General features: G+C 41.2%; 1 protein-coding gene across 2 annotated transcripts; it reads left to right on the forward strand.

Annotated features, from left to right (window-relative positions):
• Positions 1-1544: 1544 nt before the first annotated feature.
• CDC42 (cell division cycle 42) lies at positions 1545-50685 on the forward strand. Of its 2 annotated transcripts, none has more exons than XM_043909153.1 (6): positions 1545-1669; positions 31078-31232; positions 33732-33804; positions 44030-44139; positions 44267-44464; positions 47664-48531. In XM_043909153.1, exons 2-6 carry the CDS (start codon positions 31128-31130, stop codon positions 47751-47753), a joined length of 576 nt encoding a protein of 191 aa, XP_043765088.1. In that variant the 5' UTR covers positions 1545-1669; positions 31078-31127; the 3' UTR covers positions 47754-48531. The 2 variants fall into 2 exon arrangements, with proteins under 2 accessions (XP_043765088.1, XP_043765087.1); XM_043909152.1 differs by lacking the exon at positions 47664-48531 and adding an exon at positions 49158-50685 and having other exon boundaries at positions 1547-1669.
• The last annotated feature ends 18869 nt before the right edge of the window (positions 50686-69554 follow it).

A 69554-nucleotide genomic window follows, 5' to 3' on the forward strand; every position in this document is an offset into this window, starting at 1 on the left:
GTAGTTACCTATATACTACCTACTACCAACCTACTACCAACATACTACCTACAACTACAACTACCTAGGTAGTATGTAGGTCAACTGGCCTCTTGGGTTTGAGTCCTAGCTCTGCCATTGCCTGGCTTGGTGAGCTTGGGTAAGTCCCTTAACACATCTGAGCCTCCGTTCATGCATCAATAAGTGTGGGTAAACTTTGTGCGGTGGCAGTATCCTAGCCTATGAAGTTTATCCCAGACCTGATTATGGCTAATTGAAAAAAAAAAAAAGTGGGGGTAGTGGTTCTTAACTTCTAGGGTGGTTGTAAATTTTACATTAGCTACTATTACATGCAAACCTGTTAGCACCAACCTATAGTAAACACTCAAAAATGTATTTTTCTTGTGTAATTAAAAAGTCCAAAAGAAACTCTTAACTATTAAATATATTGGAAACAAATGTTTTTCTTGGCCAAGTTTAACTGTGGTGGTCATTAACAAAGGAGCTAATACTAAGATAAGCTATTTTCCTGTAACACTGGGAAACATCTGAATAAGACAGAAAAGGTTCCTACTCTCATGAAGTTTATACCCTAGCCGGGAAGACAGATGATCAACAGATGCTGTGAGGATAGCAAGATCAGGAAGTCCGTGACATTGAAAGGCTGAGAACCAGTGGAAGGGCTCAAGAGGAGGCAGTGACCGCGGGTGTCTTGTGGTGGGGAGGCAGTCTCTAAACCAAGAGATGTGGTTGGAGCGAGGGACAGAAGGGTCTAAACAGAGATAAGAAGTGACCTCAGCTCTTAAGCCAGTTCAGTTCAGTCGCTCAGTCGTGTCCGACTTTTTGCGACCGCATGGACTGCAGCACGCCAGGCCTCCCTGTCCCTCACCAACTCCCAGAGTTTACTCAAACTCATGTCCATTGAGTTGGTGATGCCATCCAACCATCTCATCCTCTGTTGTCCCCTTCTCCCGCCTTGAATCTTTCCCAGCACTATGGTCTTTTCCAGTGAGTCAGTTTTTCGCATCAGGTGGCCAAAGTATTGGAGTTTCAGCTTCAGCATCAGTCCTTCCAAAGAAAATTCAGGACTGATTTCCTTTAGGATGGACTGGTTGGATCTCCTTGCAGTCCGAGGGACTCTCAAGAGTCTGCTCCAACACCACAGTTCAAAAGCATCAATTCTTCGGCGCTCAGCTTAAGCCAAGGCGAACTGAATACAGGCCAGGGCGAGTCAGGAGGCCGTCCCACTTGTAGCCTGGTCTCGGACAAGTCACTGCCCATTTGAGTAGCCACTGTCTTCTCTCTGCAAAATCGGGATGCTAACACTTTGTAAAGATGCAAGGATCAAATGACATGTGAGGGGCAGCGCTTTGCAAGCGATCGTTTGTAGCATAAATTAGAAATCCAGGAGAAGAACTGAAGAAAGAAGTCCAGAGAGCAGCCACGACCTAGCGACCGCGGTGGCTGGCGCGTGCGCGTTAGGCGGCCCGAGCCAGGGGCCTGGGGGGAGAGGGGAAGGAGTTCAGGCCCCGCCCGGAACCGCTCGGCCTCTTTTCTCCTCCCGGCCCCTCCCATTTCCGCGGATAACCCAACCGTGCGTCGCCTGCGTGCTGACGTCAGGCGCGTGCCCCTGTCCGGCAGCCGAGGAGACCCCGCGCAGTGCTGCCAACGCCCCGGCGGAGGAGCTGAGGTGAGTGTGGGGCCCGAGGTTGCCCCGCGGGAGCGGCTGCCCCCTCACACCGTCCCCGTCCCCGTCCCCTCGCCGCGCCGCCCCTGGCGTCTCCCCGTCCGCGGGGACCTTCCGCTCTGGGACCCCCGGGGGGCGGGCGCGGGGCGCCGCGGGGGGAGGGGTGCCGGGTTCGCGCGGCGCGGGTCCGGGTTCTGTCAGGGGGACTGAGGGGAGGGGGTCGCGGAGGCCCTGGCGGCGGCGGCGGGGGGCGCGGGTCCGCCCCGGAGCGCGCGGCCAGGGCGTGAGGTGCCGGGTCGAGGGCGCGGCCGGGCTGTCACCGGGCAGCGGCGGAAGGAAAGGGTCACACCCATCCCGGCCGCCCGGCTGCCCTCCCTCGCGGCCCCGCGGACGCCCACTCCCCCATTCTCCGGGGCGGACGGCCGGGCCGGGGCGGCGAGGGCCGCAGACCCTTTCTCAGGAGCCTGCGGGCTGGCGGGGCCGGGACTGCCCGGCCGACCGGCCGGCCCCCAGCGCGCGCCCCGGCTTCGACTTCCTGCTTCGCCGCGGACATTTTGCGGCCGGCGTTGGGGGGAGGGGAGCGGATCGCGAGCGCGGTCGGGGAAGCGGGCGGCCCGGGGTGGCTCGGCCCTGCCGCGCGCCTCCTCCTCTCTGCGGCGCTGCCGCCCGACGCCTCGTCCCGCGCCAGGAGGGTGGAGGGGGTGGGGGCGGCTCGGTTGCCGCTTCTCCCGTCTCCTTGATTCCTGCTTTAGGTCGAGTTCCTCCCCATACCATTTCCGTTTGGCTTCTCCCAACTCTTCTCCCTCCCCGCCTCTTCAGCTGAAGCTTCCCTTGCTGGGAGTTAACCTAACCACCTCCCGAAACTGTCGTTCTGCCTTTTGCCTGATTCCTCTCTTTAGGGAGAAAATTTTCTTTGTTCGTTTGCTTCCCACCCCCCACCCCCCTTTTCCCTTTAAGTCCTAGAGAAATGCAGTGGGGAAGATTACGTCATTGCAATATAAGGGGTGAGAGTTTTTAACTCCTGCAAGTCAGGGGCTCGCTAAATTAAGACAGCATTTGGTAGCCTCTATTGGGTCCACCCAGTGGCATATCCTGCCTGTTTCCCAACTCCTGGTATTCAGAGATGATCTTTTGAAATCCTGGCCGTCTCATATGCGTCTGAAAGCCAGGGAGGTTTAAGATCTCAAGATGATCTTAATGCCAGGGGAATAAAACGTAAGACAACACTTTTCTTTAGCCACTTGGCGTGGGCAGTAACTTTAAAGATCCCTGTGACTGTACTGGAATGAAGTTAATTTATTTGTGGAAGCCTTTCTTTGTTAAAAATAACATTCCCAGATTATTTAACTTTAGTAAGTGTGTGTTATTGATTTAGAGTACGTACCTAAGTCGACTCGCGTGCACTTCTGTGGCAAAGGTGTGGTGAAAAGAGAATCAGTTCATTTTACACCTGTTCTTTGCTTGCTGGTCTCTTTAGTTTTGTAATTAAAATGAGTTTTGGAATTTTAACAACAACAACCAAAACAAACCTTTAAGTGAATAACATTTTCAGACTTTGGAGACCACAATATTCATTCTGCAGAATGTTAGGCACATCTTGAATTGTGTATCCTTCGCTGACTACAGGGTACTGTAGCCCAGAAAAATATTAGCATTGTGAAGCAAATGAGATCCAATTGTGTAATGCATTGTTATAAGGATAGTTCATGTTGAAACAAGTACTTTCTTATTGTTTCTCGTTTCTGTAGAGAGAACAGATTGCTTGTTAAACACTTAATAGAAGTGGTCGATTTAAAGCAGCTTTTGGTAGTTTGTAGGTGTTGGTAGATGATTATATAGGTGTGGAGCTTGGATCTTCTGAAATATATTTGTTTGCCATAATGTATCTCTTTTTAAGAATAGAAAATTGAAGTACTTATCTGCTATATTTCTCGACTCTTCTGTACTTAAGAGCTTTAAATACGCATATATCAATTGTCTTCTTCCCTTTTAAACGTATGGCAGAATAGTTTGGATTTACAGCTTTTATACTGAGGCAAGGAGATTGGTAATTGAGTATTAAAAATGGGCTCTTTCCCAGTAATTTTTTCAAGACCCCAAAGGTATCACAACCTCTTAAAATGTTTGTATATAATAGTCAACACCTGTACTCAGTTGAAACTTAACTTTTTGGGCACCCAAGGCAGGTATTACAGCCTAGGGTGGTGGTGATTCAGTTTCTAAGTCGTGTCGGACTCTTTGTAACCCCATGACCAGGCTCCCCTGTCCTCCCCTGTCTCCTAAGGTAGGCAGGGGCTGAAATCAAACATCAGTGAGATTCTTTTAGAGCCCACCAAACCCACATCTTGACTTTCTTGTAACTTCAAGATTTTTTTTATTCGGATACATTTTCCACTTTTAATTTTATGGTTTATTAGAGAAGCATTTCTAGTTACTTTAAAAATGGCTCACTAATAAAATGTTTTGATTCAAGATGTGTTGCACTTGGAAAACTTCAAAGTACAGTTTACTGTGCCTGTCTGGGATTAGTATTTATAGCCATTCTTGGAAGTAAAAGTCAAATTGTACTTTTTATTTTAAATGCATTTATCGTTTTAGGGTCTATTTTTGAGAGGACAAGGAATGCTTAATGAGGAACACTTAAGGCCACAGAGCTTCCTCTGCTGGGGGAGGGGGTTAATATTTTGTTAACTTCTGTCCCATAAATAGACCTATATATTTCCTATTAAAGGTTGCATTCTAGGTTTTCAGTATTCGGTAGTCTCTTCCAAGTCTATTAATCTCACCCACTAGAATGTAAGTCTATGAAGGCAGGACTTTTGACCTGGTATGGTCAGCCTGATCCCTGACACTTAGAGTAGTACCAAACCATGATGTATCTCAAGAAATGTTTGTCAAATGAATGAGTGTGATGTCTGAGGGTTAACATTTTGTCTTTCTACATATTCTACAGGCCTGTGTACTTTGTTTCCTGAGACGACTTCTGTGCTTGGTCAGCCATATCCATATTTGGGCTCATTGAAGTGATGATTAGTAATCTTTTGCTTGACCATATCCATATGTTTATTCCTATATTTTCTGCATGTGTGCTATCTGAACAATTAGCAGTTGCTTAGAAAATCTTTTCTGATGACCGGTTTTTATTCTCCTAAACATTATTTAGACTTTAATGTGTTTCCTTCCCCAATTTCTTTTTTGAAATAGCTTAATTATGCGACCTCTTTTCCTCAATTTAATGGTATAAAATTCTTGGTCATGTTATGTTTTGTCCCTTACGTTTCTACTTTTAGTTACTCATCCCTTCAGTCCAAAATATTTTTGCTACAGCAAATCAATTTTCATCACTTGTTTCGGCCTTTGCTCCTGTTATAAGTCCTGGATGTCAAAACTCTTCTTTACTAGTTGCCCGTGGGACATTGGTCTCAAGTTGCTCATTCCATGAAGTGAAACCCCAGTATTGCTACCAAAATGGTGTCCTGTTAAAGAAAGTTAGAAACATTTTTTTCTTAAATATTTAGCTATTATGCTGAAATCCAGAACAGTTTCTAACTGAGCAGAAATCTACATATTAAGTTACGGTGTTTACCAAGTGTCAGTGGTCAGTCAGCTGAAGAGAACCTCTGTTGTTCACTCTGTTCTTTCACACTTTACACTTGCATCATTTTCTGTAAGAGTAAGCCATCTTGATTTGCTATTGCTGTGCTTTGAGAGAGACACTGCGAGTATAGTGATTACTAGTGTAGACTCTGGAATCAGACTGCTTGGATTCAAATCCTGGCTTTGGCATTTATTAGCTCCATGCAGCCTGAGTAACGTCTTTGTGACTGTATTAACCTTCCATAGGAAAGGACTAGCAATAGTCTGTACCTCATGGTGGTGGTGGTTGGTCGCTAAGGCACGTCCGACTCTTGCGACCCTGTGGTAGGCTCCTCTGTCCATGGGATTTCCTAGGCAGAAATACTGGAGTGGGTTGCTATTTCCTTCTCCAGGGAATCTTCCCAATTCAGGACCCGGGAATTGAACCCGTGTCCTGGGCATTGCTGGTGGATTCTTCACTGCGGAGCCATTGGGAAGCCCCACAATGTTGTTAGGAGTATTCTAAATGAAGTACTTAAAGCAATTAACTGGGGCACAGCAAGTGCTTTGTAGGTGTTTGCTCTTGCTATCATTACAGCCTTGCTTAATGCCCCCATTTTTGAGAAGTTATATGCATTTCTCTCAAACATCAACAGTTTAGTAACCATCCCTCCCCCAGTTTAATCTCATGAAACCGTAAAAATTAAATGAAGTGGGAATTGGTGTCTGCTTTAAGCTTGTATTCATTATCTTAAGTAGTGTCATAGAGCTAAGGGTGTCAGTTTTTCAAGTGTGCAGTATGTGGTCCTGTGGACTAACAGCATAAGCCTCACCTTGGAGCTTCTTAGATATCTCAGGCTCCATTCCAGTCCTACTAAATCAGAATCTGCATTTTAATGCAATCTCCAAGTGATATTCATGCACTTTGAAGTTTGAAGCACCCTCTGAGTTATAGTTTCCTGCCTATTGTGTAGAATCGCCTCATGTCTGTGTTCATCATCAGGAACTAATGTGTTTAGTTTCCAAAGAGTCATTACCCACTTAGTAATAACTAATCTTAAATTCTAGTTTTAGAACTGCTTGAACTTGAGTTCAGTTACGCGTTTGAACTCAGTGACTTTTTATGGAAAACTAATTACTGTTATGAAGAGCATATGATTAGGATCATTCACATAATTGTTGGTTATGAAAACAGGTTAAATACAAAGTTGGCATTTAGCTGATCAAATGTAAAAAATGTTTTCTGCTTTTTTGGTACTAAAATAAACCATGTCTCCAGTCTCAAGGGAAAATGTTAATAACTAAAACCTAGTCTTACTTAGCTACCATCCTGAAAAAATTATTGCTATTTTTAAAGGACTTGATTAAATTTTCTCTAATTTTTCTTAATACTGATTGATGTAGAAGAGATTCACCAGTAATATCCCTGTGCAATGTGTGCTCCAGAGCAGTGTTGCATGACATTTTTCAAATCAAGGGAGACATTAAAAAAATATGGTATGCCACCTTGGAGTAAAAGGATAAGACTACTCTTGGCTGGCTGGAGGTCCCAGGATAGCTGGGAATCAATGTCTCAGGCACACCTGTGTCCGTTCTGTGTGTCCCAAGGGGCACTTTGAAGCCATCTGCTGTTGGATATTAAGCCATGGCCATCAATTTCACCTAAAAAGATTATTGCTTTTTGTTACTCCTTGTGTAAACAGGAGAGATTGAGAATAACAGGTCAATTGAGGAGCAGATGAAATCAAGGGGAGAAATGGAGGTGGAATTAAAGAAACCTGTAATTGGTGTTAAAGAGTGTGAGATGACACATTTTGTAGAAGAAAGCATAAGCAAGATTTCAGCTACAATCCGTTTACTTTGTTGGTAGGCAATTTAAGGATATTTGTAATTTTTTGTTTTCTTTGGGTTTACTTTAAATCTGTCTAAAAGCAGATGAAGAGGAGTAGTATGTGAAAGAGGTGTTTCTTAAGAAAGGTACTTTTGTTACATGTGGTTCCAAGGATTTCCATCCTAATACAGCTTTGCTGTAGCTTCTAGTGTTTGTAAAACAGCTGAAGGCTATTTGAGAGGAGCTCAATTTTAGAATCTTTTGAAGTGGAATTAAACCATCTATATTATTTATTACTTTGCCAGAAAACCATATTTTTATTGTGAGATTTAAGAATAACAGTACAACTTAAAAGTAAACTTAGATTTTAAAATTAAAATTTCATTTTTCAGATAACTAGGGATGAATAGATAGTTCTGTGAATATTGAATACTGGGGCTTTAAATGTGAGTGCTAGGGTTTTAAGTCAGTATCTAATACTCTAATTTGTTTCAGAAAGTGTATAATAGTGTATAAATAGTATACATAGCATAACATATAAGCTATGAAAATGTTTGAATTATTTTAGGTTGTATAATTTATTTGTTTAAAGGGCCAGAGGAAATGTTTTTCATCCTAAGCATTTATAAATCAGTGGAGATGGGGATAAGGGATACTTTAGAATTTTAAGAGTGGGGATTTTTCTGGTGGTCCAGTGGTTAGAACTCTGCCTTTCCAATGCTGTGGGCATGGGTTCAATCCTTGGTTCGGGAGCTAAGATCCCACATGTCATGCTGGGTAGCCAATAAATAAAGTAAAAAAAATTTAAGAGTAATACCTGTGTTAATTCTCTAGTGTGTTTGTTTCAGAATACCTGGAAGAGGTTTCTGTGGGGATGGGTTGGAACCCCTACTGCATATATCCCCATTTTGGCAATTTATGACTGTAAGTTTGTTAAGGGTTCATAGAAGTTTTTTACGTTTGATCACAGATTGTCAGAATCTGTTTAACTCATTGTTTTTTAAACTTGTTTGGTGATGGCCCCACCTCCCCAACCCATGGAACACCCAGTTCCACTTTTGAGAAAGTGGACTGAGAGATAGTGGTGTTTGGTGGCTTGTTAATCTCCATTAGGTTCAGGGGCTGTTGGTGTGTCTTTGCTATGGGTAGAAAAGTGGAAAAAATTTCCTTAAGTTCCTGAGGCAAGTGAAAGGTAGAGACTTCAGCAGAGGCCATAGATTATCTATTCATGCTGTAGCCTAAACCCCACTCAAAATCTTTGTACAGAAATTGCTAATATGCACTTCCTTAGGATGGAACTTAGCATTTTATGTATAAAACACATCTTTGGGGTATTGATGGGGGAATTAAGTATTTATTGGAAGGACTGATGCTGAAGCTCCAATATTTTGGCCATCTGATGTGACGAGTCGACTCATTGGAAAAGACCTTAATGCTGGGAAAGGTTGAAGGCAAAAGGAGAAGGGGGCAGCAGAGGATGAGATAGTTAGATAGCATCACTCACTCAATGGATGTGAGTTTGAGCAAACTCCGGGAGATATTGGTGGACAGAGGAACCTGGTGTGTTGCAGTCTGGGGTTGCAAAGAGTTGGACACAACTTAGTAGCTTAACAGTAACAACGTGGGGGTGTAGCTCCATCTCAATTTAAAAATCAGGCAAGGTATTGGAAGGGTTGCAGACCATTATTAGGGACTGAGAAAGTGATTGTGTAGTGACTGCAAAGGAAATCTCTGAAATGGGGTCTCTGTCTTCAGTTTTCTTTGTTCTTGGATCAGTGATCCTAGTTTGAGTATTTATTATTTTCCAATATTCTGAAAAGCTTGCAGTAATTTCAAAGCCATTTTTTAAAAGCTCTGAAAGTCATGTAATTTTTTTTTTTAGTCATGTAATTCTTAAAATTACTTTATTTGAGATCCAAAGAAGTTTTATGTTTAAAAAATGATTGTTAACTTACACAAGTGTTTTAGGACTTTGTGGCAGTAATCTGTAAATTCTTTGTATTTTATAGTTTGACATCTTTCTTTTGCTTTTTCTTGTCATACATACTGCCCAATCCAATTCTCCCTCCTCACAAAAACAAAAACCTGGCCCAGATACCATCTTTTATGTTGATCTTTTTCCCCTTAGTTTTATATATTACATGGAAATGAAGATGTGTTCTCCTAAAAAATTGTCCTTGGTTCTAGTTCAGAGCCAGGAATAGAAAAAATCATTTTACTTACTGTTGGATGGTTGACCAAGAGAGGTGGGAGAATGGGGAAAGATGATTTTGTGGGGTCAGGATTAGGGTTAAGGACTTAGGTTGGGCTGTTTTAGTTCTTCTTTTTTAAAAATTACTATTTTTTGGTAGTGGGGTAATTTTTCTTTAGGATCACAATTCATGTCTTGGATGTGATATATGTTGAAGATAACAAAAGTGTGTTTTCTGTTGACATCAGATTCTTTACCTCTGCTACTTTAAGTTAGAGACATTGGTATCATTTCTGCTGTTATAAAACATAGATCTCCCATGCTCTGTCTTTTTTCCCAATAGGAAGATGAGGTGATTCTTTGCAAATATTAACACACACACTCAAAGAAATGTAAGACTTAGAAACAGCTTTTAAAATAGAGCTAATCAATAGCAAAGATTTTTGTGAAAACCTAGTTTCTGGAAATAATTTTTTTGGCAGTTCTGTGTTTTGTTAAGTATACTATTTTAATTGATGTTAAATCTGAGTGAATTGTTCCAAAATTAGAAGCACATTTTAATTATAAAGCTACTGAGTGTAAGATTGGCTACATTAACTATTTCACTGTGATACAGTTGGAAACATCATGTGGTACACATTCTTTATAGGGATCTTGCTTTTTATAGAAAAGTATCTTTTTTTGCTAGTTTAAAACTCAGTAGTTTCCCTGGTGGTCCAGTGGTTAAGACTGGGCTTCTAATATAAGGTGGGGGGGATCCCTGGCCAGGGAATTAAGATCCCCCGTGCCACATGCCACAAAAAAGAAAAAAAGTAGAATTGTGCATTCCCAGACTACAGTTGCTCATGATGATTCAGGGTATTTATTCCCCAAAATGATATTGGGTGGCTTTTAAACACTTTGATGTTAATTACTTTAGCTAGTTTGGGCTGTGGCCTTGACTTAAACTTTAGGAATAGGATTCTTGTCTTTCAGAGGGAGTTAAAAAAAATTTTTTTTTCTTCCTCCCTCCCTCCCTTTCTCCAGATAGTAATAGATGAGGGTTTAGGAGCTTAGAGGATTGACTAATGGGTATATTCTGAGTTCAAAGAACAAGTTTTTGTTTTGTTTATTTTTTTACTTGCTTCATCTCTAACCCATACTGTTTTTTTTAGTGGTTTCAGCAACCCTTTGTGTGCTCTCTGGAAATGACAATTCTAGGTGTTGGCGATAGCAGTGAATGCAATAGACCAAAGCAGATCTCTGGCCCCATGAAATTGACACACTAGTGTGTGGGTTGGAGATAAGTGGCTAAAAATGAAGAAGGGGAGGCAGGGTACAGTGGAGTGTTTCAGGGTTTGTAGAACTTGGGGTACAGTTTAAGATAAGGTAATCAGAGGAGTTCTCACTCCAGAATGACATTTGAGCAAAGACCTGTAGGAGATAGGACTGAAGGAGTCATCCAGGCCAGAGCCATCTAAGTAGAGGGAACTACTGTAGTAAGTCTTGAATCAGTGACTAGTGCTGTTCCGCCTAATTTTTTTTTTTTTCATTTATTTTTATTAGTTGGAGGCTAATTGCTTTACAATATTGTAGTGGTTTTTGCCATACATTGACATGAATCAGCCATGGATTTACATGTATTCCCCGTCCTGATCCCCCCTCCCACCTCCCTCTCCACCTGATCCCTCTGGGTCTTCTCAGTGAACCAGCCCAGAGCACTTGTCTCATGCATCCAACCTGGGCTGGTGATCTGTTTCATCCTAGATAATAGACATGTTTCGATGCTGTTCTCTCTGAACATCCCACCTTCGCCTTCTCCCACAGAGTCCAAAAGTCTGTCCTGTACATGTGTGTCTTTTTCTGTTTTGCATATAGGGTTATCGTTACCATCTTTCTAAATTTCATATATATGTGTTAGTATACTGTATTGGTCTTTATCTTTCTGGCTTACTTCACTCCATATAATGGGCTCCAGTTTCATCCGTCTCATTAGAACTGACTCAAATGAATTCTTTTTAATGGCTGAGTAATATTCCATGGTGCATATGTACCACAGCTTCCTTATCCATTCGTCTGCTGGTGGGCATCTGTTCTGCCTAATTTTATATGAAGTCTTTAAAAATAGATAAATTAATTTTTTTCTTTATTTAAAAATTTATTTTTTAAAAGAAGGATAATTGCTTTAAAAGAAGTGTATTATTTATTTATTTCCATTTATTTTTATTAGTTGGATAGAACTGATTCAAATGAATTCTTTTTAGTGGCTGAGTAATATTCCACAGTATATATGTACCACAGCTTCCTTGTCCATTTGTCTGCTGATGGGCATCTAGGTTGCTTCCATGTCCTGGCTATTATAAACAAGTGTATTATTTAAAAGAAATGTATTATTAATGCATCTTGAATACCATTATAGGAGCTTAGCTTCTCAAAATATGGTATGTGTATATAATTTCCATAGAAGGAATTCATAGTCAAAGTAGAAGTTTCTGCTTTGATGATGTTATCTTTGGTTGCAAAGTGTGCTCTAAACGGCATATTTGTTGCCAGCACATACTGGTTGTTTTCCAGTCTTTGCAGCTCTTCTCTGTTGTTTTGTTTTTCTTGATCTCTTTTAGTGGATAGAACTATCCTGTTACCCTGTGCGCCAGGCTGAAACATCTGCAGTCATGCCAGCTGTACTGCCTTGACATAGAATTTAGTGCAAGTGTTAGAACGTCTTTATTCTTTGTTCAATTATTTCTTCAAGTGCATAGCTGAGTGCTTCTGTAGAAGTTCACCCTGTTAATTTTACATCAAAATTGGTAGACTGCTTTGATTCAGAATGTTGGTAATCTTATTTTAAAAAAAAAATCTTGTAGTTTATGAAATATATTGTTGAGTATCTGAATGTAGCTGCCTCTGCCTCCATTAGATATAACAAAATTTAAATGACCATGGTTAGTTTTGTAACCGTGGTGGCCTCTCATCTGATAACCTGTTTAGAGAAAGGTTCTCAGTTTGTCACTCATTTTATGGTGTGTGTGTTGTCTAGGTTACAGAGTAACTTTTTTTTTTTTTTTTGCTTCACACTTTTTTGCTGCAAATGTATGCTTGTATGTGGGACTTCTGATACAGACTGGCACATGATTTCATCCTTGATGGACTTAGGACCAAATTATTGTGTTCTGATTCTGAAAAGGCTATTCTTCTGTGTGTTTTTTTACAAAAGAACATAATAGCTTGACCTTAAGATTTCTTTTCCAACTTCTCTATTTGTCTGTGTTACACATCTCTCCTGTAATTTCCCGAACTAAAAAAGCTTCCTCATAATTGACCACCTCCTTAAATAAACCCATCCTGCACCCAGACTGGTCAGCTGTTCCTTTACTGGCATACAGCCACTTCCCTAGCTCAGGCCCTTGGATTATTAAAGTAGTTTCTTAGCTGAGTTCCTGTATTTTATCTGGTTACCTTTGACAGTTCACCTTGGAGTACAGATACAAGATTGATACGCCTAAAAAGAAAAACTGGTTCATGGATCAGAAAGAAATGGTAGCCTCTTATTCCCCATCCACGTTAAATGAAAGTTCCTGTCCTTCGCTTTCAGAGTCTGTATGACATGAACTCATCCTGTGTGTGTGTTTCTTTCACTTGATAGGCTAGCACTGCTTGTGCCCTTTCTCCTGAAATCTATTCTCATTCTTGGCCACTCCCATGTTTTATTACTTTTGAAAATCTTTGAAAGTTGTAGCAGACTATTGCAATTGTGTTATTCTCTTCTGCTTGTAACTAGTAAAGTATACAAGGTGATGTATGTCAAGCTATCTAGCATAGTGTTTTACACAGAGTAGGCATTGAGGAAATTACTAAATTTGTTTTGAAGCTAGGGTTTCTGCCTTACCCAATGTAGTGCTATAATAGACACTTAAATATCTTGCTGACGTGTACAGTATGTAGAGTCGTTTCTTGGAAGAACAGAAGTGTAACATGTTCTAGATTCTAACTTGTGTCCCGATGCAGTGAAGATTAAAAAAGATCTGTTAGGCACTTGGTTCTTGTTCATTAATTGATATACACACACACTCACTCACTCTAGCATAGCTGTTATTTTCTTCATTGTTTGCTCTGTTGGTATTCTTCATAACTATTTTTAATATGTATTGCATGTCATTCTCTGGTGTTTTGTTACTTAATCGTTTTTTTCTGTTGTAACATTATGGTATTTCATTGTTTCTTAATAAAGTATTTTCTTTTTTGGATAAAATATCTGAAGTGGAATTATTTTTTAAAAAACAAGAATAAAAGTTTTAATTGTTGAAATACATTGGTACATTTTAGTACTAAGTGGATGAAGGGGATTATTGAGGCAAATGAGTGAATATTTTATGACTCTTGGAATACAATACAATATGTTAAAAAAAAAGCCTATGCTCATGAAGTAGATCACAGATTTTTATGGGTTTGGTTTATTGGTACTTGATACCTTGTAGACCAGGTTTGCTCATAATGTTTTCCTTACTTGTTGAATGTCTTTTGGAGTCTTTTCATTTTAATAGATAGCTTTGTTTTTAAAATTAAAATACTACATGCACATGGTGAGAGCTTCAGTACAAAAGAGAATATGATGAAAAATATGTCTACTCATCGCAGACACACCCATATCCTCTACCCAGAAGCAGTCAGTTGTCCAGCAGATGTATTTTTGTAGAGAGTCTCTGGACCTGTCAGTATATATGTATCTCCTCTCCATTAAAAAATTCACATGCATCAATTGCTATATTATGCACACTCTTTGCACTTTTCTTTTCAACAACAATACATTTTGGAGATCTTCCACACTTGCACTGTATTGGTACTGTTTTGTTAGGGTTATCGTAACAAAGTACCATAGTCTGGGAGATTTAAGCAGCAGTTTATTTCCTTACAGTCCTGAATACTGGGAGTTTAAAATCAGGGTTTGGGCAGGGTTAGTTTCTTCTGAGGGCCTCTCTTCTTAGTTTATAGATGGCCGACTTCTAGTGTCTTCACTTGGTCTTCCCTCTGAGTGTCCCAGTCTTGTTATAAGGACACCAAGTTAGATTAGGGCCTACCAATATGATCTCATTTTACTTTCATTATTTCTATATATTATTTCCATAAAAGCTATATCTCTAAATATAGTTGTATTATTTAAAAATTTTTTGAATTTAAATTTTTAATTGGGGTATAATTGCTTTACAATGTTGTGTCAGTTTCTGCTGTACAACAGTGTAAATCAGCTACATGTGTTGTATGCATATAGCCCGTCCCTCTTGAGCCTCCCTCCCAGCCCCCTCCACCCCACCTCTCCAGGTCGTCACAGAGCACCGAGCAGAGCTCCCTGTGCTATACCGCAGCTTCCCACCAGCTGTCCTGTTTTACAAGTGGTGTATATGTGTCAGTGCTGCTCTCTCAGTTCACTCCCGCTTCCCCTCGTGTCCAGAATTCCGTGCTCTACATCTGTCTCTATTCTTGCCCTACGCATAGGTTCATCAGTACCAGTTTTCTAGATCCCATATATATGCATTAATATGCAATATTTCTTTTTCTTTTTCTGACTTACTTCACTCTGTATGACAGACTCTAGGTCCATCCACATCAACAAATGACCCGATTGGGTTCCTTTTTATGGCTGAGTCATACTCCACTTATGTTCAGTTCCGTTCAGTTCAGTCGCTTAGTTGTGTCCAACTCTGCGACCCTATGAACCGCAGCACTCCGGGCCTCCCTGTTCATTACCAACTCCCGGAGTTTACCCAAACTCATGTCCATTGAGTTGGTGATGCCATCCTACCATTTCATCCTTTGTCATCCCCTTCTCCTCCTGCCCTCAGTCTTTCCCAGCATCAGGGTCTTTTCCAGTGAGTGAGCTCTTCATATCAGGTGGCCAAAGTATTGGAGTTTCAGCTTCAACATCAGTCCTTCCAATGAACACCCAGGACTGATCTCCTTTATGATGGACTGGTTGGATCTTCTTGCAGTCCAAGGGACTCTCAAGAGTCTTCTTCAACACCATAGTTCAAAAGCATCAATTTTTCAGTGCTCAGCTTTCTTTACAGTCCAACTCTCACATCCATACATGACTACTGGAAAAACCATAGCCTTGACTAGTAGCCTTGACCTTTGGTGACAAAGTAATGTTTCTGCTTTTTAATATGCTGTCTAGGTTGGTCATAACTTTCCTTCCAAGGAGTAAGTGTCTTTTAATTTCATGGCCGCAGTCACCATCTGCGGTGATATTGGAGTTCAAAAAAATAAAGTCAGCCACTGTATCCCCATCTATTTGCCGTGAAGTGATCGGAGCAGATGCCATGATCTTAGTTTTCTGAATGTTGAGCTTTAAGCCAACTTTTTCACTCTCCTCTTTCACTTTCATCAAGAGGCTCTTTAATTCTTCACTTTCTGCCGTAAGGGTGGTGTCATCTGCATATCTGAGGTTATTGATATTTCTCCCGGCAATCTTGATTCCAGCTTGTGCTTCCTCCAGCCCAGCATTTCTCATGATGTACTGTGCATATAAGTTAAATAAGCAGGGTGACAATATACAGCCTTGACGTACTCCTTTTCCTATTTGGAACCAGTCTGTTTTTCCATGTCCGGTTCTAACTGTTGCTTCCTGACCTACATACAGGTTTCTCAAGAGGCAGATCAGGTGGTCTGGTATTCCCATCTCTTTCAGAATTTTCCACAGTTTATTGTGATCCACACAGTCAAAGGCTTTGGCATAGTCAATAAAGCAGAAATAGATGTTTTTCTGAAACTCTCTTGCTTTTTCGATGATCCAAAATATGTATCACATCTTTTATTCATTCATCTGTCAATGGATGTTTAGGTTGCTTCCATATCCTTGCTGTTGTAAATAGTGCTACAGTGAACATTGGAGTACATGTGTCTTTGCATTATGATTTTCTCAGGGTGTATGCCCAGTAGTGGGATTGCTGGATCATATTTTTATTTATTTTCAGTTTTAGTTTTTTTAAGGAACCCCCATACTGTTCTCCAGAGTGATTGTGTCAATTTACATTCCCACCAACAGTGCAAGAGAGAGTTCCCTTGTCTCCATGTCCGGTGCAGCATTTATTGTTTGTACATTTTTTGATGATGGCCTTTCTGACCAGTGTGAGGTGATGCCTCACTGTAGTTTTGATTTGTATTTTTCTAATAATGAGTGATGTTGAGCATCTTTTCATGTGCCTCTTGGCTATCTGTATGTATTCTTTGGAAAAATGTCTGTTTAGGTCTTCCACAAATTTTTTGATTGGATTATTTGTTTTTTGATGTTGAGTTGTGTGAGCTGCTTGTATATTTTGGAGATTAATCCTTTGTCAGTTGCTTCAATTGCAGATATTTTCTCCCATTCTGAGGGTTGTCTTTCATGTTGTTGACAGTTATATTCTGAGTTACTGATGTTTATGACTTCAGCATATCAGTTTGTGGGGTGGGCACAAAAAATAGTTGCATGATATTCCTTCATAATATAACCTATTTTACTGTACCCCTGTTGGTGTGCATTTTGCTCCTGCAAACAGGGCTGTGGTAAATATGTTTGTGCCTCCCTCTTTGCATACTTGGAGAACGTCTTAGAAATGGAACTGCCAGATCAAAGAATGTATATATTAAATTTTGTTAGGTACTGGCCTACACGTGGGAGCTTGTTCCTTATTGTTTCTGATACTTTTTGGAAGCAAAAATTTGCTTTGTGTATCCTGTCCTAATGTAAAATCCACATTTTATTTTCAAGGGTATATCATGGACTTTCACTTTGCATTTTGATGGGGTATAAACACAACCCCCTGTAGAAGACTGCTTAATTAGATTCTGAATTAACTGCTTATCTGGGTCATTTTGGGGCTTCCCAGGTGGTGCTAATAGTAAAGAACTTGCCTGCCAATGTAGGAGATGCAAGAGATGCGGTCGATCCTTGGGTTGGGAAGATCCCCTGGAGGAGGGCATGGCAACCCGCTCCAGTATTCTTGCCTGGAGAATCCCATGGACAGAGGAGCCTGGTGGGCTACAGCCCATGGGGTCACAAAGAGTTAGACACCACTGAAGCGACTTTTGCACACAGCACACTAGGCCACTTCACAGTGATAAAAAGCATTCATATTTGAGTGTTAAGTGCTGTACAGAGGAGTAACTCAGTTAATTATTACAACCTGTGATGTTAGTACTATTTCTGTTTTTAATGGAGAAACAAGGTCTTGAAAAGAGGTTAAGCTTGCCCAAAGTCACACAGGAATGGAAATGTAAAATTCGGGCTGAAAGTGAGTGTTAGTCACTCAGTCGTGTCCACTCTTTGCGACTCCATGACTGTATTGTAGTCTACCAGACTCCTCTGTCCATGGAGTTCCCAAGGTAAGGATACTGAAGTGGGTTGCCATTCCCTTCTCTCGGGGAATCTTCCTGACCCAGATATGGCACCCAGGTCTCCTGCATTGCAGGCAGTTTCTTCCCTGCATTGCAGGGAAGCCCCCCAAATCCCTAATGGGCTACTTGACTTGAAAGATTTTGTGGCTGACTCCTCTGTATTGTTTTCTTGGGTGTATTAGAGACTTGCTAAATAATTGTTGCATGATTAATTGTTACTTTGTCTCTTCTTTAAGTAAAGGTGGATTGCAACCCTTTCTGTAACATTCAAAAGCTCTTGCTACAAATGTGACATTGGAATTTAAACTACAAATGTGGCATTTAGTTTAAGCTGTTCTTTGAGATCAGAGTGAGGGGATTTCAGAAAGGAAACCAACCCTAACCTAGTCAAGTAGAAGCAAGGATTTTTCTTATATATAATATTTAGATACTTTCATTTCACAACAGTGGTTACGATCTTTTTCATAGGGCCATTTTGGTTTTTGCAGATTATAATTGGGGATAAAAGTAAGGTGCCAGATTAGTTGTTTACTCTCTACCAGGTGATAATCAATAGTTTTATACACATTGCTTTGTTTCTCGTTGTGGCAGTTTTGTGAGTTAGATGTTATTGTAGGGAAGTGAAGTAACTTGCTGGGATTACATACATTAAAATTTTCAATTCTTGTACTGTATTAGGTGCCTTGGGAAGGAGATAAAAAAATATAAGCCTAGTTTCCCCTCTCGGAGAGCTTAAACTCTTTTAGAATAAACACAAACTTATGTGACTAAAAACAACATAATTAAGTGCTCAGTTGTGTTTTACATTTGTTCAGTGAGTACCTACTGTGTCCAGTATTGATCTATATTCTGGGAATACAGCAGAGTCCCTGCCTTCGCAGAGATTTCCTTATTTTTTCCCTGTCTTCCTTTACTGCACTATAACATAAACAAGATAATTATAGATTATGACTGTACTATAATGGAAATAAGCAGGATAATACGATGGAAGTAAGGAGGGAGGGAGCTGGATAGTACACTCTACATAGTGTGTTTAGGGGAGAATTTTCTGAAGAGATGATTTAAGCTGAGATCTGAAGGATGAGAAGTCAAAGGGTGTTGTGAACAGGGGTTCACAACTATTTGGCAAGTGTAACGACTTGTAAGCAGGACAGGACTTGGCATGTTTGAGGAATATAGTGAAACATGTATAGCTAGAGCATGAAGAGTGAAAGGGATAGAGTATGAAATAGGAAATTTAAGAGCTAAGAAGGGCCTTGCCATGAAAGGTCAGAGAATTTGGGTGGTTTCTGATAGCTGCAGTAGTTAGGGAATGTGTTTCAGATAAGGTGGGATTTTGGGGTGGGAAGTTAGGATAGAAATAGGATGAGTTGTAAGGCTAGACATCCAAGATTTGGAGAGATTTTATGGATAAAAGCACAGACATTCAAATAAGCACCAAACTGTATTAGATAATTTAAATAATATCAGGCAATTGGCAATTGATTAGATGGACCGAGTAAGATGCACACTTAGTTGAGCAGTTTCAGTCCTGTTTTTGCCTAGGTTGTCAGACCTCAGAGCTGTAGCAAATTTAGACTTGAGATTTGGGATCTGTGAAATGCTCTGTCTTTTGTTATCTGATCTTTTGCAGGAAACTGAGGGGAGATTTGAGTGTGTTTTAATATCTCCTTGCCCTTTCTTAATTAAGAGAACAGAATTATGTTGCCTTTAAGAGACCAGAACAGGAAAACTGCATTTAAGGGTGTCCGTATTAATATTATGAAGGAAGATTGTGCAGGGGTGATACTTATTTTCTTATTGTCTGTATATACCACTTAGGATTATTGCCCCAAGGGGACATGAACTTTGTTCCAGGCATAGGGGGTAATGGCTCTGTATAGGACAATGCTTGGCACATATTAAGTGTTTGTTGAATGAATAAATCTATAAGTCTTGAATATTTTGAAGGAAAATCTTATTGTAATTTCCCTTCTTTTCTAATCAGATTCTTAGTGCTCTTATACATTTTTGCATCTTCATTTTTCCAAATTGTTTTGAAATATATTACACTCAGAAATTATATAGCTTAGTAGATACTTACTAATTGAACTAATTTTTTTTTTTTTGAGCCACAAAGACAATAAAAAATGATTACTTCGGCTAGCATCCCTTAATTTTTGCTAGTTTGAGGAAGGAAAACTCAGCAAGGTTCTAAAAATAAGGACTCCCGTTCTTACTGGATCAGACATGTCTGAATGAAGTCATTTTCAAAAATGAAGCTGACACAGCAAACTTTGAGCTCTGCTGAAAACATCTTTTTACCACATAGGATCATAATCTTTCATTTTATGAGTGCTACTGTCAGCACTTTTTCTCTGACAGTTGCTTCATTTTTTTGTTGTCTCAAGGACCCAGAGAACCTTAATTTGGCACCCGCTTCTCTACTGTCTCATGTAGGTTGTGGTTTCACAATATATATCAATTTCTTTCACAGGTGGCAGAGAATGGAAGAATTGAGTAATTGCTTTAATGAGTGCCTAATGTTTGCCTTTCAACACTTTGCATATGTTAATGCATCTAATTGTCAGCTGGAGATATTAGAAATTTTGCAGACATTTTGTGGGGGAGAGATACATGAAGAATTTGAGATGTTTTTGCCCAAAGATACTTTTCTTTTGTGTAACATCTGGAAAGTACATTTAGGAGAGGGGAGAAAAACCCATTATCTTTTCCAGCAATCAAAGGCTTTTGTAGTGTTACCACATTCTGCCCAAGTCTGTTTCCCTGATTTCTTTGACTAATTTTGGTGCGAATTTTACATATATTTGCCAATCTCATGTTAAAAAAATCAAGAGGAAAAAAGCAACAACAGGGCTCTCAGACATGTACCAGGAGACTTCCTCCTTTATATAATGACTTAATTTTAGAAGTGAATAAGTAGAATTTTGGGGGAAAAGAAGCATACTCACAGCTATTTAGGGGCTTCCTTGGTGGTTCAGACTGTAAAGAATCTGCCTTCAATGCAGGATACCTGGGTTCGGTCCGTGGGTCGGCAGATCTTCTGGAGAAGGGAATGGCAACCCACTCCAGTATTCTTGCCTGGAGAATTCCATAGACAGAGGAGCCTGGCGGACTACAGTCCGTGGGGTTGCACAGAGTCCGGCATGACTGAGTGACTAATACTTTGACTTTCACAGCTATTTAAGGATAGGAGAACAAAATAAGGTTTGGTTTTTGCTAAAATAGCAGATTTATTACCTTTATTTAAAGCAAAACAAATGCGTTCTTATTTTTATTTTACCACCTTTCTTTTTTTTTTTTTTTTTTTACCACCTTTCTTGATAGAGGATTGTGGCCTTCACTCATTTCTTCCTATTAGAACAGACACCTGGAAGATGGAACATAAACAATTGAAGCAACCAGTCAGCTCTTAGGGAACATGTACTGGCTTGAGTAAGGAGATCAAGGTGTAAAAAATGTTTACTATTTCAGGAGGGTTTTCTGTAAAGAAAACTTTTGGATACTGCATAAGATATGAGACCTCGTAACATAGCCTCTACTCTGTTAATTATTCTAGGAAATCATCTAATTGCTCTGACATTTACTTGCACAACTTAAGTGCACAACAAAATCATTCTCCTAGAGCTCAGTCAATTAAGTAAACAGGGTTGGGGATTTTATTTTACTCCCCTTAAAAGCTAATATGTTAGCCTTGTATTGTTTTATGGATGTTGGCAGGAAACATGGGTCAGAGACAATGAATTTAATTAAACCATAGCCAGCAGCAGGAGATGAGAGTGTTGTGTGCTATGTCGCTTACACTAAGACTTCTAGATGGGAGATGCAGTGGGTTTGGGTTATAGCTGAGGAACACCAATAGTAGGGAACCTACTATTTAGTAGCATGCGGAAGGCAGCTTTGCTGTTTGTCCCAGAGGGAGACTTTACTGTACCCTTCAAGGTGGTTTGCTGCAAACATAGCCTTGTGACATGATCTGGATGGAGTGATCAGGGCCTTGCATACGTAGCATACCTAGAAGATGCTTAGGACCACAAGAGACCCCTGAGGACTGTCTCCCCCAACACAGGGTTGTCTGCTTTTTACTAGCAGAAAGTTACTTTGTAGAATTCTGGTTTTAATTTATTGTTCAAATTGAAATGCACACATTTATTATTGAAAACTGAGGCAAACCATGTGATCATATTAAGCTTCTTTGGATTTTGTTAGAGCAGATAAGTTTGAGCAGTAGTTGAATCGTTTTGACCTTTTGAATGAGCACCAAAGTTTTCTAAAATGATTTCCTGTTTACTTAGGACTCTGAAAACAGATTATCAAGTTCAAAAAGAACTGTATTTACGTGACTTGTTATGTATTTGCCTGAATTCTGAAGAGTTGGGAAAGACTATCAGGATACATGGGTGTTAACTGTCTGGCAGTGGGGCAAGTCCTTTGCGTTTAGGCCAGAATATCTGCAAAATGATGGGAGATTCAGTTCATTAAGGAATATTCCAATTTTGAAGAAAAATCATATTATTTGGGTTCTTTTAAGTGATACTGGATGAAGTCTTAAATTTAGTTTGAAACTAAATGTTCCTTTCTAGGTTTTTACTGTATATTGCTTGTTTTGGGGGAGAAAGGCATCTAAGGTGGAGGTGTAATAGAATTTTTGGGTAGAACTGCAAAAGGTTATATATACCATGTTCTCTAAAAGTGACTGGATTTGATAGGAGAGACAAGTGGTACCAATTTTATTTATTCTGTCTAATCCTGTAACCAGAGCAGCTGTTTCATCAGATACGTAAGGAAGGATTGTTATTCAGGGTTCTTATTCTCTTGATTCTTGATGTCTCTTTCCTGTATCTTAAGTATGAAAATGGGTTGCTTCAGGGGGAACTGTATTTCAGATGAAAAGAGTATTACTTTGGGTGTATTTTGTGTTAGTGTGAATGTAGTATCTTTTACTGATATCACTTCTGTCAATTCCATTCTGACACTAACTCTCAGAATTAGCGTAGACCCCACAGCTTAAGGGCTCAGCCCCACAAGACTGCCTCAGCTTCAGGCAAGCAGCTTCAGTGGGGTACCGAGACTATCCACCCTGCTGCCTGGCTGATGGCAGATTTGGGGTATGGAATACAGGTCCTCTCCAGGTAGGCACTCTCCAGCACAATGTGGTGACTAATTTGGAAGCTCTCTTAAATCTTCTTGTTCAACAGTTTTCACAGAGCTCAGTTTCCAGTGCCCTCCTCCCCATCCCCTATTGCTGAGGTTGACAGGTGGGGCTGAAAATTCTAACCTTCTCATCGCTTGGCCTTTCTGATGAGCAGTCCCATCCCAAGGGTATCCAGGGGCCCCTTCCTAGTCACTATTAGGAAGGGGCTCATTATGAATGACAAAAGATACTGCTATCATTTAGGGGAACTTCAAGGGTTTAGGAGTTCTGTGACAGGAATCCTGCACAAAGACCTAGTTATTTTTACCACAGTGAATAGCAAAAATTAGACGTGGGTTTTATTCACACTGTTTACTGTTAATATTTCACATGGTTTTATAAGGGATATAATAATCTGATTGAGAATACATATTTTTTTTTTTTTTGCAAAACATGCTTATTAGCAAATGCTTAAGCCCCAAGTCTTTTCATATGCTCTTTGTGCCTCATGCCTAGAATGGACGATGGTCCATGGGCAGACAAGGCAGCGGTGGCTGGGAGCTTTGTTTCCTTCCCCCATGTGCCTTCTTTTCCTCAGGGATTGCATTGTCTGGTGGAGTTTAGTTGGCATCTAGCTAATAATGATGCTAAAGAGAGAGTTCCAAAGTCTCTTTATTTTTATTTAAATATTTATTTATTTGGCTGGGCTGGGTCTTAGTTGCAGTATGTGGGATGTAGTTCCCTGACCAGGGATCAAACCCAGGATCCTGTGCTGGGAGCGCAGAGTCTTAGCCACTGGACCACCAGGGAAGTCCCCCATAGTCTCTTTAAATCTAGATAGAGCTCAGGGATCCCAGAAAACTAAAGGGACTTTAGTTTAGAGATTCTTGAAGGGTAGTTTGAACCTCCAAAGCATTTAAGAACCTAAGAGAAGGGTTTTGGTGTGGCTGTCAGGAAGAATGATAGATACTGGGAAGGAATGTAGAAGATCACCTTATTTCACAATTTTTCTTCCTTATTATTGGCAGTCATTTCTTGTGCCTAAAGTTGCTCAACACCAACCAATTCCAAGTTATGGTACAAATGAACTTCATTATTAAAAAGAAATAGTATTTAGCTGTTGGTGCAGAATGACTTTTCTAGCCACTCTGGATAGCAGAATGGTAAATTGGTACCACGTAGGCTCTTTGCTGTAACAGTGATTTGACATGGTTTAAATTTGACAGAGTTAACATAAAATTTCAAACATGTCTGGCCTAGTTTGCTCCATATTGTTGAAGCTGCCATTATGTATGTTGCAAAAATAGTCTCTTCCCTTGTCCCTGCTTCCTTCCCATCTGTGGGTCATCTGGTGACATTTTAATACATGAAATTATTAATATTACATGTCAAATGCTTTGCAGAATAGTCCTAATTAAATTGGAACTTGACTCTGAAATGACCACCTTTGTAATGATAACTCTAAATTTGACTACATTTGTAGTAAAGACTTTACTCATTTAAGAGTAGGTGTAAACATTTACTAAGCATTTATTGGAGGCCAGGCACTTTTACTTCTTTACATATATTATCTTCTTCAGTCAACTTTATGAGAATGGTATTATTATTTTCATTTTTGAGACAAGTGAAAACAGCAGTTAAGTAGCTTGCCTAAGGTCACATAAGCTAGAGTGGTAGAGCCAGTCTGACTTCTGAACCAGTGCTCTTAGCTCAGGTTCCACAACTGATTTCTGATGGATTGCTGAACTGTCAGGTTAGAAAGCCTAAGAAATGGAAGATTTGTGAGTATAGAGATAGAAAGGGGAAGAGTGAACTCTCTCTCTCAACAAATTCTCGCTTCCCTTCTCCCCAATAAAGACTGAGTGGTTGTCTGCAGGGTGAAGAAATAGGAAATGAACTTAACCCTCTTCCTCGCTCCTCCTCTGGCTTCCTCTGTCTAATGCTGGCAGCTGTCATCTATGTGCCACTTCATTTGTAGTGAAAAAGTACATGTTTGTTTTTATTAATGTCACTTCTCAGGAGAAAGTGGTATAGTGTATAGAGTTTTAGAGCAGAACCTTGACAGACTGCTTGGGCTTAAATTCCAGTTCTGCCATTTACTGGCTCAGTCATCTTGGTTTAGTTACTTAACTTCACTGAACCCTCCTTTTCTTACCTGTGAAACAGGGATGTATAGTACATACCTCAGAGTTGTTGAGAGGATGGCATGTACAAATATGTGTAATATGTTTAGAACAGTATGTGACACAGAGTAAGTGTTATATACTTACTGGCACTGGCACTGTTATTTGAGAACACTTAGGTTGAACCAGTATTAAAGCACCTCTGAAGAATCTTGGTTCGTGATCTTTTAGTACCCAACATGAGTTTTGTGTTAGTAAATACCTGGTTGATAGAGATAATTTACAATGATAATTTGGATTCTACTTTTAAGAAACTCACTTCTTGGGAGATTTAAATGCCTGTAGTGTTTATTTTAGTTTGCATTCTTTTGTAACTGGTATTTTTTGTCTAGTTATCATATGTGGTTGTGGTTCTCAGACTTCTCTGTACATGAGAATTACATAGGGAGTATTGAGATCTGGTTTATTAGATTTGGGGTGAGGGTCCAGGAATCTGAATTGATAACAAACTCATTTCGGGTAATCCTGACAGTGATTGCTTGAGGTAATAGTTTTGGAATTGCTGATTTAGAGGCTGAATTCAAGTATAACAGGAAAAAGAGATTATAAAAGGTATTAACAGTGTGAACATTGTTAAACAGAAACCTCATTTAAGCTGGAGTCAGGCTTCACAGGTGGCGCTGAGTTGAAGTGAAAGTCACCTCTTTGTGACCCCATGGACTATACAGTCCGTGGAATTCTCCAGGCCAGAATACTGGAGTGGGTAGCCTTTCCCTTCTCCAGGGGATCTTTCCGACCCAGGAATCAAACCCAGGTCTCCTGCATTGCAGGGGGGATTCTTTACCAGCTGAGCTATCAGGGAATAGGGCACTAGTGATAAAGAATCCACCTGCCAGTGCAGGAGATGCAAGAGACACAAGTTCGAGCCCTGGGTCAGGAAGATTCCCTGGAGTAGGAAGTGGCAGTCTACTCCGGTATGCTTGCCTGGACAATTCCATGGGCAGAGGAGCCTGGCGGGATACAGTCTGTGGGGTCTCAGGCTACAGTCCATGGGGTCGCAAAGAGTTGAACATGACAGCACGTACTGCGAGGAGATCCAACCAGTCCATCCTAAAGGAAATCAGTCCTGAATATTTATTGGAAGGACTGATGCTGAAGCTGAAACTGCAGTAGTTTGGCCACCTGATGGGAAGAGCTGACTCATTTGAAAAGACCTTGATGCTGGGAAAGAGTGTAGGCAGGAGGAGGAGGGGATGACAGAGGATGAGATGGTTGAATGGCATCACTGACTCAATCAACATGAGTTTGAGTAAACTCTGGGAGTTGGTGATGGACAAGGAGGCCTGGCTTGCTGCAGTCCGTGAGGTCACAGAATCTGAGCGACTGAACTGAACTGAGCACAACAACTGAACTGAGCACAACTGAACTGAGCACAACAACAGGTGACCAGAAGGGGGAGCTCTCACACCTTACCACTAGATTTTAATTGTCCACCTGGAAATTACTTTTGTATCTCCAGCAGGGAGAAGATAAAATAACTGGCTGTTTTATTGTTTTAGATTAACAGTTGTCAGATTTTCATCAGTTTGCATGTGGGCAGTGATGATTTGTAATCCCAGGGGATCTTCCCAACCCAGGAGTGGAACCCAGGTCTGCTGCATTGCAGGCAGATTCTTCACCATCTGAGCCAGCAGGGAAACCTGACTAGGTCTGATCCCATACCAAAATTATATTGTTTTGTTTTAAAGCTGCATTTAAAAAAATTAGATTTATTTATTTGACTGTACCAGGCCTTGCCTGTGGCATGTGGGATTGTTTGCTCTTTTGTTGTGGCATGTAGGATCTAGTTCCTTGACCAGGGATCAAACCCAGGCCCCCTGCACTTGAAGTATGGAATGTTAGCCACTGGATCACCAAGGAAGTCCCCTAAAATATATTGTTAACACCTGTTAAGTAACTTGGTTTTAAGGACTGCTCTGTAAATAGAGAAAAGTGCAGGAAATACAGAAAGAAATAATATGGGAGTCTTCAGGAGAAGAAGAAATATTTGGGTAGATTTCTTGTTTTTTTGTGTGTCATTCGCTATTAATAAATAATAGCAAATATAATCAGTTTATTTTAGCCTGTTTTTGATATGCCTGTTTTGGGTAAAGTGTGAAAAGTTTTGATTAGGTAACAGTCTACTAAAGAGAGAAGAAAGGGCAGTGCTAGTTTTGCGCCTTTGGATGAAAACAGGTGTGATGGGATTGATTTAACTGGCATACTTGGTAGAGGAATTCACATATATTGAGTATGTGCTAGGAGCCAGGTTATTTAATATTACTTAATCTTTATAACTTTGCAAGGTGTTGGTTTAAATTAGTTCTGTTTTTAAATGAGAAAATTGAGACAAAAAAAGATTTAAGAAACTTGCCCAGGTCACTAGTAAGTGCTGAGCAGAGATTAAAACCAAAGGTTTTCCTGATTTCAGAGTTAGGAAAATTATTATCATGTTATGTATTAAGTTTATGTAGCTTGGAAATTCTTTCCATCTTACTAAGCAAGACACAAAAGAAGGGCCTGATTGGTTTGGGGGCTGTTTTTCCTGCTCAAAAAAGATCCAGACTTCTACAAGTTCTCAAAGTAGTAATGTTTAGTGATCTGGCCAAACTGTTTGTGATCCCATTTCTCTCACATGAGTTCCAGTCTCCATTATCTTTCAACGGAAAAGCTTAAAGATCTTCCTCAGATAGTGATTTTGTTCTTAACAATGCAGAGGTATTTTTAAAAATTATATTCAGAGGAGAAGCCTACTTAGCCAATTTGAAATATTGTTACCTTGTTTCTAAACTTACATTGTAGACTTACTCTAATACAACTTGTGTTGTATGTTTTGCTCAACAGTTATGTTTCCTGGTGGGCATTTTTAGCATTTTCTTACACTTAATGGTATCAGAGACAGAGGTACCACAATATAGGTTTTCACCATACAAAGAGGGCTTCCCAGATGGTGCTAGTGGTAAAGAAGCTGCCTGCCAGTGCAGGAGACATAAGAGACATTGGTTCGATCCCTGGGTTGGGAAGATCCCCTGGAGTAGGAAGTGGCAACCCTCACCAGTATCCTTGCCTGAAGAATCCCATGGACAGAGGAGCCTGGCGGGCTACAGTCCATAGGGTTGTAAAGAGTCAGACATGACTGAAGTGACTTAGCATGCATGCGGTATATAAAGAACCAGTATCCTAAATCTGTTATTTGTGAAATGTCTGTCCTGAAGACAGTTAATTTTGATAAATTTCCTAATATACCTATAATTAAAAAAAAGGAGTTCAACTTGAATTAGATTTAAATGTTTCTCTTTTAATACATTTATTAATGATAGCTTCTCTTTTCATTGGGATGTTGTAGGCCAGCTTTAACATTCTCCATCATAGCTTGTTACAGTTTGTGACTTAGCTGTATGGCAGTGGTATTTGTGTCTTTAGTCATGGAAACTTTTTGTTTTAAACTTCTTTATTTCCTAGAGAATTTTAGTGAAAATTTTAAGAAATGTTATCTCTTCCTTTACGAGAAGGTTCAAGTTTAGAAATGGCCTGATGATTTTGTATTTGCTAGGTTGTATGAGTATTAAGTCTTAAAAGTGAATACCATAGGTAGACTGAAGATTAGGATCATCATATTTAAGGATGACAGTTTTAACCACAGTTAAAATTTAACAGTAGCATTTATATTAACAATAGTATTTATCTTAGGTGTTTTTAAGACAAAGTTCAAAAGTCGTCAAGTTTACTATAAAGTTACTCGATAAATCCAAATATTACTATAATTTTATTAATTGTAGGACTATATCTTCTACACTTAACACCTCTAAATTTAGGATGTATTTTAAAAATCGTTGTCTTAGAGTCTGTGAAATACAGAGATTAGGATTTCAGTTCTGCTGCTATAACTGAGAAGTCCAAAATACTAGGGACTTAATGAAGGCAAAGTTTCTTTCTCCTGTAAAAGTCCTGGAAGGTAATGCAGGGCTGGCCTCTCCTATTGTGTTACTCATCCTTAGCTATAATTTCTGTCTTTGGTTCACTGTGACTGCTTTCACATCTGTTATGATGTATTCTAGCCTACAGGCCAGGTGGGACAGGAGAAACTCTTTCCCTTGTTTTTAAGGCTTGTCTTGAAAATTACATGCTTTGTTTCCATCCCCATTTGCTTGAACTTGGTCACATCTAACTGCACAAGAATTTAGAAAATGTCTTTACTGGGAGCCATATGTGCCAGTAAAATTCTTTTACTAAAGAAGAGAGGAGCAATTGCTAGTAGTCTCTGCTACTCTGCTCAAACCTTACTTTCTGGCCAGTGTTTATGATTAAACTCTATGTAAAATGAAATTACCCATAATGGTCATGAGACATGGAAGATGCAAGAACTGAACTTGACATTTATTTTTAGGCATAATTTATTTTTAGGAAGATAATTCTGTAGGATGATCACAAGTCTCTGCTTACCCTTTTTTTCTTCACTCTGAATTGGAAATAAATTTTACAGAAGACCTTGTTTTTTAGCAGTCCCTGGTAGCTCAGCTGGTAAAGAATCTGCTTGCCATGCAGGTAGATCCCGGTTTGATCCCTGGGTTGGGAAGATCCCCTGGAGGAGAACATGGCAACTCACTCCAGTGTTCTTGCCTGGAGAATCCCCATGCACAGAGGAGCCTGGTGGGCTACAGTCCATGGGGTTGTGAAAGAGTCAGGCACGACTGAGCGACTAAGCACAGCACATCCTGTTTTTCAGAGGTGGATTGAGGAACCAGGAGAAGACAGCTATTCCTGTTTTCTCTTCTTGCTTTGCTTTTATTAATCAGTAGAAGACATTCTTCTCAAATAATTCTCTAGAATTAATTTAGTACTTGGTGTAGTGTGATTATTTTGATAAATAATTTGATTTAGTTTAGGGGTCAAGATCCTTTAGTATGAGTATGCTAGTGCATTGTTCTCTAGTGCATTACAGGGAAAAGAGAAAGATAGAAGGAGGTTAAATAAAGAGAAATGCAGTCAAGATGATTTTGATGAAGAACGGAAGAAGGTATATTTCCTGTGTGTTACCCATTCCTCATATATATACAGAGATGTTAACAGGCCTAAGTTAAGAGTTGTGGAGGTTACTATAGGAGCATATAGACCTGGCATCTAATTCTGTTGACATTTTTATGTTAATAAGGTGGCATCTCTAGCTAACAAGAAATTGTAATCCCTTCAGAATTATAAGAAAAAGAATTTAATCTTAAAAATAGATATATAGGTAGTGGTGTTTTTTATTCTTTCAGAAAAACTTAAGATTTTCCACTGACACTAAGATGTCGTACATCCCAGTTTCATAGGTGTCAACATATTGGGGTAAAATAGCTGATAACAAGTGTAAGGAACCTTTGGTAAAGATATGTTCTGATTTTAGAAATGCTTAAGTATAAAAACAAGCATCTCAGAATTGATAAAATTAATAAATCTTTGGTGTATTTGTAATCAATAGCATCTTAGAATGGAGGACTATAGTAAAAGAAGCTAAAGCAATTGCATCTGTTTATAAGTTAGAATGCTTTAGAGTGATCATTTTCATTTTAAAAGTCTAGATTTTGATCTCTTCATGCCATAAATATTGAATTAGTAGCTTGACAGCTTGGTGCGGAAACAGCCACTGAGACCAGGGATCACCCTGATCTTTGTCCAGTTCTTCATGCTCATCTATTAGGTGGGGGAGGTGATTGTGCTCTGCTGCTTGTTGGTTATGGCCTGAGTAACCATTTTAGCTGGGGTAAAGGGAGCATTCTTTTAAGCAGTGGCCTTTTTTTGCAGTCTAGTACACATATGTGTATACACGCATGTGGGGGCACATACAACTGAAGGAAACGTTGCACAAAATAACACTTGACATACTAACTGGGATTCATTCTGAAATAGCCTCTTCTCTTTCATTGTAAAAAGAACTGTGCTGCTGTTTATGTTCCTCTTGATTTTTTAAGAAAAATACTTAAGTCAAAAACAACCAAGGATCAGAAACTTAAGAAAATTGACTCTTATTTGCAAATCACTGTTTCTCTTTTTTGGTTCTCCTAGCTCTGGTAGTTGAGGTGCTGCTTCTGTTATTGCTCTGAATGTGTGAGTCTGTTGCTAATTGAAGAAAAACAATATATGTATAAGTACAAATAATTAAGAGAAGTATTTTTAATCTTTTTGTAGGTCATCATCAAATTTGAAATATTTAAAGTGGATACAAAACTGTTTCAGCGATGCAGACAATTAAGTGCGTTGTTGTGGGTGATGGTGCCGTTGGTAAAACGTGTCTCCTGATATCCTACACAACAAACAAATTTCCATCTGAGTATGTACCGACTGTAAGTATAAAGCTTCCATCTGTTAGTGAAATGTATTATAATTTGATATCCTTTTGAAAACTTTCTCTGTGTGTACTGAAATTTTTCTGTTGTCTGCCTTTGTTTCCTGTTTTTAAAGATCTTGACTTCTCATGGGTAAATTATGTACACTTTAAAATTAAACAGCTGAAAAATCAGTGGAAAGTCAGAAGGGGTGACAGAAGGGTTTGCAAGAAGTGCTGGGAGGCAAAACTCCAATAGACAAGCTTCTAAAGAGTGGTGGTCTCAGTTTGGAGAAGTATGCACTACATCTTGGAATGAGGTGACTTTTTTTTTGATATCTTGGCCAATGATTAATCAGTGCTTGGAGTTCTTTGGGATGAATTTGGGGGGGCCTTGTAACTTCAGGGAAGGTAGTATGTGTCTATGTATTCTCCTTAGGGAATAGAAGAAAAGCTTATGGAGCTGTTGTCCTCGCAGTAATGGAGCTCCAGACTGGCTTTTAGAGGTAGAGAAGACCTGTTTTTCTTATGAGAACATCAACAGAAGCCTATGGAGTTCTCTTGCACATAATGCTTTTTATCAGCTCCTTAGAAGAGTAGAAGGAAAATGGGGATAACAAAGATCTTGACATCGGAGAGAGAGTTATTTAGAGTAACACTCATTGTGAATGTGTTTGGGGATCCAGTGTTTGTCCCAGGTCAGTTGACCAATCCAGTGGTGTAATTATGTTAAAGATAGATGTCCATTCTGTGGTGAGAGAGGAGCTAGTGTTGGCTTGGCCTGGCAGTAGCCACCTCTGTTAAGTGAGCTAGTTTAGAGGTTACAGAGCACCTGTGTATGATTAATATGGGATTAGTATTGTTTGGAAGTGAAAAGGAAGAAAATCTATGATTACTTCAGATTAATTTTCAGAGATGAGAGTATTTTTAAGAGGGTGGTGACAGGTTAAAGGTTTGGTAATTATGTTTGATTGTAATTAGAAGTCTGTAATGTCCCAGGGCAGATAGTGATTGAGGTAGGCCCAGGCTATAGGAGGAAAAACTAGGGTTTCTTAGAGGGGGAGAAATCATATTTATAAACATGAATATTTTTGAGTTGGCCCATTTGGAGATATTTGGAAGTGAAAGAAGTTCTGAGGTTGAAAGGGACTTTTAGGGGATCTTTAGGGATAGATCAGTTTTGTGGATCTTGAGTGAAGGCTATCAGAATGTCTGTGTTTCAGTTTCCATTTAAAGTTATTTTCATACAAACATGATTTCTGAGTCTAGGTGTTTAAGGAGAGCTTGTGGGTGTTTTATGTATGTGTTTGTGTGTGGATCTCTGGAAAACGGTTAGGTATGACTTAAGAAAATAACCTAAATAGGAGCTTAACTATATTCTTTTTACTTCCTTGTTCTTAAGAACTGAGTTTCTTTTTAACTGCCACCTCTCCCAAGCCCTTTCTTCTAGTCTACTCTTTTTTTTTTTTTTTTTTTACATTTAAACAAGCTCCCAACAATCCAATCCACTAAAACATGAATCAGAGAGTTAGGGTTAAGCAGAGCTGATATTAAAATGTACCATCCTTCTCTTGGCTGGAAAACCTTGCTTTTCAATTGTAAATTATTAATAATTCAGAGGAGTCCATGAATTAGTGTTGGGTCTTTTTTCATTTCATTCATTTTTTCATTTTTCATTTGTTGGCACTTTGATTTCATTCATTTTCATTTCATTTAGTTACCTCCCATTTTTACAAATTGCTTAGTACAAGCTATATATATATATATATGATATATATTAGTATATACTCAGTTTGTTTGTTAGGGGTTTTGCAGTCTATTTACAAGTAGTATACCCTATTCAGTATCCTTAAGTTACACACACACACCCCTATATATTATCCTTAAGTATACTCAGTTCAAAGAAGGTATCTCAGGTCATGTGGTTTGTACCCAGTAACATGAGTTTTATTCATAAAGTCCCAACAGAAGATCTGCCAGCCTATTTTGGACACTTTGCTTGAGTAACTTGAGGGAACGTATGTTTTTCTCTAATGGGCCATGTTTGCAGTAAGGCTGTTCTTGTCTTGAACCCTGAAAGGAAAAAGATTATCATGGATCTAGGAGATTTTAATTCTATATTAAAAGGAAATGGTCTGTGAAGAATAATTTCTTAGAAATTAGATTGCAAATTTAGGTAAACTTGAAATTACTGTCTGGAAAGTTTCAAATTTGAATTGTATCATTTTGTATAGCTAGGGGACTCCACTCCTGCGATACCACTAACCCTTCTGTGGCGTTTTATCTGGGCGACTGGGGTAGAGCAGACATACCAGAATGCATCTTCTGTCATGTTTTTTTTTTTTTGAAGAACTGTTAGGTCATGAAAGGGCTTAGATGGCGTGGTTGGTCATAGAAGAAACATGGACTGAGAGAGGATTGAGTCTTGGGAAGGAAACTTTGTTTTAGCTTAAGAGTTGTCCTGTCCTGTTTTGACCATCCCCTTGCACACTAACAATGTCATATTTTTCTGTTTTAGGTTTTTGACAACTATGCTGTCACAGTTATGATTGGTGGAGAGCCATATACTCTTGGACTTTTTGATACTGCAGGTGAAAACTTGATGTCTTTTATAATGTTTTTGTCTGTAACTGTAATACTTGCTGGTGGTCTTTTTTGGGACATTTTGGGAAACTAGAGTATTAGCAAACCAGTTCCTTTTGTTAATAGCAGGATTGAATATTGTGATGGTTGATGCTTGACTAAGCAGCAGTCCCAGACCTGGAATGGCAAAGAGGTGTTTGGAGCACCCTGACTGCATGGTGTGGGAGGAGACCAAGTAGGATGAGAGCAGGGTACATTAGACAGGCTCTACTATCACGCTCATATTTGAAGACTTATTTAGTCTTTAGTATATGTGTCTGTATATTATATATACAGGTAGCTTCTATACTATCATAGCTTGTTATTTTATATTACATTTGAAAAATTTTTTAGGGCAAACCAGTGTCTAGCTCACAGTATTGATATTTGCAGTCAGCTTTTCAAATTTAAGGAACAAATTTCTGCTTTATTTACAATTTCTCAGTGTTTTTTCCTTATTTTAACAGTAACTGCACATCTTAGTCTCTGACTTCTATTATTTCTGTTATCAGTTCAGTTAGGCAAAAGAAACATTCAGAAATTTGCTTTGGTATGTAGGAATTCTAACCTCTTTGCTTTTTATGAGTTATCATCTCACTGTCTGCCAGATGATATATTGCTCTTATGGAGTATATCATACTGCCCACTTTGAGGAACTGTCTAGATTTAATTGGGAGGGTGAAATGGAGAGACAGTAGTAAATAGTTTAGAGGCTTTCTAATGGTTTGTTAGACCTTGAAATTTTTTATGAATTAAAAATTGTAAGAATAATAGTATATTAGAGGAAACTTGGAAGGTGGACAGAGTAAGATAATGACCTACATCTCTTGGTTGGTGAAGGATTTTTTTGTGTTTTTGTGTGCCTTCGGAGGCAATCTTTATACAGAGAAAAGACAATTTATGGCTATTTGAGGTGGAAAATTAATTTTAAACTTTATTTTCAAATTTCAGGACTTATTTTTTAATAAACCTTTATGTCTTAATCAGAATTTTTTTAAATCTTTTTTGAAGTATAGCACAATAGAATTCACTCATTTCAAGTGTTCAGTTTGATTATTTTTGCTGACTATATAGTTGTGGTGGTGTTATTTTCGCTCAGTCTTGCCTGACTCTCTTGCAGCCCTATGGACTGTAGCCTGCCAGGTTCCTCTGCCCATCAGATTTTTCCAGGCAAGAATACTGAAGTGGGTTGCCATTTCCTTCTCCAGAGGAGTTTCCTGACCCAAGGATTAGCCCCGCCTGTGACTCCTGCGTTGGCAGGCGGATTCTTTACTGCTGAGCCACCTGGGAAGCCCGTATAGTTGTGTAACTGCCACAGTGATCAAGACACATCATTCTAAGGCGTTTCCTGTGCCCTTTACAGTCAGTCCCTTCCCTTGACCTGGCCCCAGGCAGCTGCAGATCTGCTTTCACTCAGTGTGGTTTCACTTTTCTGGAATTTAATATCTTTGGAACTGTATGATCTGTAGCCTTTTGTGTTGTACTTCTTTCACTTAGCATAATTTTTTTGAGATTCATCTGTTATGTTTATCAATAGTTTGTTTCTTTTGTATTCAGTTTATGAATATAGCACAGTTTGTTTTATCCATTTATCCACCAACAACAAGTTGATGGTTTGGGTTCCGTTTTTAAGCTATGATGGATAATGGTGCTGTGACCATTTATATATTTATATCTTTGTATGGTCACAGTTTGGAAGTGAGTAAGCCTTTATGTTTATTAATAGTTGCACAACTTATTACTTTTTATTAAAACATCTATTTTAACAAATCATTCTCCCAGTTGCCCAGGGTCCTTTGATTAATATTGGTTTATTTAACTTGGGTTGGCCAGACTTTAATCCTGGTCAGCTTCATTTACAACCATTAAATTTCTTCTAGCACTTTAGATTGTGTAAAATACTCGGATTTTATTTTAAGTGATTCAGTTTGCTTGACATCAGAAGTGAAACACTCCCAAGTGTTTATGTATATAACTTGAATAAACCTGATAACTTACGATTTTCTGTATTTGTTTTAATTTATCTTAAACAGTATTATTTACAACTTTCATAAAATTCTTAACATTTTCAATGAAAACTCAAGATCACTTACTCAGTAACACATTTTAAATTGGAATCAGAAAACTAATCTATCATGTTCTTTAACATGGTGATTATTTTAAATATTATAGACAGTGTTAAGTAATAATAGGTTATTCTTAAATGTAATTGAAAATTAACAATAATAATGTTTGATTTATTTCATTTCTATATTAGATTCTGAATCTTTATAGGGGTTGAAAGGCGTTTACTAAGGAAATTATTTTATTGTACCGGGCAAGTTGCAGAGTTTTCACCTCAACTGGTTAAGGTCACTGTAAGCCTGAGATCTTTTTTGACGAGTGCTGGAGGCCTGGGATATTAGGCATTTAGATTGAGTCTCCTGTCTTTCTGTCTTTGATAGACTTGAGGAGACTCTGTATTCTTTTCCAGAGGCCTTAATCTCAGAATCCTGGTTGGAGTCATGTCATTAACTCAGTGTTCTTTCTGCTAAAGCTTTCATCCATGCTCAGATAGCCTCTGATTTCCTTTATTTGGTTACTCTTAACCTATCGACTGTCTTATTTTGTTTTGAATTCTTTAATTCATTTATTCTTTTTTTTAAAGAAAAACTTTTTAGAATTGAAGTATAATTAATTTTTAATGCTGTGTTAGTGCCAGGTGTACCACACAGTGATTCAGTTCTGTGTTTCCTTTTTCAGATTCTTTTCCATTTTAAGTTATTACAAGGTATTGAATATAGTCGTTTTGAATTCTTTTTATACTGTTCCTGTCTTTGGCTACAACTCTTACAGCTGTTTATTTTAAAATAATTCTGTTTAAGACCAGAGGTAGGGCTCTCCCTCTGTCTCAGAGCTTTATATCTGCTTTGGTGGTCACGACACCACATTCTTGTTTAATGAGCTTCCAGTTGTTTTGTTCTTTCTTTTTTTTTTTTTAATGCTTTTTACTGTTGTGTTTATAATTCTGTATTTAGCTTTTTTCACTTAACATATTTTATCATGGTCTGTTTTCCATATTGAATAATTCCAATTTTACCACCAATTCCTTTCTGTGTCAGAATTTAAAATGTTATTCTTTATTATAGAGATACAGGTTTTTCTTTATTACAGGAAAAACAATATAGATAAGCAAAAGGAGAATATGAAAAACCATCTATATCTGGAGACGATCACATCTTAGTGCACGTCCAAAGCAGAGCTCTTCCTGTGCGTTCATTGTATTTATACATAGGGAAAAGAAAAGGATACTCTTTCTCTCCCCCCGCCCCTTCTCTGTACCTGCCTACATCTCTTTGCAGAAAAGTATGATGATATCTCTCAGGGTTGTACTTTGTCATAGTCTTCATGGTTACACAGTAGTCTGTTGTGTGGCAGATCACACCACGGTTTAACTTCTTTTGTTAACATAGGAGTCTGTTTGTAGTTTTATCTTTCTTATAGAAACACTTTAGCATTTGGATGCTCATTGTCTTTTATCACTTTTTATCCTGATTTAACTTCAGGTTTGTAGATAAGTTACTGGTACGAAGAACTCCTGACCAGATTCACCAGTTCTGAACCTTTTGACATTCTCCAGCTCTGTATGCATATTGCTTTTATTTCTAAGCCTTTAGTAGAGTGGGTTGCATACCTCATGCCCTTTGTTTCTTAATGTTTCAATATGCAGTTCTGAAGAGCAAGTGCACTTACCAAATGTAGGAAATTTAGCATTGTGTGTGTGTGTAACATTTTAAACTTTGACCTGTAGTCAGCTTTCTAATTTTGTCAGTTGTCTTAATATTGTTCCTTATAGCAATTTTTCTTATACAAGTTCTGACCTAGGGTCAGACATTGCATGTAGTTGTCACTTTCTTTGGTTAATATCTTTTAGTATAGAGTCTCAGCCTTTTATGCCATTGCCACTTTTTTTTTTTTTTTTAAGAAAACTGGCCATTTATTTTATAGAATGTTTCTCAGTTTTGAGTTTGTCCATTTCCTCATGAATAGATTCAAGATAAGCATATTTGGTTAGTATACCACATTGGTGGGTATGTCCATCTCAGGGTATTACCTTTTGGTAAAAGTAATTTTGATCACTTGATTATGGTGTTGTCCAGCTTTCCTACTGTATATATAGAATATTTCCTTTTATAATTAATAGTCACTTTGTGAGGAGATACTTTATTTTTTTTTTTGAGGAGATACTTTAAAATGGTGTAAACATTCTCTTGTCTTTAGCACTCCCTGTAGATTTAATAATCACTGACAATTTTTGCCTGAATCAGTTTTTCCTACAGTGTTGCAAAATGGGAATCTAAGTCCTAGATGCGCTTATTGTCATAGAGCTCTGGACGCAGATAAGACAGCAGAACAGCTGTAACACGGTAGCAACTTGTCCTGCACCACAGTGACTTGTCCTGAACCACAGTGACTTGTCTTGAGTATCATTCTTTCAGCTAGGGAGGAGAATAATATTAGCATGTTTAATCTGGACAGTGAGTTTTTGTTGATACCTCCAAATCCAGTCCAATTCAAGCTGGCATCTTTGCCTTCTCCAATTCCATATTTTCATCTCCATGTCTTCTATAGGTAGACGCTAAGTCCCCAAAAGACGAGTAAACTGTTCTCATTTTCACTTCTGCAACACATAAAACAATTTAAGAATTTTATACCACACCACTGTGAAAAGCAAATAAGTAATAAGAGTTCAAGATTGGTTTGCAGTACCTTTTTCCTTTGGTCTAATAGCATACAAAGTTCCTTGGATTTTGTCCCCCCTCGCCCCCGTGTGGCTGTGTTATTTGGAAGACAGTTCAGTTCATTTATGTTCACATTAACTTTGTTTCCCCCCATTCTCATTTATTTATGTATTCTCTTGTTGGGTTCAGTTTTCAGAAGATCTCTTTATTTTTGAATTCTAGTAATCAGTCATTTCAGGCATTACCATAGCAATAAACAAAAGAAAGGTTGGACTTTAATGCTAGATAGACCAGTTAGCTAGATAGTTGGCAAGTTACTTAACTATGTGGAGCTTAATTACCTTGATGTGTAAAATATGTTTAAAATATTTACCTCAGAGGTGTTGTGAAGATTCAGCGATAGTTTAATGAAGTGAATACATATGTGAAAACTGAGGAGCTGTGTATTTATGGTTCACTGTTGTTTATCACTGAGTCCTGTACGGCTCTGTGTGACCCTAGGGACTGCGGCTCGCCAGGCTTTCCTGTAACTTCACTGTCTCCTGGAATTTGCTCAAGTTTATGCCTGATTTGGGTGGTTCAGCCATCTCAGCCTCTGTTGCCCCTTTCTCCTCCTGACTTGAGTCTTTCCCAGCATCAGGGTCTTTTCCAATGAATTGGCTCTTCATATCAGGTGGCCAAAGTATTGGAGCTTCAGCTTCAACATTAGTACTTCCAATGAATATTCAGGGTTGATTTCTTTTAGGATGGATTGGTTTGATCTCCTTGTAGTCCAAGGGACTTTATAGAGTCTTCTCTGGCACTGCAATTCAAAAGCATCTGTTCTTCTGCACTCAGCCTTCTTTATGGTTTAACTCTCACATCCCTACATGACTCACTTTACTGTTAAAAAAAAACCCAGCACAATGACTGGAATGTGTTTGGTGCACAGCTAATATTCTCTTCCTTAGCAGAAGAATAATGTTCAGAACGAGCCATAGTGATGCACTTTGACCTGGTTTAGTTGCTGTTTTTTATTCATGTTGTTGTACAGCAGAAGCTGACACAACATTATGAAGCAATTACATTCCAATTAAAAAAAAAACTTTCATTGAGGTGTTTTCTAGTATCTGGCTGTCTTCTGTAGTTATTGATCAGTTACTTTGTCAGGAATGGCAATGCTGTCCACAGAGATACTTATAGCCACTTTGGTCTCTAGTGTTATTGTAGAATCTTTCTTTGAGTCTTCAGTAAGTTCTGCATTAACATGCAATGGTAGAGATTTTTACAGATGTTATATATAAGCTGGTAGGAATCTTAGGTTCCAGTGTCCCCGTTTATTTTTGGATTTTTTTTTTTCTCATGATGTAAAAGTTACGAAATTATTTAGGAATAACCTCCATAACAGGCTTCCCAGATGGCACAGTGGTAAAGAGATGTAATGCAAGAGATGTGGGTTTGATTCCTGGATTGGGAAGATACCCTAGAGGAGGAAATGGCAGCCTGCTCCAGTATTCATGCCTGGACAATTCCATGGACAGAGGAGCCTGGTGGGGTCCAGTCTGTAGGGTTGCAGAGAATCGGACATGATTGAGCGACTGTGCACTCACACACACACACACACGCTCCACAGCATAGATGGAGCAGGGATCACTAAATGCTGTTGAATTTTGAGAAATTGTGTGTAGAAAAAATGTTTAAGTTTTAATTTGTAGTTGTATATTCTATGAAATGTTTGTCCTCTTTGTAATGTCCTCCTGCAATTCTCTGAAAATTGTTGTTTTTTAGCCGTATTCTTATTTTTCATACCATGAGAACATTTCAAATTTTTCATATGGACCAGAGTCCTCGTTCCAGCTGACTTAATTCCTCTTGAATTCAAATTTTGAATATGAGATTGTGAGCAGGGAACAAAACCAGCAACCTATGAGATGTACCCTTGCTTTTTGTCAAGTGTTAAAAATTAAGTGGTGAGCTGGTGTGCTAAATATAATTGAAGACTTGTAGTCAAAAACCTGTCTTACACAGTATAGAGAAATTTTGATTATGTTGTATACCTTAAAGGATGTTAAATGATACTGCTACCTTTATCTTGAGTGAATAGTGGCTACTTGTGACAAACTCAGAAAATAGATTTTAGCTGGATAAATTATGCGACATTGAAGAGACTTGCTCATCTAAGGAATCATACTCACTCTCTTTCCTTAAATGTAGCACTTGTAGCAAATGTAGATGTAAGGTAGCCTACTTTTTGTTTATCGAACAATTTTACTTTTGAATTTTTTTTCTCCTTAGCAAAGGAAAAGAAAGATTTATAGCTTTGAGGGCTTGTTTATTACAAGTAAATGGATGGACCAATACCTCTTTGGGTCTTGTGTTAAAAAAATGACTTTTACTTGTTTTCTGCCTCCAGTTCATCTGAATTGAAGGTTGGTTGCATGTAAAACATTGGGCATTTATTTAGATGCCCCCGGTGGTACTTAGGAGTCCATTTTTGATGCAGGGGCTGGATAACTAAAAATGTAGCCTTTTCTGGTCTATGCCAGCCTTAATTTTCATGAAATATATCCCATTTGAATAGGGACTAGGGCTAAGAAAAGGTGTGTGAACATCTGTACTTTTTATACAGTTTGGTTAACTGTATCATCCTCTTATTTTCTAAATTTAGTTTTTATTTAAAGAGTTTGGCTGATTCCCCTCTCTGCCATTCTTTGGTTTTTAATCTCTTCTATGTCTACAATTGTACATTATAGTTACACACCTTAGTGCAAACCTTTGAAATGTTTTGATTCTGATCCTAGCAGATTACTGTAGTAAGTGTTTAAGTTACATAGTAACTTGCTATATTATTTAAGTAAGTATTAAGTTACACACTTTAGTGCATACCTTTGACTTCCTTTGATTCTAACCCTCAGTAATTGCTAGAGGTACTGAGAGTGATTTTATTGTTTTGTAATTGTTGTTTTGTAATCTTTATTTTGACTTCTTTAAACCTTATTCATTTTCTTGCTGTATTCTCCTGACAGTACCTTTATTGCCTACTTATGTATTATCTCAGTTTAGTTCAGTCGCTCAGTCGTGTCCGACTTTGCGACCCCTGGACTGCAGCACACCAGGCTTTCCTGACATCTTTAATTACCATGTTTTGATAGCTACCCTAAATTCTTATATTCTTTCTCATTGGTGGCAAAAAAAAAAAATTCACTGCCATAGAAAATATTTAGGGTTTCCCAGGTGGTAGGACATGACTGAACAACCAAACAACAACAGAGCAAAATATTTAACTTTCCTTTTTTCCCTTATTTTTTATTGTGGTAAAATGCATATAACATAAAATTTACCATTTTTAGCATCCAGTTCAGTGTCATTAAGTACTTTCCTATTCTTTTTTTTTGTTTGTTTCATGGCTGCATGATATGTGGGATTCTAGTCTCCCCTCCCCTGGGATTGTACCCTTTCCCTCCACAGTAAAAGTGTGGAGACCCAAACTGGACCACCAGGGAATTCCCTTTTGTTTTTGGTTTGTGGACTGTTCTTGTTAATACATAGGATTGTTGTAGTTCAATTTTGAAATTGGGTTATTAAATCCTTCCTGTGTGACTCTTCCCTTTCCTTCACAGTTTTGGAAATGTGTTTGGATATTTTAAGACATTTTTTATCTGGAAATAATTTCAAGCTTAAAGAATAGTTGCAAAAATAGTGCCAGGAAACTACATATATTGTTTAACAAAATTTACCAGTTGTTAATGTTTTATTTGCTTTTTTCTCTTTCAACATATTTGTACATACTTTTTTTTTCCCCCCTGAACTGTTTGAGAGTAAGTCATCATTAGCCTTGAATTAGGGCTTTCCTGGTGACTCAGATGGTAAAAAATCTGCCTGCTATGCAGGAGACCCAGGATCAGTCCCTGGGTGGGGAAGATCCTCTGGAGAAAGGAATCACTACCTCTCCAGTATTCTTGCCTGGAGAACTCCATGGACAGAAGAGCTTGGTGGGCTACAGTCCATGGGGTCTCAAAGAGTTGGACACAACTGAGCGACTAACACACACAGCCTTGAATAAGTATGAATTTCCTAAGGATAGAGATAGTTTTGTATAATGGTAATCAACTTCAGGGAATTTTGCATTGATACTGTACTCTAACATCTATATGCCAATTTTGTCAATTGATCCAAGTCGTTTTTTTCTGCTTTTAGTACAGGACCATGTATTGCATTTAATTGTTATGTTTCTTTAGTTTCTTGTAATCTGGATCAATTCTTCTGCCCCCAGCCCCTTTTTTGGTGTTCCATGACATTTTAATATACTACAGACCTAGGAATCCTCACCCTCCTCCCCTCATTTTGGGTTTGGTCTCTTTTCTCATGATTAGATACAAATTATGCTATTTTGGTTGGAATATTACCTTAATGATGTCTTCCTCAGGATATAAATGTAGAGGCATATGATATTCATCTGCCACTCATTAGTGATGGTAATCACCAGTGACTGGTCACTCAGTCAAGGTGATGTCATTTCTTCACAGTGTAGTTACGTTTTTCCCCTTGTGGTTTACAAGTAATATTTAAGACCATACAGATATTCTCCTTTTCACCAGAGTTTCCTCCATATTAATGTAGCATCCATTGAATGGATGAAAATAATTCTTGTTGAATTCTTTTTTTTCTATGTGTTTTCAGTTTCAAGTACTGGTGTGTTAGACGTACCCATTAACTAAACATGTCAACCTGATTTGGCAGTCATGAGCAGTGGATTTTGTCAGCTGGGTTTCACTGAGGTTTTTGTTTGCTTAGGTCAGTGGTCCCTAGCATTTTTGGCACCAGGGAAGATTTTTCCATGGATTGGGGGTAGGGGGGATGGTTTCAGGATAATTCAAGTGCCTTACATTTATTGCGCACTTCATTTCTAATCTAATGCTGCTGCTAATCTGACAGGAGGTTCTGGTTCATGGCTTGGAGGTTGGGGACTTACACAGTTTCACTGTCATTGTTTCTTAGATCTGAGTAGATCTGATTTTTAATCATTTCTGGTAGCAGTTTGTTGAAAACTGCAAATTGATAATAAGGCAAATAATACATAACAAATTCATTGCTGTTCTGAAGCAATGAAAACAGTTTCCCCATTTTTTTTCTTTATTGATGTATAGTTGACTCACAATATTAGTTTTAGGTGTACAACATAGTAATTTAATATTTTTATATACGTCATGCAAAGTTACTAAACTATTACTGACAATATTCCCTGTGCTGAGCATTACATTCCTGTGACTTACTTATTTTATAACAGATAGCTTGTACCTCTTAACTAGAATTAACTGAGTTGAGAGTATTGGTCAAATATTCTATTACAAAGCCATACATTTTATTAGATAAGTTGCTTTCTCATTAGTAAGTGTGCTGTTAACTACATGCTTAATTTGTTGACTGCTTGTGATTTTAATGCTATTAGACACCAAGATTCACTTGTTGATTTGTCTAATTTTCTTCCCCTTAGGGCAGGAGGATTATGACAGATTACGACCGCTGAGTTATCCACAAACAGATGTATTTCTAGTCTGCTTTTCAGTGGTCTCTCCATCCTCATTCGAAAATGTGAAAGAAAAGGTGAGTTAGATATTCTCTCCCTGAAAAAAAGGTTGTCATAGAACTTCTGTTGACTTGTAAATAGCTTTGGAGGCTTGTGGATTAATGCAGGTGTGTTTTTTCTTTTTTTGAAATATCTTTTCTCTAGTGGGTGCCTGAGATAACTCACCACTGTCCAAAGACTCCTTTCTTGCTTGTTGGGACCCAGATTGATCTCAGAGATGACCCCTCTACCATTGAGAAACTTGCCAAGAATAAGCAGAAGCCTATCACTCCAGAGACTGCTGAAAAATTGGCCCGTGACCTGAAGGCTGTCAAGTATGTTGAGTGCTCTGCACTCACACAGGTGAGGACTATGTGGAGCCCCATGTCTGTTAACAGTGAAACGGTTTGAGTAGCATTTAGGACACAGGTTATTTCTGACAGTGGTCTGCAGCGCTCAAGAAAGCTGCCCAGGAAGACTGTTAGAAGTCTTGTTCGAGGTCTCCGTTTTTATGAAGAAAATTATTCGTCTCTAAATAAAGCTCTTGTGTTGGTGAGCGCCCATGTTTTATGTATCATTTGTAGTGGTCAGGGATTTTTTTTTTTTTTTTAATTGTAAGGTCCAGATTAGCACAAATTTACAAGAGTATGTGAATGATTCCCCTCTTCCACCTGCCCCAACTTAAATTTTCATCTAAGTAAATCTCATCTTTTGTCAGTACTGACAGTTGATGCTATAGTCTTCTGGGGTGATTCATTGGAAATCGGGAATTGGTTGTAATCATTGAGACTTTCAGAGAAAGCTACCTTGTGTAATCATTGAGACTTTCAGAGAAAGCTACCTTGGCCACTTCTCAAGTTTGCCTTTATATAGTGTCTCTATTCCTAGATTTTGGGAGGCATTCCATCCTTATACTGTTCACTTTTTCTGAACGATATAGTTGGAACTCTTTCTATAGTTTGATGGGAAACTTCAGATTCTGAAGACAGCAAGCAGTGTTAAAAGTACTTTGAGTGAGAGTTACAAGTGACTTGTGTGGTTTCATCTTCTCTACCTTCATGGTGTCACCAACCTGTTCCCCCATTTGAGAGTTGTTCTGTTGGGGGTTGGAAGGAAGGATTATGGAAATAATTAGCCCACAACTTTTTCATTCTGTCTTTTGACGTTTGAACAGTGAGCAGACATGCCTAATTAAAATAAGGCAGGACTGAAGGATAGAGATTTCTTAGAGTTATGTGAAATTCACTTATATTTCTCCCACTGCTTTTTCAGGTAGGTTTTTTTTTAAATTAAGTTAAAAAAACACTGTCAGATTCTTGATTATATGTATACTAAAGTAAATGGCATATATAGTTAAATATTATACATGTACTAGGTATTTAGTATGTAGGGTGTAGACATAATTTAGTAATCTCCAGTTTAGCCCTGGGCTGGATATGTAAAGACAAAAGTTTTGTTTGAAGCTGGATATTTCACAGGATAGCTTCGAGGCCTAGTTTTATTGTTACAAGCCCAGTTTTTCTTGGCAGTTCAGTTCTGTTGTATTGATATTGCAGATATTTAAAAGTTGAGATGATTTTACATTTTCATACATGTACAGCTGAGATTTTAAAAAATGCCTAATTGTACAGCTGACTGAGATTTTAAAAAATGCCTAATACTTCTGTGTTTTGCTAGCATTCCCAGAAAAATGTTGTGTGTGTACTGAAGAAGGATGTGTGTGGAACATTTGAATCAGATAACTTGCATATCCCCATTCTCTGAATATGGGTTGCTTTTGGGGGAAATGGAGGCAAGTAGGCCATGTGGACCCAATTTTAGGTCACTAGTGAAGCTTATTTTAGAGAATAGGATGCTTCCATATAAGGTGTTCTACATTATGAATAGGTTTATTTAGGGACGTCCCTTTTCAGAGAACAGAAATTTGAAAAAATCTTAGCAAATATGTTTTTCTTATCAGATTTTGAAATTTGGAGAAATCAAAAGAGAAGACAGAAAATGGGGTCCCTGGTACAGTTTGGAAGCCGGAAGTTTTTAGGACTCCAGAATTTGTTGGTTCCTCTAAAACTGAACTCTTTATATAATCAGATAGTGTGATTAAAGCAAAGATTAGGTTTGTCTTGTAGGGGATTAGTTGATCTTTGTCAATAAGCAGGAACATATTTGCTTATTAAGAGATGCCCTAGTTTCTAATTGTTCTCCTCCTCTTTTTTCCCCCTTATAAAATTTATTTCTCCTTCATAGCTTCCCTCCTTTCTTTTATGTATGACAACCAGAATTTGCTCGTAGATGTGTAGAAAGAATTTCAGAGGAACCTTTGACTTGTTTAGCATTTCTGGTTTGTGAAAGGCACAGAAGGAGGAGAACTTTTTAAACCTTTGTTTCTTTTCAAGCGCTTGTTGTTATTTCTCATTTATTTTGTATCTAATGGACTGTGGGTGCCAATCCTCTAAGATACTGTGTGGGGGCGGTGAGCGAAGTGGGGGCAGTGGGGGCGTCTGGGGCTCGCACATTTGCTACCAGAGCTGTGCTCTGGGGCCTTGGGGGGCATGTTTACTTGGGATACAACTGACCTAAAGGACATGTGAAACTTCTTTGGGTGGTAAATCTGTGGCTTCAGATTTAGGTTGAGTTTAGGTTGAGTCTATAGACCTGGTACCAGTACTACTGAGTCATACTGTCACGCTGGAGTTCTGGCTGAGGTGTAAGTGTATTTCTGCATCTTAATCCTTACAGAGCTGAGAATATTCTTTGTTTTCACTCCATGCTTTATGCTCTGATACCCCACGCGGACATTAAAAGCATTGATCTGCTTGCTAAAACTCATTCTAGGACCCCATTCTTTGTTTTCCTATTGGGTGGTGGTTACTTGCTCTAATAACATTACTGAATAACTGAAGTGTATGCTGTTTCTAGAGTCTTTTCTTTAAACTTCTCCCAGTTGGTACTGCTGAGCAATTAACACTTTTTCTAAATGCCTGAACCTGTTGTTCTGGGAAACTTGTTTAATCTGAAATTTTGATTAATACCATCTAGATATGTCATTGAATCTAGAAACATGTAGCATGCTTGTTAGTCTGCTATTTGTGTCCTTCAGTTATTCAGGGGATGAATTCACAGAAGCCTGAAATTGTTACAGGTTTAGTTCCAAAATGTGTGTGCCATTCTTGTCATTAGAAGTACTTGGGGGTTCTACAAGTACTAATCCTAATTATTTAATGCATGTATCTCATGTTTACATATCCATTTTATTCCTCTGGCACTCATTTCATTAATATGTTGTAATGTTAGATGTCAAAGTGTGATTGTTCTAGAAATCAACATATGGCATTGTCACAAAAGTTGTTTTCTTGCTCAGTTAATCTTTTTTGAGGTAAGACATTTGTTCAGTTGTTTACTCTCTTGATAATGGACTTAAGATCTAGCTTTCTGGCAGTTACTTTTCTAAAGGTGCATTGCTTCTGTGAATTCAACCCATTTAATCCGGACTGCTGTTGTATCTGCTAGTCTTTCTAATCCTCTAACCTGGCTGCTATTCTCTCTCCTCCCCTCTGTCTTGTAGAGAGGTCTGAAGAATGTGTTTGATGAGGCTATCCTAGCTGCCCTCGAGCCTCCGGAAACTCAACCCAAAAGGAAGTGCTGTATATTCTAAACTGTTTTCTCCTTCCCCTCTTTGCTGCTGCTTCCTGTCCCACTACTGTAGAAAGATCGTTTAAAAACAAAGGAATAAAACCATCCTGTTTGAAAGCCTCTGCGTCTTTTTACTCACCACCTTAGAGCAACCTCTGTATTAGTTTTTGATCAAGAATGCAGTATCTTATAGAATATTTTTTGTGATCAGTAGTCAAGTTGGACTTGTTTAACTTTCTGCTGCTTGAGTTGCCTGATGCTCAGAGCTTTTTGGTTTGGATTACTATTGCAAAAGGGAACTTGGTTTGGCATTAAGAATGTCCTCTTGGAGAAAATTAAGAGTTTTTAACACTTCTAGATCTTAGTTCTTGATGGAGAAAATAACACAAACATCGTTTTACTCTTGTGATCCATTGTTAATTGTAATTGCATGACAAAATTTATGGGAAAAGGGTGACCTGCTAGTAGAGTGTAATGGGGAAGGGAGGATTCTTTTCTGGTTTTCCTTTGTGCAGTGAAACTTTGTGTTGCTATTGCTTTGGCTGTCTGTGCTGTAGTGGAGTGTTTGTCAGTCTGGGTGGGAAAGATATTGATGTACCTGCTACTGCTTTATGAGATCATTTGTTATACTCTCTTTTAAGAATAGCATCCATTTTAACAGTTGACTGAAGGTTTGTTAATGTTGAGATGTAAAGCTGCCACCTTTATATTTTCCTGCTTCTGATTTTATTGTTGTGAGGGGAAACATACAATTGTGGTTACCTTCAAATTTTGAAATTAAAAATATACAGTTGTTTGTATAAATGCCTGATGAAGCTTTTTATTCCGGTTGCACTGACTGGCTCTAGTTTCACATGTATATAAGGTACCCACGTTTCTGCTTCCTTGAATCCCCCTGGCTCTTAATTGGTGGGATAAAGGGAGTTCAGAGTGAATACCTTTGATGCAGCCACTGTAATCGCTCTCTCCATCTTTGCCTGCGCCTTCCATGTAATAAGGATGCCACTGCCCAGTGCCCGACCTCTCACTCCTGTTCCATGTTCAGCTGTTTCATTTGAATGCAGAGCTGCTTAGTTGTTTTTATGGAAAATGTTCCAGCAGCACATTGTACAAAACTCATATTGAATGAGCAAATGACACGTGTGCTTGTTTGCTTCTTGTGACATACATTGGTCTGCAAAAAGCTTTCTCAAAGAACCACTGTCTCACTCATGAATATCTCCTCCTCTGCTCCTGAATTGGTGGATCCTTCCAGTGCCCTGCCTGGACAGAACTTGGTGAAGTGAGATAATTGTGTTGAGATTCAGGGTTTTTCAATGACTCGTTCTTTGCCAACTCTTGGGGGTTTGCATGTTTTAAATTTGACCTTCAATTTTATTATACTGAATATCAGACTGCAAATTTTTTTCTTTCTACCCCTTTTCAGAAAGGCCTAAAGAATGTATTTGATGAAGCAATATTGGCTGCCCTGGAGCCTCCAGAACCGAAGAAGAGCCGCAGGTGTGTGCTGCTATGAACGTCTCTCCAGAGCCCTTTCTGCACAGCTGGTGTCGGCATCATACTAAAAGCAATGTTTAAATCAAACTAAAGATTAAAAATTAAAATTCGTTTTTGCAATAATGACAAATGCCCTGCACCCACCCACATGCACTTGTGTGAGACAAGGCCCATAGGTATGGCCCCCTTCCCCCTCTCAATACTAGTTAATTTTGAGTAATTGTGTATTGTCAGAAAAGTGATCAGTACTAGTTTTTGTTTTGTCGTTTCAAAAAAAATTATTATTATTATTTTTCGTTTGTTTAAAAGCAAGGCATGCTTGTGATGACTCTGTAACAGACTAATTTGGGCTGTTGAAGCTGTTCCCGGGTTCCACTCTGGCGAGTAATCTGGGATATCTAGTGTTTTTTTTTTCTTTCTTTTTTTTTGTTTGGGCTGGGGAGTGTGTGTGGGATTTGTTTATATTTAGTCATTTTTTTAAAAAAATTCATTAACCATTGGACAGCCCTTAGGGGAGGAGGACGGATTGATTCCACATTCCACTTCCTAGATCTAGTTTAGAGAACATGTTCCCCACCTGGTGCTCTTAGGAAGGAGTATAGTAAACGCCTCATTTAATAATATACTCCTTTTTGAAAGTTGCCTTTTCTCTCCACCCTTGAGTAGGTCCAGTATTTGATGAAACTCATGAAAGTGGGTGGAACCTGTCTTGCCCCTCCTCTTTTCTAGGATGCACTATATATGTGACTGTGACTCTCAAGGAAATTTGTTTGCCATTTGCTGATTTTTTTTTTTTTTGAAGTTAATTTCTAACTTCTTTCACTGATAAATGAAGAAAAGTATTGCACCTTTTGAAATACACCAAATGGATTGAGTACATAATTAAAAAACATTTTTTTCCCCCTGTCAGTCATTGTCTTAATATGCTTAGCATAGACATGCAGCTTAATAGTGTATGATATGGTGTTCCTAGAACACAGCTGAAGACCTGGTGTATAGAGGAAATCCAAGGGGTGGTGCTAGAAGACAGATGCCTGTGGGATGATTCGCATCCTCTTTCAAGTCGTGAGGATGGAGACCTGCTTCATTAAGAAGCTGGGGGTGGGGTGGGGTGGGGAGAACCTTTAACAACATGGGGACCAGTCAGGGGAATCCCCTTATTTCTGTTTTGCATGAGGAACCCTAGAGCAGCCAGGTGAGGCTCTCTAGTTCAGTAAAAATCCTAGGGAGAGTCTTATGAAGACTCTTCATAAGTGTTAATAGGGATTTTATCAGCTTATTTTGGTTGCAGTTTTCAAGTTTTAAAAATGTTAGGTTATCTTCCCCACCTTCCCTAAATCCTAATTCTTGTAGATTTCATTAGTGTTGAACCAATGCTTTCTCATGTCTCAATTCTTTGTATATGCATTCTTTTCAGATGTATTAAACAAACAAACAAAAAAACCCTTCACAAGTCAGCCTGGGGGTTGTTATTTTCCCTCGCCTCTTAATCTTTAGACATTTAGGAGTGGGAACTTAACTCTCATTGACATCAATTTCTAACAGATTTCAGGATAAAAATATAGAGCATAAAGATTTAATGTACTTTGTTTTCTGGAATTCAGTTTGAGATATTTTTTCCTCTCCTCATATTCAGGTTTCTGCCTTTTCCGCTAAGTTTGACAGGTAGCCTACAAACTCCTTTTCTTTAGTATCAAGTGGGTTCCATAGAGAAGTGCTCTGACAGCTCACTGCTCATGTTGTTGAAATGACAGCATACTTCCAATCCAAGGATTAGTGGGAAAGCAGTCATTTTTTCTCCCAAGTTTTCTGTATCAGTGGTTTTCAAACTTTGCTGCTTTGTAGAGTGCAGCTTGAGCAGGGGATTATTTAGAAGCTTTCCAGGTACTTCCATTACACAGCCAAGTTTGAGAACCACTGCTCCTAAGGTGTTAACCACAAACTGCTTCTACCAAATTATAGATTCTGTGCCTTGTATCTGAATATAGGACACATTTTCTGTAGGTGCCAAGAATGATTCATTTATTTTTAAGAGCATGATACTGATCTGTATGAGAATCTTAGAAACTAAGGATTGTTATTCAGTTAGTAAGGCTGATAGTGTGTAGCCTCATTTTCATAGTTTTCTATGTGGAGTCATGTTTGACTTGATTCTGTTCTGTGCTAGAACTTAGCTGGGCTGGTTGGGAAGAGATTAGGAAGAAGCAAATCTAGGCTTTACTGTTTTAACCAATGGGTCTTACTTCTTCCGTGTTGGCCCTACCTGGGAGAGACACATGGATCATGTTATGAGACTCTGGGGAGCAGAAACTCCGTATCCCTCGTTCTTGGTATAGTGGCATACGGGTCCATCCTGATTCTCACTGGATCCCTGGTCTAGAGCAGTGTTTGACATGTAAGAGATAGCTCTGAAAATAGTCATTGGATGGGTACATGGTTTCAAGAATGAATAAATGAAATAGAGCAGGTTACATGGTGGTATTGTTGCATTTTCCACACATCAGAAGAACAGTGGTGATTGAAGCTAACACTGATTTCTAGTTAAGCATTTTCAAATTTGATTTCCACGTAACAGAAGCAAATGGATGAAACTGACGTTGTTTTCTGTTTAAATACTGTTTTTCTATTTGACTTAACAAACTTGTCTGTTATCTTTGGCTTAGTGATAACTGCCCAGCGTGTGTGATAATAGAGATTGGAAAAGGGCTATTTAAAAAAGTCCTTAGCAAACTTAGCTTATGGCAGACTTTACAACATTTAGTCTAATACAACACCGAATAAATACATCACTATATTTCTATAATACCGATGTTTTACTGAAGGTCTTAGAAATAGGTTCTGTAGTTTGTTAAAGTTGGCATCCTTTGAGCTGGATTTTCTTTTTGGCTGCACCACGTGGCTCGCAGGATCTTAGTTCCTGACCAGGGATCAAACCCAGGCCCCCGGCAGTGAAAGCACCTGGTTGTGACCACTGGACCCCCAGAGAGTTCCCTTTGAGTTGGGCTTTATGACAATAGAAGGTTGATCGTGGAATCATTGCAATATTTCCTTTATTCTAAAATGGTACTTTTCCTTTTTTGAGGCAGGGCTTATTTTCATAGTATTGAATATAATCAGAATACCTCTTAAAATTTTGTGTTATACATTTAGTGTAGTGGTGCTTTTTTCCTGGAAAGCTGTCCTTAGATCATTGGTGTCTTCTAATTATCTTCACAATATCTTCACAGAATGGGTAAAATATTACTTTTTCTTCCTTGTTAGATTTGGACTATTCTCTTGTTTTCCTCCTCCCATTTTAATGTTGTTAGTGGTTATTGGAGGAATTGCTAAGGAACTGGTGTACAGGGACCCTGCTTCTTGAGGTTTGAAACTTAGTCTCCTCTGGGTACAGCTAACATACTTTGAAAATTTGGATGGTTTTTCACCAACAAGTAGCAACTCCCATTATTTTTCAGGAAAGGCTGAGCTCTTCATGGTTAGGGTATCTGAATAATTTGTGAGGGGAGTGTCTTTAAATCACATTCCTGACTTAGCTCTCACTGTTTTCTGTAAGACTTACCCAGTTTGCCCCAACTTCAGAGCATGGTGATTTAACTTACAAACCTCAACAGAAGACCTCACCTTAATATTTTCTTCTTTCCAGGACTGTTAAAATACTTTGTTTATACATTACTTTTATTTTTTTCTGAAGAGCCCCATCCCCATTAAAAAACCCCATTTCATTAGCTATTCCTACAATAATGGTGCATTACAAACCACCCTAACTCTGAGCTGGCTTTATCCAACAGCATTTATTTTTCTAGATTGTGGGTCAGTTGGATTTTGCCTCCAGGCTTCAGATTGGGCCCAGGCTGGCTTCATGTTTCTTGTTCTGGAGCCTTCCAGAGAGGACATCAGGTGGTGAGCCAGAGTACAGGAGCAAGCACGTTGAAAATCCCTCACATTCCATTGTCCAGAGGGTTCCACATAGCCACGCTCAAAGCCTGCCACTCAGACGTTCATTTCCCTCAGACTTAGTAATTCAAAATTATGGTTTTCTTTCTTTCCTTCTTAATAAGGCTCTTGAGGATATTAGCAGAGAATAAAACAGATGTGAGTTCCTGACTTCTGCTTGGAATTTTCTCTCCTTTACAGTTTTGATACCTGCCTTTCTTTTGAATAACCATGTGAGAGAGTAAAACTTGGCTCTGCATGTGCATGCCCAAGACACACATTCATTTGTCAGAGTGCTTGTTCTGTACTAGGCTCTGGAGCCATTGGAGAATGACAGCTCTGACTCCGTGTGCGGGCAGCTTCATCTTCTGGCCCCTTTGTATATAAAATAACTCTGTACTTAATTATCATTGAGGTTTCAAGTGTGGTGTGGGGTGGGACCTGGGAATCAATCTAGTTTTCAGGTATTCCCAAGATAGAACTTTGATTCATCACGTTTGGGGACCAGTGTGCACCTCAGTGGTTCTTAACTCTGACTGTGTCAATGGCACCTTTGGAGCTTATTTTGAAAAAGGAAAATAATGCCTGCAGCAATTTTAGGCAATCCCTGGAAATAGGGTCTGGGCATCACAATTTTTTTTCAAATTATTCTTTGTAGGAACATCACGTCTTTAAAGCTCATTTGCTATTTTAATATGCCCCAGGTTTCAGAAGTGTGGCACTAGATGGTCTCTCTAAGGTTTCATTTATATCTGATGTGAGTTTGAGAGTAATTCTGGACTACAGTCTTTACAGTTTCTTTCTCCTTTGAGGAAGAGGTTCTCCATAATTGTGGTCCCAAACTGGCCTTCAGTTCTTTGTAAGCCTTAGTCGGAAAGAAGGTTTACAGAGTTCATAGTCATAGTCTTACTGGTGGACTGGCACTGAGATGGTTTAGGCAGTCATCTCAGCGGTTAGGTTACTTAGGCAGCAGTTTGAGAAGAGGGCAGGTATTTGAGCTTAGAGTTCAGCTAAGGTTTTCTAAGTTAAAGCTAGAATGTGGAGGAAGACTGTATTTCCCTGATAACTTGAAGACAAGTGTACTGTACAGATTTCATTGAAGATGGACATCTTTTTCACTCTTCCAGGAATATTCTAATTGACCTGCAGAGAGTACACAGGTCCAGATTCAAAAGTATAAGGTAGTGCTAGAAATGAGTATAAATTGAAGTTATTCCAACAGAGTACATTGGACTTCTAGGAGATGAAGTCTCCTTAACTCATGGTCACTTGGTTCCTCTGATGCACCTCCACCCCACCCTCACCCAACCACACACCCCACACCCACCCTGGTTATTTGTCAGACCTGCCCAGTGTCACTTGGCTTTGTCAGTATAGTTGGGTTGATTTTTTTTTTTTTTTTGGAGTGGTTAAATAGGTAATGGTTTCCTTTGTATTAGCCTTATTCTGCTACATTAATATTTGATTGTATAGGGTCTTAGTTTCTTGGTTTGTGGTTTAGGTGTAAGTTGATGTAACGCCCACGTGACCAGTCCTCTCAGAGGCAGCGGCTGGAGCGGAGTAGTACCTGGGTGGGTTTGCAGATGTTCATTGCTTTTGAGCCATAAAGTCTGAACTGAAAATTCTTTCTTAACTCCCTGATAATGGGCCATTGGCTGTTTGGGGTATAGCCTCATGTAAGTGGGAAAACTTGTGCCAGTATCCAGCTGTCTCTCTCTTTTAAACAATTTGTTGAGCTATTTTTAACTCTGGACCCTCTGTTCTGTAGCCCATGAATTTCTTGGATTGTTGAGATTAACTCCGCCTAGTGGTGAATTTAAGTTAAAACTGACAATGACTCCAGGTGGACTCTGCCTAACAACATCCTTGTATGTGGGTGGAGAAGGTGGTGAGGCAGAAAGGAATAGTGACTGAGCCAGTTCCCTGGTGGACTAGGGAAGTTCTTGAATTATCTAGGAGAAGTTAGGAGTCAGAATTTGTAGCCAGTCAGAATATAAAAATCCAAAGTGGTGTGTGCTGTAGGGAAATAATTGCCCCGAATTGTAAGACTGTACTAGCTGCGTGATTTTGTCAGTGAATCTGTAAATAGGAATAATGATAAATTCTACATCTCAGGTAGTGAGTGTGAGAAATGATACCATATATGTGACTGTGTTCTGTAAACACATAAATGCAATGCAAATATTGACAACGACCAGATTTGCTTTGCAGTGGGGAGAATTTAGGTTTATGTGATGGAGTACTTACTAACACCATTTTGACATTGCTACTGGGTGTATATTGGAGAGTTTGTGTTTGAGTAATTATAGGAGTACAGATTCACTCTTTATGGAGCTAAGGTGGTAGAGCTCCAGGTAGTTTAGAGCTTTCTTTAAGAAGAATCTAAGACCCAAGCTTCTCAATTTCATAGAAATACTTCACATTTATAGGGCATGTATCCCAACAGCTGGAGATGCTTCGTCTCTGAAGTTGCTTTCCTTCTCGGACACTCGGGGGGCAGAAACACACAAAAAAAAACCCCTCTGAAGAACAGATCAGCCATGCAGTTTCCCCCGTGCCCCAGAATTACCAGGACTGTTGTCCCAGGTTGGCCAAAGCCATGAAGCTAAGCATGAAGATCCTCCTGGTGCAAGCCAGTTTGTGAATATCAAGGGATAAGAACTATTCAGAAAACATTATTAAGAACTCAAATCTCCCCCATGCTTTTGTTTTCTGTGATGTCAGTTTTACATGTTCCGTTAGTACTAAGAGGCCCTCCGTTAGATAGCGGGGTGGATGAGGATGGTTCTAGCAAGGATGAGAGTCAGGGAGGGGAACTGAACCCTCCAGGAAGAAGGGAAAGCACGCTGAGCTGTGCGGGTGTGTGCTGGGGAGGGGGAAGGTCGAGGGCAAGAGCAAATCAGGAGAGGCTTCTTGAAAAAGGTGAAAGATGGGTCTGATTTGGACATGCAGAGATACACAGGGCTGGAGGGGTCAGGTGGATGAGTATGGATTTCTGGGTGGAAGGAGAGGAAACAAAGAAGAGAGGCACCTGGCATGTTGGAGTAGACCGGAGCCCAGTTTAGGGGTGGGTGTAGCATGAAGAGAGGTAGCTCCTAGGAGCCCCCACAAACATCTGAGTGTTAAAGAGGGAGCATTAACCACTCCAGGAGGGCTCTGCTCTTAATTATTGGGGTTCATAAAAAAAAACAATATACTCTTTGGTAAAAGAATAGCGATGTTTACTGACTACAAACTGTGTGCTTGCACTGTGTTGAACCCACAGTATTATCATATTTAATACTCAGAATATTCCTGTGAGATTTATGCTGCAAGTAACTGCTTTATGGGGCTTCTCAGGTGGCTCAGTGGTAAAGAATCCACCTGCCAAGCAGGAGACACAGGGCATGTAGGTTCAATCCCTGAGTCAGGAAGAGCCCCTGGAATAACAAATGGCAACCCGCTCTAGTATTTTTGCCTGGAAGACTTAATGGACAGAAGAACCTGATGGACTAGCGTCTATGGCTGAGCACACATGCAACTTTGTCTTACAGATAAGGACTCTGAGACTTCATAATTGCTTAACATCTCCAACCAGAATTAGAAATCAGGTCTATCTGATTCTGGAACCTGTGTACTTAACCATACATATATTGTGAAAATAAAATGTATGCGAACAATTACAAAGCTGAAGAACTGTAGTTCAAGCATTGCATAATGTGGAGGGCAAGCATGGCAGTATAAAAGGCTTTATCTGTAATGGCAGGTTACTGGGTAGGACCTTCTGGGGAAGGTGACTTTAGGGACAGTTCTGGCCTGAGAGAATGATTCCCTTTTCCTTTGCATAGATTTAGAGGATCTTGAGGTGCCTTTGATTTTGGATAGTCTGCCTACAGTCCCTGCTCAACTGTAGAGATACTCCTTTTTCGTCATAGCAGCCCTGTGGGTTGGCAGAGCAGGGTCTGTTGATGAGAAAGCTGGACCTTAGAGAGTAACCAAGGCCAGCAAGATAATGGGAGTACCATGAAACCTGGTGCTGTGCTAAGTCACTTCAGTCTGTTTGACTTTGCAAACATGTGGACTATAACCCACCAGGCTCCTCTGTCCATGGGACTCTCCAGGCAAGGATACTGGAGTGGGTTGCCGAGCCCTCCTTCAGGGGATCTTCCTGACCCAGGAATCAAACCCACTTCTCTTACAACTGCATTGACAGGCAGATTCTTACCATTAGTGCCACCTGGGAAGCCCATGCTCTTTTTTTTTTTTGTAAAAGCAACTCACAGAATGACCTTTAGAATCACACCATTGTTTTCCATATATCTAGCATGGGCCTGATCAGGAGAAAGGAACTCTGTTACTAGATAACAAAATTCTCATGAGCTTGACCCAAATAAAGGAAAAGCAATTGGAATTCTGGGGCTGCATCTCTCCAGAGGTCAGGGTTCCTCACTCTGTCTTGAGTTTACCTAGTAAACTCATAGACTTGGATTTATGTTTGTATTAGTGCTTTCACTTGGTCTTTAATAGGACCCCCTAAGGGAGGGAGGACAGATGACATCACTTGCCACATGGCAAGACTGAAGTTAGACAACTTCGGCTCTGTCCCTGACTTGCTATTTGGCCTTAGACAAGTGACATAAGCCTTCTGAGCTTTGCATGCTCCTCTGTGAAATAAAAGTATTATGTTACCTGAGAGATGTGAGGGTTAAATAAAATGCTCTATATGGAGCACTTAGCATGGTCCTGGGCAAGTAGTAGATGCTCAGGAGTAAATGGGATGAATTGAAGCTATCATCACCATTGGCTCACTTTGAACCAGGGCCAGGGAACCCTCTTGGCTTCTGGGTCTTGGGCTGCTGTGAATGAGGGGGTTTCAGCCCCATTGCCAGGAATAGGAAATACTTGCAGGGAGCTTGAATGTATATCATATTATCCCTCCCATCTCACATCTAACCTACTCTGGGATAGGGCTGGCTATTTGTCCACAGTGCCAACCCACAGTGGAGCCTTAGTACCAGCTTCCTGGACCTCCTTTGTAAAAGCTTTATAAGATCTGCACTGGTCTAATAGGGGAGGGATGTTTGGCTTGATTCTGAATCTCATTCATTTAAGAACTGCCACCTTTTCTCTATTGCTTTAGTATTTCACAGCTGTATTGGTGTCAGGGAGTTTGGTGCACCCCTTGGCAGCTTGTGAGGGGTGGGCAGGCACCTGTGAGCTCACTCGCCTCATGTGAGAATGACTTCACCCTCGGATGCCATCGGTAGGTGTCTCATCTGCTGCGTAAAATTCCTCTGTCTTAAATGCTCATTTCTTTAAAGACCAGTCTTTCCTTATCCTGTAAGATTCTTGAACCCTGATAAACATGATGTTTTGCTTCTAGCTTGCATTATGGTGTTTTATCTTACCCCTTCGATACCTTACCCCTTTCTCCCATGGTAGGTAATACCTGTACTGGAAAAAGCTCTGGATTGGGAGTTGGAGGTGCAGGTTCTAGCTGGGGCATCAGAATTTCCTTGGACAAGTTGCTATACCTTTTTTGAGCCTCAGTTTCTCCATGTGTAGATAAAATGGTGTTCAATTCCTTTTTGGTTTGTATCTTTTTAGAAGTAGGCCTCTTATTCCAAATAAAATCTTTCATAGAGCCCTGTTATAGAGACAGGAAATTTATCATGGGGAATAGAGCTGCTGTGATTTAAGCAAGCAATTTTAAAGAGAAACAGTATGGAATAAAAAGAAAAATACATATACTTTGGAGTAGAGGGAACCTAAGTGTGAGTTCGACTGTGTCAGTAACTAGTAGTGTTAGAGCAAACTAATACTTCAGTTTTTCAATATTGATTTACACGTTTGTAAGTTGAACCAGTGACACCTGCTGACTTTTTAGCAGAATTGTCATAAAGATTAGGAATAATATATCTTCATCCCCCAATGAATGTTTTGTCAGACAGAAGGACAAAGATTGGTCTGTTACAGAAGTATTCTCATAGAAGAGCATCCAATTTTACATTATTCGTGGGTTCAAATGGTAAGGCACCTAGTGTAATTTATTCTTGTTTAGGCATTTATTCACTTCAGGGACACTTGTTTATACATTGTTCATTTTGCAGGAGAGCGGCTCTGTAGGGCCAGCCTGCCTGGGTTTGAAGCTCACCTCTGCTGTTTACTGCTGTATAATCTGGGGCAAGTTACTTGATGTTTTCTTGTGGGGATAATAATGCCTACCTCCTCAGGAGATTTGTTTTTGTTTTTTAAACTAGGTCGACAAAATTCCTGTCCAGTCCTGTAGAAAGAGAAAAGTTAGAGCACAGGCTGGAGGGAGAGTCTGGTAGTGTAGCACCAGTGAAAACAACTCGAAATTTAGCAGGTGGCTCATCTGTCCCCAGTAGCGTATTTCTACATTCTGGTTATAGACATCTTTTCTGCCTCATTCAAACGTGCTGTTTGTTTGTTCGGTGCAAGCACAGGTTTGGGGGAGGGTCTCGTATACCTAGAAGAAATAGGAAATTATCTTTAGTCCCTCATTTTACACATGGAGCAGGGGAGGGTATAAGCTTCACTAACAAGCCACAGCATATCATTAATGAAAAGTAACAAAACATAGTTAATAAATTACAGGGAAACAAGAAGGCTGAGGACATGGGGTTTTCCCCCAGAGGTTGTGGGCCATCAGATTCTCCTAAGGGCTTAGAAGACTGAAAGTGAGAGAGAGGTGAGGTGGAGCTGTCATGTAGGACTCAAGAGGATAGAGTTTTTGAGCCAGGGCTCACCGGGGAGGGGTTTCTGAAGTGCAATGTGTGTGGCTTATGGAATGGTACCCTCAAATGATACACATGCTACTCCCTTACCAGAAAGCTGAACTGAAACTGAAGTGGCTCAGTCGTGTCCGACTCTCTGCGACCCCGGGGACCGTAGCCTACCAGGATCCTCTGTCCATGGGATTTTCCAGGCAAGAGTACTGGAGTGGGTTGCCATTGCCTTCTCCAGAAGTGGGAGCTTATTCATCTGACTAGAAATTTAGGCTCAGAGTGGCTAAGTCAGTTGCCCAAGATTCTGAAGCTTCAAAATAATGAAACCATGTTTCAGCTCCAGAGCTGTCTGATTCCAAAAGCCAGTGTGTTTCCTACAAGACGTGCTTGCCCGCTTCAAGTGAGAATGAACATTCTCAGAAGGGTTGAGCTCAAATTGGAGCCACACCTTTGGAGGACCTCTGTAAAAAGAGAGAGTTCCAGAGCCCGAGGTGGGCTGCATTGCCCTGTTTTTTTACCCCTAGAGTGAGTGGGTGTGTAGATGTCCACCGTGTGGGTTCCTCAGTGTAGGAAGAGAGTGCATCTACCATTTGGAGGCAGAGGCTGCTCCAGAGGGTGGAGCAAAATTCTTCAGGTGGCTTTTGATGGGACCAGTCTTAATATCAGGTTGCATCTGTTCAGGTCAGGTGATCAGTGCTGGTCTGATAGTGATAGATGACCCTGTCCCCTAAATGACAACTGGAAGGGCCTTCAGAGATTATTTAGACCAGCCCTCTCATTTTGTGTGTGTGTGTGTGTAAATGCAACAATTGAGAGAGAATCCACATACTATACAGTTTATTTACGATGTACAATTCAGTGGGTTTTTTTCCCCCTTATTTTGAGATATAATTGACATACGGCACTGTGTAAATAGGTGTGCAGTGTATTGACTGACTTACACGCAATGTGAAATGATCACAGTAAAGTTTAGTGAACATCATCACATACAGATAGAAAAAAATTTTCTCCTTTGTGATGAGAACTCAGGATGTACTCTGTTAATGTTCATATATAACATACGATGTTAGTTTTATTTGTTACATTGTACATTACATCCCTAGTACTTACAACTGAGAATTTCAATGGTACGACTATGACCTTTTTATTTGGTTGTGCTACCTGGCACGTGGGATCTTAGTTCCCTTATCGGGAATCAAACCCACACCCCCTTCAGTGGAAGTGCGGAATCTTAGCCGCTGGACTGCCAGGCAGGTCCCTAGGACGTGTTCTTCACCTCAGAAAGAAACCCTGAACCCCTGCTGTCCCCGCCTAAGCCCTTGTCCTGCCCCCAGTGCCTCCATTTCTAAGCAACCACTGATACCGCTTCCTCTGCCTATAGATTTGCCTGTCCTGGATGTTTTATGGAAATGGAATCGTACAGTTTTGTGTGCTCTTATTTGATTGGTTTCATCAACTTAACATAATGTTTCCAAGGTTCATGCATATTTTAGCATATATCAGAAATTCATTCCCTTTGATGGCTAATACTCCGTTGTATGACCACATTTTGTCTAGTTCATCCATCACTTGGTGGACTCTTGTTTCCACCTTTTGGCTATTATACATAATGGGTTTGTGAGTGTTTGTTTGTGTAGATGTTTTGTGTGGCCTCAGTTTTCGGACAGCGGCTGAGTGGGGTGATTGGCTCCGTTCCCATTGCTCGTCCAGTGTGTCCTGTGGCTGGAGGAGGCTGCAGTACCATCCACCTGACTAGGATGGTAATTAACTGTGAGGAACTTGGAGCATATAGGGATTTATGGAAGAACTGAGATTAGTGTTAGTTTTAGGGCCTTCTGTTCCTCCCTTCAGGTGACCTGTAAAGTGACTTTCCACGGACTCTCAGTGTAACTCTGGACAAGTGACGTGACTTCTGTAAGCCTGCGTTTTCCTATTTGAAAAGTAGAGTCAGTTCCCACCTTGCCATGTTAAGAACAGCAGTATAGATAAAAAAGTGTCAGCATAATTCCTGGGTGTCTTAAGTGGTATATTTGGGAAGATGACTGGAGGGGCTGAGGAAAAGGGCCTCAAGGTGGACCTGCAGTGCTCCTGAGCAGCCACTAGATGGCAGAGAAACAGCGAGAGACGTCTGGTTGGTGATGCAGCTGAGACTTGGCAAGGTGTCGTGAGTGGGAAGAGAGTACAAAGGCTCGAGCCGCTGAGGACAGAGCCCACTGCCCGCAGTGTCTTGTCACCCATACCTGCAGCCTGTGCTTCAGTTCTAAGACGCCTTACTGCCCTCCGGAGCCAATGATCTTGCTTCTCATATCTCAGAATAACTGAGTATCTTTCAGTGAACCTTCAGCCAAGCATCAGTCTTCTCCACACCCTCCCCCCTTTTTATTCTTCCTTAAAATTGGATCATGAACGAAGCCTTCATGCAGGCTCTGTCTTTGGGGACCTTCCAGACAGATATGTTCTGTGTAGACATGCTCTGTCCATACATGCAGCAGTATCAGATTTGGTCTGCCAGAGAGGAGTGAAACGTCTGTGTGGGGCATGGGAGCTGGAGGGAACTGGTTTATTTCAGGCCTTTGGGGGTTGGTTGGAATATGTGTAAGCAGAGAACTCCTTAAGGCTGTGCACTGAGACTGTTAGATGAGATAACCACATCCTCGTAGGGTTCTGAGCCTAGATGGGTGGAATGGGTGGGTAATGGGAGTTTTCAACTTTGCCCTGGGGCATTCAGAAAGATTTCCTACCGCTTGTTTTCTCCTAGTGACCTTTTCCTCCCAAGGAGGGAAGTTTATATCTAGTTGAGTTGAGGCTCTTCATTTTGGCAACACTTGAGTAGAGGATGGAAAAATCAAGGAGTTACTGGCAGGTTGGTGGGATCCTGGGGCTGGAAGTAGTCTTGAAAGGTTATATCCATATCCTTGAGTATGGGCCTATGAGTGTCTGAATTAGAGGGAAGCTGAGCTTCTGGTTCTGGGGCCCCTACAGCCAGGGCGAGAGGGTCTTGGGCAGGCCTGAAGCTTAACCAGATCCTGGCCATTTCTCAGCAGGCCTGGCCCTTCCGTTCACTGGAAGCCAGTTGGCTCTCTCAGTGTCTGACCTTATGTCTTTGTCACCTTTTCTTAACTTGTGTGTGAGCCTCTCTTTGTATCCAGCGTGGTGTCAAGCACATAGTGAGTTCAGATGTTTGAACAGAAAAAAGGCAGGGAGAGGAAGGGGAGCCAGGAATGCAAAAGAAGCCAACAGGGGAAGAAACACATACAGGGTCATAATATCATCTATTTGTAAAGCTGTTGGTAAAACACTTTCATGTTCATTTTCAGAAAAGCCTGTGAGGCAAGCAGACCAGGTATTTACTTTACAAAATGAGAAAACTGGCGTAGGGTTGAGCTTCTGTGAGATTGACAGACCAAGTCAGAGTCTTCTGGCTCTGAGTCCGGTGCTCCCTCTCCTCAAGCCCCCACGTCCGTGTAGATGATGCCCCCTCTCCACTCAGTGGCTCCTGCGGTCAAGAAAGCTAGGGCTGGCATCCCACTAGTGCACACAGTGGGTGGGGCTCATCCTCAGCACCTCTCATGTCCCTTTTCCCTCATGAAGCCGCCCTCCCCTGGGATAGGTGGTGGTTGTCACTTGGTCAGATTGAGGTAGAAATGACTCAGGGGAAACCAGGCTGGCAACTGCTGTTTTGGCTTCCAGATTCAGCAGTCTGGGTTTTGCTTCCTTCATGAGTTTTTTCCCTTCAGATGTTAAAGGGTAAACAGCCTTGCTTTGAGACTGGGAAACTGGACGTTAGGAAAGAAGGAGCATTAAAATGTTGCAGGGTGGTTTTAAAATTAACATGGAGGCTGGAGGCGTTGGAGTAAAACAGATCTAGGTTTCAAACCATCTGCTATTGAAACCTGTGACTTTGGACAAGCCCATTAGGTCCCTCTCAGCTTCAGTTTCCTCTTCCTTAAAATTGACCAGTTCCCCTGTTAGAGGGTGGGGAGGATCGGAGATGGGGCGCGGGGAACGGCCTGCATGCTGCCCCGGGATGGATCCTGGGTTGTCTTCTGCTCTGTGGCACTGGGAGCAGGAATCCCAGGCCTGGTTCTTGGGAAGCTCACCCCAGGGGCTATAGAATCTGATGCGTTTGTACTTTCCCAGGAGAAGGGGGAGGACGTCTTTAAACTTCTTGCTGGCTGCTGGGCCCCGGGACAAAGGGGAGACAAGCCCCAGGGCTGAGACAATCATGTCTTTATTATCTCAGATGTCTCAGGCCTGTCCCCCGCCTGGAGATATATGGCCAGGAAGGCTAGCTGCATGGCCTCGGCGCGATTCCAGGTTCTCGGAATGTCTGGCTGTTTTATAGCAAACAAGATCACGCACAACAGCCCAGCATCCAGGCATCTCCGCCCCAGCAAGTTCTTTCTCTCCGCCAGCTTGTAAAACAGTGGGACCTACAGCAGTGTGACACAGGCCCCATGCCTCTTGGGGTCCCAGCAGCCTGGTACAGGGCAGCAGTCCTGGGCAACGGTGAACCCATCTAAGGCTCCGGGCACAGGGCCAGCAGTGCAGGCCTGGCCGTACCCAGGGACAGTCTTTCAGGCCAGGCCCTGCCTGGCTCAGTCCTCACTTGTAAGCTCGGGGCCGCCCTGTTTCTAGCCCGCTTTTCTCCCTTTTGACCCCTGGGGAGCAGCTGTAGGGAGCCACTGAGAAGGCTTGTTTACAGATGCATTTGGCACAGGCTAGGGAGACCAGCAGTGATGAGTCCTTGAGTTCCAGCTTCCAGCTGCTCCCAGGTGCTGGGGAGCCTTGCACTCTGGGCCCTGAAGAAAGAGTCCTCACTGTTGTGTTTGGCTGAGGCTTCGGGAACTTGGAGATGAGGAGACTAGGAGACGGTGGGTCAGATGGCCGTCGGGGCATCATTTATAACACAGCCACATGGGCTGGCCCTTCGGGAGGCCTTGTGCAAGAATCAGGGCTTGGGGGGCCAGGCCGGGGCTTTTCTCGGGGGCCCTGAAAGGGGAGTGGGCTCCTGCAGTCCTGGGTAGTGGTGGATGGAGATGCTTTAATCTACTCTCTTGACTCCTTTGTGCTGGAGAAGGAACCAAGAGGAACAGCCATAAATCTGTAGCTCTTCAGAGCTTCCAAGGGTTCGAACCCACTGCTCTGCTGCCCTTTATCAGGCTGGCAGCCCACCGTGTGGCCGTTTAGGGCTTGGCAGATGTCTGTATTGCATTTTCTTCTGGAATGCATGCCTCGGGTCACTTGACATTTATTCAGTGCTTTCTGAACCCTCCCGCCCCATGCCACGTAAAATAGAACATCCAGATCTCGGCCTGAATCAGGAGCTCACAGTCCGAGGGGGAGAACGTGAGCATTAGAAGTGGCAGCGTGTGTGGCACAGTGGGTCTGCAAAAGGGGCACCCACCCGTTCTCTCCTGAAGCATGTCCCCTGCCAGCTGAAGTCTGGAGGGTGCACCCTGATGCACCCGGCCCAGCAAGTCTCCGCCTGGAGGGCATTCTCTGCCATTGACAGCGGTCGTGACGGCTGCTGGCTGAGCACCCGCTGTGTTGTGTGGCAAGCAACATACTGAGTGCTTTACGTGCTTCACCGTCACAGTAGCTCAGATACCTGAGGAAACAGGTGAGACGACTTACGCAAGGGACGCAGCTGGGGCATGGTAGGGCTGGGATTTATTTGACTCCAGAGCTTTGGACCATCAGACTTCCCCGGAGAGGAAGTATTAGAATAGCCAGGGGACAAGTGGTGTATGTAATGTGAAGTGCTTATCTAAGTCACAAGATTTATTTTGAAATGTCAGATAGAACTAACAAAGCAAGGGTGTTTTGTTGCTCAAAGGCAGGGGGCACAGGTTAAAGGTTGGGAACCCCTTTCTTGCTAATGAGCCGAGCCCTCTGCTGGGTGAACTGGACGGAGCTCTTACCCTTGAGGTCAAGTTGGAGGGGAGTCACCTGCCTTTCCCTCGCCACGCGGGGGTCCTGCTATCAAGTGAAGCCTGGCAGGCTTGCAGACGGGTGCCTCAGCAGCCCGGAGCCCAGGAATCGTGTTCCATATTGAGCTTCCCTTGGTGCTGAGAGGAGAGGGCCGGGGGATGTGTGTGTCGGGGGGGTGCCACCATCAACCATGTGGCTTTGGTACCTGGCCAGATGGGAAGGGGAGAACAAGCGTCCCAGGTCACAGTGAAGGGAGAGTGGCAGAGAGCTCATTCACTGGACCCCCACCTCCATCACGGTCCAGTTCCCACAGTAGGCTCTGAGATGGCACTGATGGGGAAGCTGAGACTCGGGGGCTAATGTCTCTGAGGCCGCCCAGCTAGTGAGAGGGCTCGAAGACGATCAGCTCAGGCCCCTTCCACCACGCGGTGCCTGTTCTCTCGAAGCATGATTCTGAAGTCACCCTTCTTACCCCCTTCTGATTCGAATGAGTGCTCTGCCCCCGCCTCCTGGACTGAAGCAGCCTCAGCTCATCGCAGCAGCCCTGCGTCCTCCTGGTCACTTCTCTGGACCCAGTCCAGTTCCGTGATGAATCAGGGGAGCAGCCGCGCGCCCTGTCCTGGCTGTGAGAGCCATCAGCTATTCCTGAGGCTTCCCAGGTGGCTCCCGCCACGGTCCCAGGAAGGAAGGGGAGGAGGCCCGGGCTGCAGGAGGTGCTGAACGGCGGGAGGAGGAGGGATGGGGGGACTCCCAGGAGAAGAGACACCCAGAGGATTCTTGTGTCATCCGAACCTGATCGCACCGGGAACCCACAATGCCATCCCTGCACCCCAGCGAACGCCCTCCCTCATTCCTGAAGAAACAGCCAGGGTGCTGGCCGAGGAAGACTCTCAGCATCCTTTGCTGCCCTTCCCAGTTCACAGAGCGCTTCCCCACTCAGTGCTTCCCCAGAGCCACGGTGGTGGGGGCAGGGGGCGGGAGGCTACACAAGAAGGAGGCTTTGTAGTTGGCCGTGAGTTCAGTCCTGCTCTCTGCTGCAAGTGAGGAGGAGAGGTTGCTAACTTGCTTCAGATGCCACAGGCAGCTGGCCGTGGAGCTGGAATGGGAGCCCCGTGTCCCAGGGTCTAGAAGGAGGCCTCACCAGACCGGAAGGGAGAAGCAGCATCCATAGGACTCTGGTTTGGTGCTGGTTAAAAGTCCTGTTTAGGAATCTGCTTGTTTCTGTGCACTTGTAATTTGTTTGTTTTCCTTCCGTTTCCTAGTAAAAGATCTTCTTGAAAAATACTTCCCTTTTTGGCTGAGCTGAAGGGAAAAGGACTCATCTATTCATCTATACCTTGGTCCAGGCTAGAAGCTCTAGAGCCAGGTGTTGGCGCAGCCCAGAGAGTTTAGCGCTGTTTGTGGTGGGCAGGATGCTGACAGCCTCTCTGGCAGGCTTGGAGCCAGGCCTAAAGTCTTCTGCCAGGCTAGCCAGGGCAGGGGGTAGTAGGCCAGGCTGCTGTTGCCAGCTGTGGCTTTGTCAGCCCTAGCAGAGTGACACCATTCTGTCCTAAGAGTGACACCTGCCTTGTTCTCTGCCCCAGAGAAAGCTGTCTCCAGAGCACAGTGTAGGTTCCCAGCAGAGGGACAGAGTTAGCTGAGCCCAGCTAGACACAGATAGTGCTGTTTTGTGGGGCGGGGTCAGCCCAAGACTGAGGCTCTTTGGCACGGAAAGCGCTAAAGGGGGATCTAGGCCAGCGATGGGCTGAGAAGAAATGAAGAGGCTTGCGGGCGGAACTGGAGGAGGAGCCTGCTGACATACCATCTCCTGCCCGGGAGCCTGGAGTCTGGGCTCTGGCTGTGGGCAAGTCTTCCCTTGTGTGGGCCTCAGGGTCCTTGTCTGTAAAGTGGGGATAAATCCTGCACTTGCCTCCCAGCTGGTCTGTCCGACAGGAAGCATTCCTGCCGCGTTGCTCGCTTGTGACCATGACACACGAGTGCGCTGGTAGGCTGTGTTAGTGGGGGCCTGACCCTGCAGTCAGTGCCGATGGTGTTGGGTATTGGTCATAACGCCGAACGTCCCAAGGGGCCTGGCCAGGCGGGAAGCTGTGTCACTTCCCCAAGCGCCGAGGAGGCCATGCTTTCCTGATGCTACAGAGTCCATGGGTGCCTGGGGGATGCAGAACCAAACTGAGGATAGAGGGTTTCCCTCAGAAAGGAGATGCTCCCAGGCTGCAGGCTGCTGAGGGTGGAACTGGGCTGGAAAGCAGCAGCGGGTCTGCAGGAGTAGGGCCTTGTCTCCGGGCTTGCCCAGTGGCTGCTGGCTGGAACCAGGGCTAGTCTGTGCCAAAGCTTGTTCTGGATCCCTCCTGCCTCTCTTGGCACCATCACCCCATCTATCAGTCTCTGGGCCTCAGATGGTTTCTTCCGGGTCCCCATTTGCCTTTTCAGTTGTGGGGTTTGGCCATGGCCTTTCCGGTCCGGGGGAGGCCGACGGGACTGGAGACTGGCTCTGCTCCAAGGTCACATGCAGTCTCTTCTCTCGCTAGACGGGGAGTTCCCTGAGGGCAGGGTCCAGGTGTGAATTGCCTCTGGGTGCCCACGTCCAGCGTGGAGCCTGTAATCCTTGCATCCCAACCAGAGGGCCCAGGCCCTCCTGGCCTCGGTTGGGCTGGGAGAGTTGGCCCTCCTCCCTCACAGGTGGCGGGGGTGGGGGTGGGGGTGGGGGTGGGCGCCGAATCAGAGTATATGGCTCCTTCTGTCCAGCTTCCTCTTCCTGGCTGGCCCAAGGCTTGGGAACAGTGGCTGCCTTTCTGGGGCAGCTGGGGCACCTGGCCAGACTATGCTCTGTCGGGCACTGTCAGCTCTTCAGCAAGCCCCGGTCCTCCTCTTAACCTAGAGAAGGCCCCGGGTTATTGGTGTTGTTCTTGGCGGACCACCGGGCCCCTCAGCAAACAGGGAGGCGAGTGTGCACCCGGCCTGGGCCTGTTTGTGTTGGCCTCGCCAGGCGGGGGATTAGCTCAGCTGGGCTGCTAATTGCCTCCGAAGTGCCGGCCGGGATGCTGACAAGGGCCGGGCCTCCAGGTCCCTCCTCCTCAGCAGGCATGATGCCAGGCCTGGGGGCCTGGCCCAGAAGGGCCCCCTCTCTCCCCTGTCAGCGCCTGCTTGGCCCGGACCCTTGAGATGCGGGCAGGGGGTCAGCAGGGCTGGCGGCTCAGGAAGGGATGGGGGGAGATGCCTATGAAGTCATTGCCTGGGCCAGGCCAGGCCACCCTGCCCCCGCCTCCCCCATATCCCCTAGACCTTCTTGAGTCAGACACCTTCTCCTGAAGCTCAGCATTTTCTCCTTCTACTAGGGAGCTGCTAGACTCCTCTGCCCAGATGCCCTCTGGTCCCTCAGCACCTTCTTCTTTCCGGGGGTCTTCTGTGTCTGCCCTCCTGCCCTCTGCCTCTTCCTCACTCAGCCTTTCTCGGCTCCTCTCAGTTGCTCAGAACTGTATACTTCCTTCTCTTCATTTTCCTGTGTTCTCTGGCTCTTTCTTGACCCAAGATCCACTTTAAACCCTACCTCTGGTCTCCCTAAGACTTCCTTGACCACTGGCTGTCGAGAAAGAGCTGAGAAGGGAGTCTGCTTTAATCACAAGCTTCCCAGAACCCTTCAGGCCTGAGTCTGAGGACATCATCAAGGATGGATCTGGACACGGCCTCTCTGTGAGCTGAACGGGCCTAGGAGTCCTGGAAACCTTCCATCC

Source organism: Cervus elaphus, chromosome 8 (assembly GCF_910594005.1).
Source record: "Cervus elaphus chromosome 8, mCerEla1.1, whole genome shotgun sequence".
Taxonomy (NCBI): domain Eukaryota; kingdom Metazoa; phylum Chordata; class Mammalia; order Artiodactyla; family Cervidae; genus Cervus; species Cervus elaphus.

Excerpts from the sequence above, each read along its gene's own strand:
- CDC42 (XM_043909153.1), top strand. The coding sequence starts at position 31,128 with ATGCAGACAATTAAGTGCGTTGTTGTGGGTGATGGTGCCGTTGGTAAA. Across the intron at positions 33,805-44,029 it reads TGGACTTTTTGATACTGCAG|GGCAGGAGGATTATGACAGA; the intron begins GTGAAAACTTGA and ends TCTTCCCCTTAG. Across the intron at positions 44,465-47,663 it reads AGTGCTCTGCACTCACACAG|AGAGGTCTGAAGAATGTGTT; the intron begins GTGAGGACTATG and ends TCTGTCTTGTAG.